This window comes from Gadus morhua, chromosome 20, assembly GCF_902167405.1.
Source record: "Gadus morhua chromosome 20, gadMor3.0, whole genome shotgun sequence".
In the NCBI taxonomy this organism is placed as follows: domain Eukaryota; kingdom Metazoa; phylum Chordata; class Actinopteri; order Gadiformes; family Gadidae; genus Gadus; species Gadus morhua.
This window is the reverse complement of record NC_044067.1, coordinates 20886199-20947146: the sequence shown is the minus strand read 5'-3', so window position 1 is coordinate 20947146 and position 60948 is coordinate 20886199. Positions and strand designations below refer to the sequence as shown.

The 60948-nt window shown below is 45.5% G+C and overlaps 1 protein-coding gene across 4 annotated transcripts; it reads left to right on the top strand.

Annotated features, from left to right (window-relative positions):
* Positions 1 to 460: 460 nt before the first annotated feature.
* Positions 461 to 41719, top strand: parp4 (poly (ADP-ribose) polymerase family, member 4). Of its 4 annotated transcripts, none has more exons than XM_030342817.1 (33): positions 461 to 582; positions 1176 to 1303; positions 1419 to 1650; positions 2848 to 2944; positions 4574 to 4652; positions 6173 to 6268; positions 6511 to 6675; positions 7093 to 7230; positions 7963 to 8133; positions 8282 to 8433; positions 8731 to 8862; positions 9069 to 9167; positions 9811 to 9994; positions 10120 to 10261; positions 10702 to 10844; positions 11133 to 11264; positions 18679 to 18765; positions 19257 to 19421; positions 22816 to 22862; positions 23077 to 23158; positions 23345 to 23482; positions 23765 to 23951; positions 24062 to 24132; positions 28156 to 28343; positions 28846 to 28945; positions 29301 to 29471; positions 29648 to 29728; positions 30823 to 30903; positions 31141 to 31236; positions 34822 to 36873; positions 38216 to 38318; positions 39363 to 39495; positions 40664 to 41719. In XM_030342817.1, the coding sequence occupies exons 2-33, from the start codon at positions 1178 to 1180 to the stop codon at positions 40872 to 40874; spliced, it is 6081 nt and encodes a 2026-aa protein (XP_030198677.1). In that variant the 5' UTR covers positions 461 to 582; positions 1176 to 1177; the 3' UTR covers positions 40875 to 41719. The 4 variants fall into 4 exon arrangements, with proteins under 4 accessions (XP_030198677.1, XP_030198676.1, XP_030198674.1 ...); XM_030342816.1 differs by lacking the exon at positions 40664 to 41719 and having other exon boundaries at positions 34822 to 35494; positions 35552 to 36873; positions 39363 to 40657; XM_030342814.1 differs by lacking the exon at positions 40664 to 41719 and adding an exon at positions 39563 to 40657 and having other exon boundaries at positions 39363 to 39529.
* Positions 41720 to 60948: the final 19229 nt, after the last annotated feature.

The following is a 60948-nucleotide window of genomic DNA, read 5'->3' as shown; positions in this document are numbered from 1 at the left end:
TGTTAAAATAAATAAATAATATATATATCCCCCCCCAAAAAACTTACTCTGCATGTTTGGTTGCATAGTTCTGGCCTCAATGTGTAGACATTGAGGCCAATGTGTACACCTCAATGTGTACACATTGAGGCCAGCCCTATGCAAACAAACATGAAACAAAAATCTGCCTCGAATAAATCTGAAAATGCAAAAAATGGGCATTAATTATTAAAATACTTTTTTATTCTTGATAAATTACCTGATGCACCCTGTTTTACTCCATTTATATTTATTAAAATATTTCACTGTCAAGCATTCACATAATTTTATGTGACATGCAAATTAACTGTGTATTTTCAGATACCACTTCCCTTTGCTTGGGGTTATGTTGATATGACAGGCCTACTGAATGGAAGGTTATTGTTGTCATCTCTTGTAGTTTCCTTCGAGGCCGCTGGAGGGCGGCTCCTGCTCTGGTAAACAGAAACGCGTGAAGAGGTGGGCGTTTATGAACGTTGTCAACCAGGAAGGCGATACCTTTCCTTCGCTGGAAAACATTGATCTCACACAGCCTACACCAGAAAAGAACACCCCGGAGTACCAGTAAGTTAATGTCAACTATATGTGCTTACATAACTATAACTTCGACTGCTTGAGTATGTCAGACGACAATATTAGTATTGTTGGTTTACTTAGGCCTACTAGTAATCTTCCTGGATTAAGGGTCATGTTTCGCCATATTCCTATCTGGTATGGCAGGCCCTGATCAGGCTATGATCATTAAAACAAAACAAAAATTATCCTTACAACCAAATTTAATGAAACTGGCCGATGTGCAACTAGGCCACATCTAGGTCTTACAAAACACTTTGAGCCTATCTGACCAATTTTGACACCGTTTGGAACTTACCATTATACATTAGGCTGCATTCTAACACACGATGTGGCCTAGTTGCACAACTTTCAGTTTATGTCTATGATAGACCTTTATACATCCTGTATTCTGACTGTCCTTCCGTTTGCGTCTGTGCGTGCCCGTGTGGGTGCACGTGCGTGTGTGTGTGCCTGTTTTTTTTGTGCGTGTGTGTGTGTGTGTGTGTGTGTGTGTGTGTGTGTGTGTGTGTGTGTGTGTGTGTGTGTGTGTGTGTGTGTGTGTGTGTGTGTGTGTGTGTGTGTGTGTCTCTGTGTGTGTGTAGGCATGACTCTGTTTCAGAACTGGTCAGTTCTGCTTGACCTGAAAAGTCTGCCTTTTAAAGAGAGGAAGAAACTCCAATCTGCAATCAAAGAGAATGGCGGCTGCATGTCGTATGTGGTTAATAAACAGGTATTAATTGATAGTTACGTATTGGATTACCGGTGGTTAAATTCAGGTATTGGGTGATCTAGTTCAGATTACAGGTTATTCTCCTCTCCCTGCTGGGCTCTCCTCTGCTCCACAGTGCTCTCTGGTTGTCAGTAGCGACGTTGCGTCCCTGAGCTCCAGCCGGTTCCGCAGTGTGCAGAAGCTTGGCACGCCTGTTGTCGGGCCGGACTATGTCTCCCAGTGCCTTGAACAGGGAGTCCTCCTGCCCCTTGATATGTACAGGCTGGAGGTACCCTCTCCCGGACCGTCCTACCCCCCTCCTCATCGTATTTCTCCTCCACCCTCTCCTCCTCATTGCACTGAGAAAGGTAACTCTCCTATCTTACTGTCTTTAGCGTTGTTTAGCTGTGTTGTAGAATTCCTTCGATCAGTGATGCATGCAACATATTTGGTGTGTATATTTCCATAAAGGCAACATTCACTCTGAATGATGGATGTTGTTTACTTGTGAGTTAGGTACTTCCCAAAAATGAAGCAACTGTTAAACACGATTACTCTGAATCCAATATCCAAGCACAAAAATATCGAAACTCATATTTTACAATAAAATCGAATGATTTGAATTTGCGTCTAAAAACATTTTGGTCGCACCCTAGATAACAGCCCTTGGAAATCAAAAACACGCAGTTACGAATAGGTCTGGCAATTACGGAAGAGGATTATGGCCACACATAAAAAAAAAAAAATAGTTCTGACTTTATTCTCAGAATTCTGAGAAAAAAGTCTGAATTCTGACTTTAAACTCGGAATTCTGACTTTAAACTCGGAATTCTGACTTTAAACTCAGAATTCTGACATTAATCTCAGAATTCTGACTTTAATCTCAGAATTCTGACTTTAAAGTCAGAACTACAGGTACCTGTAAGGACCAACCTCCGTGGGAGAGACACTTTGCTTTATGCAGTAGGCGGAAACCACACGCAGAGTAGCCAGTAGCCCTAGCCTACTTGTTCCAGGCTAGGTCTTAGGGATGTCTTCCCTTAGCGACTTCTTGCGGGTTTGAGAGGTTCCAGAAGAAGCCATTTCGTTAATGGAAGACCAAAAGGTGAGTGAAACTGGCACCAAAACAACACATGTTCCAGTTTCACTCACCTTTTGGTCTTCCATTAACGAAATTGCTTCTTCTGGAACTTCTCGAACCCGCAAGAAGTCGCTAAGGGAAGACATCTTAGCACAAGTAGGCTGGGGCTACTGGCTACTCTGCGTGTGGTTTCCTCCTACTGCATAAAGCACAGTGTCTCTCCCACGGAGGTCAGTCCTTACAGATAACCGTAGTTCTGACTTTTATCAGAATTCTGAGAAAAAAAGTCAGAATTCTGAGAATAAAGTCAGAACTCATTTTTTTTTTATGAGTGGCCCTAATCCTCTTCCTTAGGCAATGTCTAGCTAACTAAATAACAGTCGTTTTTATCAAGTCAAATTCCATTGTGAATAAATTGAGTGAATTTTTCTTCTGTCTTGTATGGATTCTAATTATGTTAATATGTTGAATATTTTTCTGACAGAAGCCAGACCATTGGCCGTGCAGTGTGTAGACCCGCCCCCAGTTCTCAAAGCTGTCCATCAGGCAGAGGAGACAGGGCAGCCTGAACGAGATGGAAGGTGGGGAAGACTCATTGACGCATCAGTAGCCGCGTTTACATGGACACTTCTGATCCGATTAAATTTGTAATCGGAATATCCTATCATGCAATCCGAATGTACTGTATATATGGCATTTACAAAAGTGGTAAGCATACGTTCGTATGTCTCTCGCGCACAACCGTTATGTTGGTCTGTACTTATATGATATACGTAAGGGATAATGTTGTACAGAACGCCGCTCATTATCGGGAAAAAAAGCCCTGACAGGGCAAACCGGACCCCAACGCAAAGCAGAGGTGTCTTGCTTAGCCCTGAAGGGTATTATTTTCGATAATGACCGACGACGTTCTATACATTATCCCACTTGTTACACAGCTACTTGCTAAAACAAAATACCTTCACACTAGGGGTGGGAAAAATAATTGATTCTTCGGTGCATCGCGATTCTCACTAGAACGATTCTGTCTCGATGCAGACAAATTAATAATCAGAATTATTATTATTATTATGATTTGATTTTTTTTGCCTGCTGCAACATTCTGTTCGCCAGAGATGGATCATTTTCGTAATTTTAAAATTATTGAATTTATCTTCAGTGTGAATTGGCCAATCTGATTTGTCTTGACACAATTGCGATTAATCCTACGCATTGCATGAGCGCAAACTCACAGCCAGACACAAGAACTCCTTCTAATTCAAGAGCTGCTTTTTCTTTAGTGACGTAGAAAAAAAAGATTAGAAATAAAATAAAACTGAAACTTATTTTTTGCATGCTTCCATATTGTGTTATAATGCAAGCTGAATTGATTATTGCATTGTTCATAGAAAGTCATATTTGTGACAAATGCTTTCTCTCTTATAAAATATTAGATAAGTATATTAATCTGTTGATGTCTTTAATGATCATCACAAAAGTAGGAAGTGATAAGCAAACTCTGAGTAGCAAACTCAGATGTATATATATATTTTTGAAAATCACGCATGTAAATGTGCATAAAAAAAATTGTTGCATCGAGATGCATCGATAATCGCTTCAGAATCGAATCGTTGACCTCATAATCGGAATCGAATCGAATGGCGAGGTGCCAAGAGATTCCCACCCCTACTTCACACGGTGGGTCTTTTTATAATTACCATTCGTAGTGTTGATCAGCAGAGAAATAGTCTGCCAAAGACGTTGACGTCATTTAGCAACTGGACACGCTGGGGTTGATAAGTTACCGGACAACTTGCGGAGTAATAAGGCGTGAATCATGCAAAAATTCCACTTTCCTTGACAGCGGTCAAGTTCGGTGTGCATAAAAGCACAGCCGGACCAGTAGCAAACTACTGCAGCTGCTGATGTCATCTCTCTAAATTGAAAAGTAGCCGCACCTACCCCAAACCAATGGGTTTACATGTACATACATGTAGATTATAGCGGACTACACCACCTTTTTTATTCCGCATGGAATTCCAATCCGATCAGAGAATTGTATTCCGATTGAGGCGTATATCTGATCATTTTTTCTTCTGAATGAGCTGTTCTTCCACTTCTAATCGGATCAGAAGTGTCCATGTAAACGCGACTAATGTGCCAACCACCAATAATAACCAGGCCACTATGATCAACTAATATAGTATCAAATAATAAAACAATATTTACAGATTTTACACAGAGAAGGATAGTGACCTTCCGACATATCCAGAAGACTTTCAAGTGGCCAAGTATTCAATCTTTAAAAAGGTAATGTATATTTTCACAATGTATTTAGTAGTGACAGTGTATGTGAGTATAGCCCTATATGTTACAATCTCAGAAGGCTCTACCAGTCATACATATATGACCCCTTACCCTGGCCCCCTGAAGGGCAAACAAAAAAGAGAACCCTTAATTGACATGAAATAAATATGGAGAATTAAACAGCACCAGGAATGAAATGAAACATTGTAGTATTATAAGCAAACATATTTTATACAATGTAAAATAAATAGTAAATGAGGATTGTCCACATATGGGGTGGCTGGTGAGCGAGCTGGTAGCCCTCAGGTGGCAGGGGTCCAATCACAGCACCGGGCAGGGGTGGAAAGGGCCGTGAAGAGAACCTCTAATCTGGTGCCTACTGGGCAGGCTAGTGCTGGCTAACATGATGATGTCACTGTAGGGAGAGCTGAAGGAAACTCTGAGGAACCACCTTTCTTTGATTGTTAAGATAATCGTGAGCTACCATAATTGGTTTGACAGCCTCTTTAAATTGTAGATATAAATCTGCTTTAAGCCAGGTTTCACATGGCCCAGATTATTATCTTATTTTCAACAATTCGATCCTGGAGCCAGAGCGCTTTGGTTGAAAGCGATCTTACATTCTCGCATCTTCTTTATAGCTCTGTCATCAAAAAATTGAGCTGAGTGTCCGCTCAGCTCTGAGGAAGAGGAAGTTAACAATAACAATGAGATTTAAGTTGATTTAGGGTTGCCTTTTTCTGCGGTTTTTACACCTGGAGACGTCATGTGGCAGTGTCACAATACTACCAGGTGCAGGTTTATTATTAACCTCCAGCTTGAAGTTGCTGGTGTAACCAGGGTAAAACATTAAGGGGCCTCAGTGTCAGCATTGCCTGCTATCTCCCAAGTTAACTTCTAGGCTGCAACTTTGGCCAGTATTGGATACCAGCTGGGATGCAAGTGATTAGCAAACCTGCTGGCAAAATACTAGCCAATGTTGCAGTCACGAACACTAGTTGGGTTAAGCTTGTTAGCCTGGCTAAGAAATCGATCTATGCTTCTGACATAATTGAGGCGCCTACCCCAGTAAGTCTAAAAGCGTCTCTCATCAGTACCAGGCTTTCCCCACAGGGAGGGTCAGTTTTCTGCCAAACCCAGGACCTGCTACATTTACCTATATAACGCTCAACATAACCCCTGGCAGGTAGAGGTCCAGAGAGAATGAATCGAGGCCAACCCATCATAACCATGTTGTGTTTTGCGTCTTCTGATTGTCTCATCCTAGTGTCGTTGGTACCACATGATTTATAATGTTGTCAAAGATGGTTTCAGTTGGGTGCAACCAATCTAGACCATAGTCTACCAGAAAGCCTCCTTGAGCAAGATGCCTGCACCCACCGGCTCATTAAGAACAAAAATAATCACAGAAATCACTTTGGGAAAAAATTAAATCTCTAAACGACTAAAGAGTGAAGATAGTACCATACAGTGATATGAGATGGGAGCCAGCCAGATCAATAAAATGTGATTGTGTTTCCTAGGTGACGGGTGACGCCTGGTGTGTGGTGGAGCTGCAGAGCGTCAGAGTGGAGGGGGTGCAACGGTACCGGGTGGTCCGCTCCAGGATGGAGAGCCAGGTAACATCAGCTCCAGCTCCAGTAAAAACACGAAGGAGTTTTCTTTGATAAAGTATGGTATTGGAAGAACAGAACCATGGTCATGGATCGTCATGGATCGTCATGGATCACCATGTGGCGGTCTGTACCGCCGTGCCCTAGCTGTGTTAGCTGAGTGAGATGTATTAGCTAAGTGAGATGTGTTAGCTGAGTTAGCTGTGTTAGCTGTGCACCCGCTCTAACCCGCTGAGCCCTGCTGACAGGCGACTGGCCGGGTGATCCAGTGGCTGGCCTTCCCCAGGATCTCCACGGAGGCTGTGTACACGTACCTGTCCCTGAGGGAGGAACTGCAGGCCGAGGGGCTCCAGCCCCAGCTCCTCCTCCCTGTGGACGCCCCGGAGGAGCTGGGCTCCGCAGCCCTGAGGCTGGTAAGACACACGGACGCGGCGCGCGCACGCACGCACGCACGCACGCACGCACGCACGCACGCACGCACGCACGCACGCACGCACACACACAGATCTGTGTGTTACATTCACTACACCCAGCGTTACATTCACTATAGCACATCACACATTAACATGCACTGCAGTACAGTTATTAACATTCAGTAGGGTTCTAACATTCACTACAGTACATTAAATAATTACATTCAGTACACTACGGTTATTACATTGACTACAGTATATTATAACATTCACGACACAATCCCTCTACACAATCACTACATCACAGTGAGTTGATCGCAAAAAGAAGAAGCCATGCTCTGTTGTGTGTGTGTGTGTGTTGGGGAATAAAGTTGACCTGATTTGATTGGACTGGTGTTTGCTCCTTGGCGTTGGCAGCTGTTGCTGGAGGAGAGACTGAACACAGGAAGTCTGCCACAAGAAGTGGGGGTGTTTGTGGAGCTGCTCTGGGCCGAAGCCCTTGGTTGCCTCGACAACGTCCTCAGTGTCCCGGTCACCGACCTCAGCCTCAACGACGTAAGGCTGTGTGTCATGCGACCAAAGCGTTATTCCCACATTTTACATTTGGTCAGTCTTTCTGTCTGTCTGTCTGTCAGTCCATCAGTTTGTTGGTTTGTTATTAAGTCAGTCTGTTAGTGAGTTGGTTTATTAAGAAGGGATCATTATTCAAAATAAGTAGATTTTGCCAGGTTACAAAATCTCGAAAGTGCTGTAGAATAAGTTTAGCGATGGGATTCCTTTTAACTGCAATCACATAACTTTGTCCTCACCAACTCATCAAGCATGCATGCCTTAAGCTCACCTGTCAGACTCTCAGTCAGTCTGTTAAGTAGTCAGTCCGTCAGTCTGTTACTTGTCAAGTTAGCTAGAGGTTAGTCAGTTAGCTAATTAGTCAGTTCTTATCGAAGTCCCCAGATTGTCACAAGTTTAGTTATTTTTGCGATTCCCTGTGTGGTTGGGTTAAGCTGTTTTAGCTGTGTTAGCTGAGTTAGATGTGCTAGCTGAGTTAGTTGTGCTAGCTGAGTTAGCTGAGTTTGCTTTGTTAGCTGTGTTAGCTGTGTTTGCCGAGTTAGCTGAGTTAGCCGAGTGAGCTAAGTTAGCTTTGTGAGCCAAGTTAGCTGAGTTAGCCAAGATAGCTGAGTTTGCTGTGTTTGCTGTTTTAGCCTTGTTAGCTGTGTGAGCTGTGTTAGCCTTGTTAGCTGTGTTTCACAGAGGTAAAGAGGGTATATAGCCGCTGTGTGTGTCCAGGTGAGCAGGGCGGAGGGCCACCTGCTGCAGGCCCAGAGGCTGCTGAAGGAGGGCCGCCAGGCGGACGCCTCCACTGCTCTCATGGAGCTCTACGCCCTGCTGCCCCACCGGGAGACTGCCCCCCCTGTCCCCACCGCCCGCCACCTCTCCCTGAAACTGGACCTATGCCAGGTGACACACACACAGATATATACATCTAGACACACACGCACAAGCTATCACATTTATTACTTGCTATTTTTTTATTAGCTATTACTTATTATTAAGTTAAGAGTTGAGCCCAGCAGAGTTCTGAATGGAGGATCTTGTGTGTGTGCAGCTGATCCGAGACATGCTCAACGTCAGCGAGATGAACCTGAGGTCGCCCGTGTCCCTCAGTGTGGGGAAGTACCGCTCCCTGAGGTGTGGCATCGAAGTGGTTCCCCCGGAAACACCAGAGTTCCGGAGGGTTGTGGCCCGGCTGTCAGACAAGTATTGGTTCAACATGTGTACTTTGTTCTGTTTCTGTTCACATTCCTGTATATAAGGAGCGGCTGGCAGGCTTTGCACAAGGTTTTTTCATCTGTGCTAGATATTGTAGGGGATTTTTTTGGTTGATTTGTTGAATTGTTATTATATGTCTGCTAGCTAGATGGTTTGCAATAGCGACCTTAAAAGCAGAGAAGCTGTGACCAATCACGTTGTTTATCTGAGATGATCTCTCTCTCTCTCTCTCTCTCTCTCTCTCTCTCTCTCTCTCTCTCTCTCTCTCTCTCTCTCTGTGTGTAGGAAGGTGAAAGTACTGCAGGTTCTGCGTGTCAGTCGGTGGGAGGACCAACAGATGTTCAAGAAAGAGGTTGGCAATATTAAGCCCCTCCTTCATTCCTCGGCACCAAGCAACTTTATGGGAATACTATCTCGGTGAGATCACATGCACAAAAACGCACATATACACTCACACACAGACACACATCCCCCCACTCAAGCACAGATACATATACGCAAACAGATAGCTACTTATGTCTGGCATCACAGACATGATTTTAATAAAGTAAATTCCATTCAACTAGGAAGCAATCGTATCCATGTTCATTAATCCGTACGTTTGATTGATATGTGGTGTGTAGTGGTCTGCTGCTTCCATGTGTTGGATCAGAGGATCATGGAATAGAGCGGACGGACATCGGGAACCTCGGCAGTGGAATCTACTTCACCGACTCCATGCGGTGAGCACCACCCACAATGCACCACTCCCGTATGTCTTCTGCACACAGTCATAATACAATTTATTTCCATTAAAGGGTGCTATCTCCCCAGCGGTTTAACATAAAAGTATGAAAATAATTGTAATAATGTTTAAAGGTCCCATGGCATGCCACCAGGTGTGGTGTGAACAGCTGGTACAAGCCCTTTTGAAAATCTGCCCCTTATGACATCACAGGTGGGCGTGTCCACCTAGATGTGTGCTGGATAGATCAGTCTACCAGCCTACCCAGTGGACTGTAGCAAGCGTTGCTCATCTATCCGTCACACATCTAGGTGGACACGCCCACCTTTGATATCATAAGAGGCAGATTTCCAAAACGGCTTGTAACGGCTAATCACACCACACCTGGTGGCATGCCATGGGACCTTTTACAATTATATTATTCATTCATAGATTGAGCCTTTTTAGTTAATCCATAAATAACTTCTTCTCTATTGCCTTTTATTGTCTTCAAAATGTTACTCCTGCCTTTGTAAAGCACTGAATGGCCCGGTGTTTGAAGGTTGGTACATAGACATACCTGCCATGTCTCAACACCAAAGAAAGAGTGTGTTAGTATCTTTGTAAAGTCCCTGTGTGCATTTCATGTGGTGCCCCGACAGCACCAGTCTGAAGTACTCCAAGCCCAGCGAGGCCAGCGGCTCCAGGCTGGTCCTGGTGTGTGACGTGGCTCTGGGGCGCTGCCTGGAGGTCAGGAAGAAGCACCTCCGTCTGACCCAGCCCCCCGACACCTACCACAGTCTCCATGGGCTCCGACACACCCCCGCCAACCACTCCCAGTTTGTGGTACGTTGTGTGTGTGCGGGCATGCGTGCGTGTGTGTGCAATGGGCATTTGTGAGTGTGTGTTTACGAATGTGTGTGTGTGCGGATGTGTCAGCTACAGTAACTGTGTGGGATGATGTTCTGCAGGATGACGAGTACGTGGTGTACAGCACTGGGCAGGTGATGCTCAGGTACGTGGTCCAGTTCACTGTAGAGGAGGACCGGCTCCGAGAGTTCACCCCTTCCATTGAGACCTCCTTATCACCGGCTCTATACGACACCTGCCAAGGTAACTACATACAGGGGTTTCCGTGGTAAACGCACACCTTAAAGATACACCTCAGCACTCACCATGGTAACAGTACACCTCAGTACTCACCATGGTAACAATTCACCTCAGCACTCACCATGGTATCAGTACACCTCAGCACTCACCATGATAACAGTACACCTCAGCACTCACCATGGTAACAGTACATCTCAGCACTCACCATGGTAACAAAACACCTCAGCACTCACCGTGGTAACAAAACACCACAGTACTCACCATGGTAACAACACACCTCAGCACTCACCATGGTAACAAACAACACCCATCAACCACCATGCTTAAAAAAAATTTACCACTAAGCTATACACAAGTTCATACACAAGACTTTGAAATTTGATTTTTGTGTGTGTGTTGTGTCCGGATTGGATAATAAGATGATTTGCTGCCTGTCTGTTCAGAGTTTCACCTAGAGGTGATGGAGTTGGAGAGTAAGAAGAACCCACTGGATGATGTCAGGGCTGGGCTGCAGGACGCCTCGGGCCAACAGCTCCCCCTGCAGGCAGTCCATGTGAAGTGCAAGCTGATGGACCTGCTCGCTCGGGTACCAGAGACCACCCATGGAACAGCAGATCTATAATAACCCTACGATCACAGTACTCTATGTTGTAATGAAAGCAGTCATATTGCCACGAGAGTCAGGACAAAAAAATAATAATTAGGAGTGTCTGAAGTGAGTCGCTTTCATGTGGAGCAATCAACCAATCACAAGACTCCACTGAGAACGCATTTGAACGCACAAATGCTTGATCCGATAACAATATAATTTCAGTTTCTTTTATTTGCAAACATGCTCCGATTGAAACACAACCGTGTCTCTTTTGGCTGTCAGGTGATCATCTTCCAGAAATACACCAATCAGAGCAGTGTTCCAATCGAGGCCAAGTACGTGTTCCCATTGGAGGAGCGCGCGGCGGTGTGTGGCTTCGAGGCCTTCATCAACGGGAAGCACGTGGTGGGACAGGTACGGCTGTTCTATTTCTATTTTTATTTATTGCATTCTTACTGACCGCCAGAGGCAGTGCTTAACACTGGATGTTATCCATCGCGCATACGCAGGTCGAGTATTTAATATCAAAAAAGTCACATGTGACCGGGGATGACGTCGGGCCACCCGTCTATATAAGCCCACGTCACTCTCCAAGATGTCCCTTGTATCTTCTCGCAGTAGCGAATACAGGTTTAGAGTACGGATTAAGCTGGAATAAAAGCAATATTAGCCGGTGACTCTTTGCTGGTAGCCCTGCAACCGCATGGTTGGAGCCACGGATTCGTCCTCCAAGGGCTGTGATTAGTCACGCACGGCTATGTTATGAACGCCGCATACCGGTGTTTTCTCCGGTGAGCTCGGCTCACATTAACGCTAGGCTGACACAGCATCTTCACCAGCTGTAGCGGCTGCTAAGGTAAGTATTCTCTCTGTGTTAGCTTTAAAGTTAAGTAAGATAAGGGGATCCTGTTTTCGTCAACCGCTTAAGCTTACGTCTTGTTTTGTTTGCCTCGCTGCATCGGAGATTGCCATTAACGGCGTTTAATACCTTTTGTGGCAACTTTTGTTTCAGTTAATTAAAGGCTCCCTGACGAGTGTTTTCGCTTGTTGAAGCGTGTTTGGAATTTACGACCAGATTATGGTTAAGGCTAGTGGGTAAATAAGAAAAATAAATTCATTTTGAAAGAAAAAAACAAAACACTGTTTTAGTTTTACGTTGAACAGTTGCTGCCCTTTTGTTGAATTATTACTGTCGGGTGCTTTCGCTCAGTAGTAACTATGTGAATAGTCTTTTTACTCTGGAAAAATACTATTTTGGATAGCTTAATTCCCCAAAAAAGTTAGGCTCACATGGTTGCCGCACTTGCATGGCTCCACTGCTAGCCCTAGATGGACATGATGAATGCCTCGGTGTGGTCCACCTGAGGGAGGAACTGTCCGACGATCACTGTATAAATTGCAGTTTCATGCCACCTGGGCTGAAAGTGGCAAGACTAGCCGAGTTGGAAGGACCTCAGGTTGAAGGCGAGCTTCCCCCGCCTCGAAGAGAACCAATGGTACGAGTACGCTCCCCACCCAGGGCTGCCCCGTCCAGGAAGAAGGCTAGGAAGGCTGACGGTTATGCTGCCAAAGTAGACAAGCTAGTGTCAGAGTTCGCTGAGATTACGATTTTGCTCTTTAACCCTCAGTCAGTTAGGTTAGCGTCAACCCAGGGGTCAATCCCTCAGGTTGAGGCTCCAACTACACCAGAATGGGACGGACAAGCCCTCTCTACGAGGGCTTCCTGTAGCCAGTTCTATGAGGACAGGCCGTGACAGGGCGAGGTAAAGGCTTCTACCCAGGCTTTTGAAGACGGCTCCCAGCATGTAGGGAGTGGGTCTAGGGCAGGCTCAGAAGCTTCCCCGGCCATGGTTAAGCCAGTGGTCCGACTGGCACTGGCACGCTTACGGTTGGATGAGGCTCCAGCAGCAATTGCTCCAGCTAGTGCATTCTTTAGGCGTATCCCGCCACACGATACTTTTTCTGTCCCTCACTCCCAACCATATATTGAGGAGCTTCACAGATGCTGGCCAGACCCCAGATCTCTACCTCACCACACCAATGACAGCAGGGCCTTGGCTTCAATGCAGAATTCCAGCAAGCATGGACTTGACCGAATTCCAGCCGTAGAGCCGACCATTGCCTCCCTCATTGAGGCACCAGAGGAGGTGTTGAGGCCGAATGCTCGCTGTCCCAGGCCACAGTGTCGCATCACTGATGACCTATTAACGAGGTGCTATGACACAGCGGCACATATGGGCCGTATCGGGAACTCCTTGTCCCATTTGATACTGACCCTGTCTAAGTCCTTGCAATCATCCAGTGCAGATACTTCAGCACAGTCTAAGTGACACGTCTTTGCAGGCATTTGCCTTCATCACCAGAGAGCTTGGTAGGCTGATGTCGTCGCTTACGCTGGCTCGCTTCCAGGTATGGCTGGCCCAGTCCCTATTATCAGAGCCATGCCGGAGAACCCTCCGCGCTCTCCCCGTATTTCCGGGAGAGCTGTTTGGGCCAGCAGCACAACAGGCCTTGGATCGTGGGATCCAGGCTTACCAGACACGGCAGCAGTTTGCTAGCCTTCGGGGAGCTACATCTCTACCGAGACAGCAGCCTCCAAAAGGTTATGGGACCAATCGTCCTCTGCCGCCAGCGCGTCCTAGTGGTTATCCCAGGACCTCACCAGCTCCTGAGCGACCCTATCAACCCCGTCGGGCTCCCACAAGGCCTGCACCCCAGGCACAGAGGGGTAGGGATGGGGATCGAAACCCGGTTCTATCAAGGACCCGGTTCCACTTTTTTCAAAACCGGAAAATCATTAACGTTTGGGCTAATCGATACCACGATTGAGTCCCGTCGCTCATTTATAAAAAAATCTGTCCTGTAACGTAATGTTGTGTCCCTCGAGTTGCGTCACGGCAAACATGTATTACAAGTGAAACAAGTGAAGTCTGGCGGTTAACTTTGCTCGCGAGGGTGGCTGAACGGGCGAAAAGGGTGAAAATAATTTATTGTAAAGGGGGGAACACAACCTCAATGGCCAAGTACATCAGCATTGTGCATCAAATAAAGGCCAAATGCAGTACCTTCGACTGTCTCCAAATTGAAAAGACTCCTCCTGTCTCCTGTCGCACCACAGACGGGCCTGTCGTAATCATCCACTCAAAGTACGAACGGTAATCGCACACACAGACATTGTCGCTATAGTCCCGTCAGTTAAAAATAGTAATCCAATTGTGAAATCGGTGTTGTAATCGGTAGCATACAAGCTAGTTATCTTAAAAGTAAATAAAGTTTCAGACGTGGTGCGTGATGATGTGTTGAGGTTGGCTCAGTAAAACAACGGTTATCATGATGCGTTCAAACGTAACATAGAGAAACGGTAAATTGAGCTTTTGGTGAGAAACATGAGTAATACTGTATTACTCATGTTTCTGTATTGCTAACACAATTGTAGCCTATAGTGCTTTAATCATTTTAGTATATATAATTAAAACTACTGATGTCAAAAGTATTAAGAATTACATGTTTAATTTAAAATACAATTATTCATTTCCTAAATATTTTCCTCATCACTAAAAACACGTTGTATTTCCACTAATTAACAGAAAAGTATCGAGAGTGGTATCGATAAAGACTCGGATCGTTAAGGAGTATCGAAAATGGTATCAATATCAATAAATATTAATGATCCCCATCCCTACAGAGGGGTCGGGGGTTGGGGTTCCCCCCCAGGCCCCCAAGAGGACGTGGGGGCAGGTACTGACGGCTCAGGGCCGGGCGTCGGGCGCTTCGCCCAGCAGCACCTCATCTGCTGGGGAAGTTGCACTACAGACCCTTGGGTGGTGGCCACGCTTTCCCAGGGGTACAATCTCCAATTCCGACACCGGCCCCCAGTTTTCAGGGGGATCAGACTGACTACAGTCAGCGATCTCACAAGGCGACAGGCCCTCAGCCAGGAGGTATCCACCCTCCTGGAGAAGAAGGCCATCGAGATCGTAGATCCTCAGACACAGCAAGGAGGGTTTTACTCAGTGTATTTTTTAGTTCCAAAAAAAGAGGGTGGGTTTCGCCCTATACTGGACTTACGAGGGCTGAACAGTTTTCTGAAAGTATTGCCTTTTCAAATGCTAAAGACAGCAGAAGTGCTCCAGGCCTTCGCACGGCAAAGCTGGTTCACCTCAATAAATTTAAAGGATGCTTATTTTCACGTCCTGATAGCACCACATCACATGCCATACCTGCGCTTCGCATTCGAAGGGCGGGCTTACCAGTACAGGGTCCTCCCATTTGGGTTATCACTAGCCCCAAGGATCTTCACAAGGTGCATGCGGGCAGCGCTCGCACCAATGCAAGTCACCGGAATGCAAATCCTCCCTTATCGCGACGATTGGCTTATTTGCGCTCCAACCCGGGAACGGGCAGAGCAGGACACCACAGCCCTCCTAGGCCTTGTGGAAAGGTTGGGTCTTACAGTCAACTATGGCAAAAGTTGTCTAATTCCCAGCCAACAGGTACTGTTCCTTGGCACAACCCTGGACTCCATCCAAATGCTTCCCTTCCCGTCTCCGCGGCGCAGAGGCCATGCTCCAGATCCTCCTGAATTTTCGGGAGGACTCTTTCTCAGGCTGTTGGGAATGTTGACGTCAGTAACGTCAATAGTGCCACTGGGCCTCCTCCACTTGCGGCCGTTCCAAGTCTGGACCAATGGCCTCAACTTAGATCCGAGGTTGCACGGATCCAGGAAAGTCAGGGTGTCCAGTCAATGCCTCCTGGCATTACAACCCTGGAGACGCAGGGCATTTCTTGCCAAAGGTGTCACACTGGGTTCGATCCCCTCACGCCGCGAGGTGGTAGTGACCGATGCTTCGCTCTCTGGCTGGGGGGCAGTGTGGCAGCACAGGGCGGTGAGAGGGCTCTGGAGTGTGCAGCACAGGACACGGCAAATAAATGTGCTCGAGCTCCCTGCTATTTATTTAACGCACCGCAAATTCCTGCCATATTTGAGGGGCAGACATGTTCTGGTACGATGCGACAACAAGTAAGCTGTCTACAATTTGAACAACAAAGGGGGCACAAGTTCGGCTCAGTCATTACAGGTTGCACAGCAACTTCTTGTATGGGCTCCCCCTTACTTTTCCAGCCTCAGGGCGATGTACATTTCAGGGCCACAAAACACGGTGGCAACTTTCTTTCACACCAGAAACCTCCGTCGGGGGAGTGGCGGCTCCAACCAGAGGTAGTAGAGGCAAAATTAAGCAAATATGGCACAGCAGAGGTGGACCTGTTTGCTTCAGAGTCCACAACACATTGCCCTCTCTGGTTCTCTCTGTCAGAGACGAGTCCGATGGGACAGGATGCCTTGGCACATCCATGGCCACGTCAGCTCCTTTATGCCTTCCCACCATTTCCACTGATAGGGTTAACTCTACACAGAGTTCAGAAGGGGAACCACAGACTCCTGCTGGTTGCCCCAAACTGGCCAGGGAGACCTTTTCCAGTAATGTACAGGCTGCTGGATGGAGATCCATGGTGCCTGCCGAAGAGGCGGGACCTGCTCTCACAGCTGGGGGGCCACGTCTGGCACCCCAGACCAGGGTGCCTGCAGCTATGGGTTTGGCCCTTGAGGGGCCTGATCCACTTATAATGGAATGTGACCAGGAGGTAGTTCAAACCATCATTGCTCCCTCCACCAGGGCACTTTATGCTAACAGGTGGAAGATATTTGCAAAGTGGTGTGAGGCTCAGAAAGAGGTACTGGGGTGTTCCACAGTGCCAATGATACTGCGTTTTTTGCAGTCCTTACTGGGAAGGAAGCTATCTGCTTCCACTTTAAGGGTCTATGTGGCTGCAATTTCATCCAGGCACATTAAGGTTGATAGCCAGACGGTGGGGTCTCATTCTTTGGTGACCCGATTTCTTAAAGGAGCCCAGCGGAGGAACCCCCCAGGGGCTGTCAAGGTTCCCTCATGGGACCTACCTCTGGTACTTGGAGCCCTCCGTCTCTCCCCGTTTGAGCACCTGGATCCGGCGCCAGTGAAATGGCTGTCGGCAAAGGTTGCCTTTCTTCTAGCGATCGCGTCAGCCAAGCGTGTGAGTGAGCTTCATGCGTTGTCAGTGAGTGAACAGTGCATACGCTGGAACTCAGACGGCACAGGGGTGGCACTGTGGACTAACCCATCTTTTTTTCCAAAGAGACTGCCTTCGGCCCACTATAATCAGGTCATAGAGCTAGCAGCTTATGGCCACACCCACCGGATGAGGAAGCTAGTTCAGCAGAACTACTCTGCCCGGTGGAAGCCTTGAGATGTTACATACAGGAAACTGCTGGTTTTTGCCAGTCTGATGGCCTGCTTGTCTGCTACGGGGGCCTGAGGAAGGGGCAAGCGCTGTCCAGACAGAGGCTTTCCAAGTGAGTGGTGGAGGTAATTGAGGAGGCATACAAGTCCAGAGGACTGCCTTTGCCTCTTAACATCAGAGGCCATTCCACCAGGAGTGTCTCCACTTCCTGGGCAGCACTACGAGGAGTGCCTCCAAGTGAGATTTGTGCAGCGGCCTCCTGGACTTCAGCGTGCACCTTTGCCCGATTTTACAGGGTCAATGTTGCTGCTCACCACGCAGTGGCTGCAGCTGTTTTTCAGGCACCCTCAGGCCCTTCCTAATAGGTGGGTACAGGATTCCTCGTGACTACGTTGGTAATAGTCATCCAGTGTTAAGCACTGCCTCTGGGAATGAAATAACGAGGGTTACGTATGTAACTTTTGTGCCCTTGTGCTCATGTTTAAGTCTGCAGTCTGCCTCTGAGATGAATAAAGTACTGTATCTATCTGTTTATCCATCCATCTAGTATCTACAGCATGTCTGTCTGATCTGCAGTGTTTGTAATAGCGCTGTTATTTTTTCAGTAACAAGGTTATCTTACTAATTACTGTTTCAGTTGTTACGACGCCGTTACCGTTACTGTACGTTAAATGCGGTGCGTTACTATGAATTGATTGAATAAACTGCATAATCCGAACGCACCCCTGGCTTCAAACAAAAACTGCTAGTGAGGAGACCGGGTGGGTTAACAATGAGATAAGCGATTATGATTGGCTAAGGCAGTGTCATGTTTCATGGTAGCCAATCGGAGCCAGTGTTTTTACACACAAGCCAGGACACGCGCGCCACACACACGCACACGCACACACCAAACAGATTCTGTGAAGCAGCAGAAATGGCGAGTCCAGAGCAACCCGATGAAAAGTTGCCATTTACTGCAGTATTAGGCAGATGTTCCACAGCCTTTGCAACTAAGTAAATTAAAATTCAGTTGGAAGTATATCAGGGCCTTGAATGGGCAGTTCAACCATTTAACACATTAAGGCCAAGTAAAAGCTGCTCCGAAAATTCCAAATTCTTTGACATATAGCAACTTTCTTTTTTTTACAGTAACCCAAATAGTTACTTTCCCTGATAACTAGTTACTTTTATTATAGAGTAATTCAGTTACTAACTCAGTTACTTTTTGGAACAAGTAGTGAGTAACTATAACTAATTATTTTTTTAAAGTAACGTTCCCAACATTGCTGATCTGCCTTTCTGTGTGACTGTCTGTCAAGATGGAATAGGATTAATTGTGATGACTTGAATAGAAAAAAAACTAAAGTAGAGAAGTCATCCAAAAACCTTCTGCACTATGAAAATGGAGTTACACTTGAAAGTTCAGGCTTAAAAGCATACTCATGAGCATACTCCTAAGTGTACTTACTATATTTTAGTAAGTACATTTAAGTATTATTGGTTGGTATTTTTTAAAACAGAATTAAAGTGGCTATGTTGTGGTGTTTTGTGAATGTTTCAATCCCAGGTGAAGGAGAAAGAGCAGGCCCGGAAGGAGTACAAGCAAGCCATACAGCAAGGAGACGGAGCCTACCTCATGGACCAGGACGCCCCGGTAACGCACAGCAACCGCACCCCATCACACCAACCCTGCCTGCCCTGGGGCCCAGAAGACATGATGAGACCTGATGACCTTTTATTAGTGGATCACTAGAGCAGCTCAAGGGGATCTCTCTTCAGACAGGAAGGAGAAGCTCTGCCCAGACTTTAAGCTGGGTGTGTTGGCCTCAGGGAGCCACAGGGTGGGGGTTGAGAGCAAGAGGAAGGCTTTCATTGAACTATTTACTCAAACTTAATAGTAAACTTATGAAGAAGAACACAGTTGATCTGAAGTCTACAATTATTTGGTTTTGGATTGATCATCCAAAGTGGCACGTTATGACGTTGTTGTGAAAATTTGTAACTAATTCCCCAGACAAACAAATCCATTCCAGGTCCAGTCTATTCCAGAAGCCAGTCAGGACCCCACACAGGGAGTCACATGATCACTAACAACAAACAGCCCCTCAATGCTCTGCTCTCTGATGTTGGTGATGTCATCCCCAGGACGTGTTCACCATCAGCGTGGGGAACCTGCCCCCTGGGGCCACCGTCCTCATCAAGGTCACCTTCGTCTCCGAGCTCATCGTCAGGGATGGCTGTGTCCTCTTCTCACTTCCTGGTAGCGTGGCGCCATGGCAACAGAGTGCGGCACTCAACCAGACCACGCAGGTAAAGAGAGTGGACAGGAACACTTGATGTATGTGTGCTTGTGTACGGGAATGGTTGTGTGTTTTTGTGAGTGGGTGCGTGCATGTATGCAAGTTTGTAAGTAGAGTTATTAGGGGTCCAAACAAAAACGTAGGAACCCTATTGTAATCGTTAGTATTATTATTTTATTTCTGAATTTTTCGGCTCAAAAGTTTTAAAATATGGCAGGATTGTAGAACTCGTAAAATGAGAATCAAAGTTAGTTAGTTAGTTAGGCCTTCCATCGATGGCCTAAGTTCCCTAGGGAACATAGGCCATCGATGGAACCCCTCCTTCCTTTTCGGTCTTGTGCCTTCCGATCAAGTTGTTGCCATGTCAGCCCTTTCATCTTCATCTCCTGCTCTGTGGTTCTTCTCCAGTTGGCTCTAGGTCTTCCCCTCTTTCTCTTTCCTTGCGGGTTCCATGTTAGGGCCTGCTTTGTAATTGATTGATTTTTTCTGAGTGTATGGCCTATCCATTTCTATTTTCTCCTCCTGATTTGGGTCTCTATTGGTTCTTGTTTGGTGAGTTCACAAAGGTTGGCATTTGAGATGGTGTTGGGCCAGTAGATTCCCAGAAGGCATCGTAGACAGCGGTTGCTGTCTGTAGTTTGTTAAGTATGTTGGTGGTTGTCCTCCAGGTTTCGGATCCGTAAATTAGAGTGGATTTGACATTTGAGTTGAAGATTTTTAGTTTGGTCTTGAGTGATGTGTTTTTTGTTTTCCAGATTTTATTTAAGATGTTAAATGTTGTCCTTGCTTTCCCAATTCTGGCTTTGGCATCCTCCTCTGATCCTCCTTCTATATTAATTACACTCAAGGTATGTGAAACTGGTTACACCCTCTAGCTGGTTTTGATCCATGGTTATTCTTGTTGTTGATTCGCATTACTTTGTTTTTTGATGAGTTGATTTTGAGCCAGAGCGAAGCAGCAGTTATCTCTAGTCTGTGTGATTTCTCCTGCTTCTGTTGGTGGGTGTGTGCAAGTAGTGCCAAATCATCAGCAAAATCCAGATCCTCTAGCTGTTCGGTCAGGCTCCACTGTATGCCGGTTCGGCTGTTGTTGGTTACCTGTTTCATCCAGTCAGGACCTCAAAGGCCTCTGATACGCATCCTTCTTTGGGAAGTTGACATTTCATCCCTTGGTGAGTATTCTTGATGATGCTGAACTTTGGTGGGATGCCATAGTGCCCCATCAATTTCCACAGCATGTCCCGATTCCACACTGTCAAAAGCTTTTTCAAAGTCTATGAAATACTAAGACAGGAGAGTTCCATTCGATGGATTGTTCGAGGATAATCCTGAGGGTGGCTATTTGGTCTCCACAGGATCTAGTGTTCCTGAAGCCGGCCTGGTTTTCCCTCAGTTTCTCATCCACCGCCTTCTGGAGTCTCTCGAGTATAATGCGGTTGAGCACCTTCCCTGGTGTTGAAAGCAGCATTATTCCTCTGTAGTTTTTACGCTCCCTGAGGTCCCCTTTCTTTGGAATCTTTATAATGTTGCCATCTCTCCAATCTGGCGGGGACATTTTCTTCCTCCCAGATGATTTGCATGAGATGGTGAAGCATGTTGGTGGAGGTTTCGATGTCTGCCGTGATGGCTTCGGCTGGTATCTCATCCGGCCCCTCTGCCTTGCCTCCTCTCAGGGCCGTGATGGCCTTCTTGCTTTCAGTCTTGCTGGGGGGGGTTGCAGTTTATCCGTCCACCTCTTTAGTTGGTCTTCCTTGGTTCTGAGGAGTGTTCCCCTGTGAGTTTTTAATGTGTACTTGAGTTTGTTTGAACTTCTGTTTAGTACCTCTTTCTTCCCCCTTCTCTTGCTCACTTTCACGATCGTTTCGGTGGATAGCCAGGGTTTGATGTTTTTTTTTCCTTCTCCCTACGACTTCTTTGCATGTCTCTTTCCAAATGCTTTTCAGACCTTTCGACGTATCCTCCAGTGATCTTGGGGTTTCTGCTACCTGCTGTTGTAGTAATTGTAGTGCTTGGAACCGGTTGTGTAATGTGACTTGGTAGAGTTCAGATGTGCCTATATCCTGAAATTGTTGTACATTGAACTTGACTCTTCCTTGTCATGCGTTTCAGTTTCAGCTGGATCCTTGCTGTAACCAAGTGATGGTCAGATCCAGCATTAGCTCCTCTTCTAACTCTGACATCCAGCAACGAATGCCTAAACCTTTGGCTAATGCAGATGTGGTCAATCTGATTTTCTGTGGTCAGCAGAAACCCAAGTCGCTTTATGGATGTCCTTGTGTGGGGAAATGGACCCACCGATGACCAAGTTGTTGTCTGCACAAGCCGCTGCAAATCTTTCTCCATTTTCGTTGATGGATCCTAGTCCATGTCTTCCCATTACCAGTTCGTAGCCATTGTTGTTTCCTCCTTTCTTGGCATTCATGTCTCCCATCAGGATTATTATGTCCTTCTTTCTTGGCCTGAGTATGTGGTATAGTTGGTTGTAAAAGATATCCTTGGTTTCATCGGCTGCATCGTTCGTGGGGGCGTAGCATTGTACTACCTGGAGGTTTATTTTCTTGTGTGTAGTATGGAATCTGGCTGTGATGATCCTTGAGTTGATGGGTTCCCAGCTAATAAGGGCCCTCTGTGCTTCTTTGGAAAGCATGAATGCTACTCCCTCTGTATGTGGTGCAGAGCCATCTAGGGGCCTGGAGTACAGTGTGAACCCTCCGCTCGCCAAGCTTTGGACGCACTGTCTCCATGCGGTTTTCCATGTGCGTCGTCATTTATTCTTTAGCTTGGGATGCTGAAGAGTCTTCCTTTCCAAGACTTTGGGATTTTTTTACCACTAGGAAAGTGCAATATGCATGAAACTTGCTACACATGCAACATTCCTTATGATGAACAACTTTCTATTCACAAGTCGCAACCCATATGGTCAGACCATTTAGACTTAATGCATTGGCTACAACACGACCAAAGACCTACACATAAACTGCTGGAGGTGATAAAAGCTGCAAACTTGGCACACATATACCAGGTGACTGTAGGACTATATGGTGATCAATATATAGAAATAAGTCCAAAGACGGCAGAGATATAGTATACCCATGCCAAATTTCATTTTGGATGCATTTGTCTGAAGATGCCTTTCTGAACCGCGGCCTCTCTCCAAATTTAATTAAATTGAATGATGGAAGCCATGCTATAACCATGAATTATTTTTATCCGTCTGTACTTTATATATATGTATGTTATTTGCATATCTTTGTGCGTAATGTGTCTACTGTTTCTGTGTGTCATGTGTATATCTGTAATATGTCTTTGTGCAAAATGTCTGTGTGTATTGTATCTGTTTGTAATGTGTCTGTGTGCAAAGTGTCTGTGTGTAATGTATCTGTGTGTAATGTGTATCTCTCCAGGCCAGTGTGGAAAAGACATGTGTGACTAATGATGCCGCCAGTTCCCGGTGAGTTGAGACTCAAGACAGGGTGGACCAATAGTTGAAATAGCACTGATAACCTCAACATACTCAGGTTACTCCCACTATCGCACATCTAATCCTGAAGGTGTGTGTGTGTGTGTGTGTGTGTGTGTGTGTGTGTGTGTGTGTGTGTGTGTGTGTGTGTGTGTGTGTGTGTGTGTGTGTGTGTGTGTGTGTGTGTGTGTGTGTGTGTGTGTAGTGAGTTTAGCCTGCAGATGTCCGTAGAGATGCCCTATGAGATCCTGAGGTTGCAGTGCAGCACTCACAGAGTTCAGATCAAGGTAGGGTCACTCTGCTCAGGAGGGTATGGCCTAAACTCACCTCTGTTGGGCCTTTGTACTCCTGACACTTCCTCATGCACTTTCAGAGCACTGTTACATCTGACGGGTGTCTGTCTGTGTGTGTGTGTGTGTGTGTGTGTGTGTGTGTGTGTGTGTGTGTGTGTGTGTGTGTGTGTGTGTGTGTAGACAACAGCCTGTAAGGCGGTAGTTAACGTGCTCCCAGGTGAGGTGGTGGGGGCTGACGGCTTCCAGCTGTCAATCACTCTTTCTAAGCTCCACCTCCCCAGGATGTGGGTGGAGAATCATCCCGACAAGGACAGTCAGGTGAGTGATGGTTACTTGTCTTTCTGTCTGTTTGTTTTCCTGTCTTTCTGTCTGTTTACCTGTCTCTCTCTCTCCATCTCTCTCTCTGTCTCCCTCTCTCTCTCTGTGTCTCCCTCCCTCTCTCTGTGTCTCCCTCCCTCTCTCTCTGTCTCTCTCCATCTCTCTCTGTCTCTCTCTCTCTCTCTCTCTCTCTGTCTCTCTGTCTCTCTGTCTCTCTGTCTCTCTCCATCTCTCTCTGTCTCTCTCCCTCTCTCTCTCTCTGTCTCTCTCCCTCTCTGCCAGGCCTGCATGCTGGTGTTCTACCCAGACTTCCCGGTGGGGGTTGGGGGTGTGGACGAGGTGGTGCTCCTGCTGGATGCCTCTGAGTCCATGGTGGAGGACGGGGCGGTGAACGCCAGAAGGATCGCCCTGGAGGTTCTGAAGGCTCTGCCGCCCAGCACCAGGGTCAACGTGGTGTTCTTCGGGACAGGTGTGGTCCACACTATCCGATCCGAAGTTTAGCAATTCTCATTGATTGGTAGTTTGGGATTAAAATTATTGTTTTGAGTTGGAGTTAACCTTTTATTTGACCTTCATCAGAACAAACTGAGCTCTTCATCTCTGCCAAGCCGCTCAGCCACGTCCTCCAACCAGCCAGAAAGTTTATCCTGGTGAGTTTACAGCCAATCAATGCCTCAAAATACCCTCTGAGTTCAGGCAGCAAATCACGGCTTCAGAATTGCCTCTGAGTTCAGGCAGCCAATCACTGCCTCAGAATAGCGTCTGAGTTCAGGCAGCCAATCACTGCCTCAGAATAGCCTCTGAGTTCAGGCAGCCAATCACTGCCTCAGAATACGCTCTGAGTTCAGGCAGCTAATCACTGCCTCAGAATAGCCTCTGAGTTCAGGCAGCCATCACTGCCTCAGAATACGCTCTGAGTTCAGGCTGCCAATCACTGCCTCAGAATAGCCGCTGAGAGAGGCCAGAGAAAGGGAGGGACAACCGATGGAGCTATATATATGTAATAATGTTCATTCTTTGTTTCAAAGAGCCATGCTATGTGTGGCTGGGAAATAAGCTTGCAGGTAAAAAGAAGGGCTGCATGATATATTGTTTTCGTATCGAAATCGTGATACGCGCATGTGCGATATAAAATAATATATATATATATATATATATATATTAGGGATGGGCACGAGTAGTAAATTCCAAACTCGAGTGATCGAAGGAATTCCTCGAGGATCAATCGAGTACTCGTTTAATCAAATCTATTTTTAGAATGTAACGCATCTGCAGCAGGAATAGGCTTGATGATGAACGGCAACATTACCAACCAAACATGTAATGCTTATTCTCCATCAAAACAGTCTGAGTTATCAGAGTATTCATTATTTATTTTTGCAAACGTTCAAAACACATTTTCCTTACAAAAATAAATATGCGTCTCACGATTTAAATCACGTCGAACCAAGGCCTGCAACAGTTTAAAAAAAACAAAAACAAGTAGCCTAACCATTGCAAATAATTTAAATCTGCAAATAAAACGGCAGCAAATGGACTATGGAATTACTCAGCGTTGTGATCTTCTCTACACGGCCGGGATTAGAGCTGCGTCTTGCGGCGGTTAAAATAGCCGACACACTTGGTTGCTGCAGGTCTGCTTTCCCGAACTCACCGTTGTGTTTCAGGAGCATATGTTGCCGCATAGTACTTTCTTGTAGCTAGATTTCGCTTGGCATATTTTACATTTCACCTTATGATCTCCTATTTCTAGTATTTCAATTCTTCGCTTTGCTTTGCTTTAACCGCCATGTCTTAACTTTTTGAATTCTGGCGTGCATGCACACGGCACGGAACGCGCCACACAGAAATGGATACATTTCATTTGCTTTGTGCCCACGGCATGCGTTAGTGGCGCCGACAGAAAATGTATACATTTGCTTCAGAAAACTTTGTTTGTGTGTGTATATGCAAACTCGAGTTTGCCTGTCCCACCAACCGAGTTCATTTGTAACGAGGAGTACTCGAGTAATCGATCTACTAATCTACAAGATAAGTCGTTTAAGAGTTAAGGTGTCTTTAATCTACAAGAGAAATCCTTAAGATTTAAGGGTTCTTTAATCTCCTAGAAAAGTCTTTAAAGGGATACTTCGCCGGTGGAGATATGAAGGTTATATGAAGTCATTAATTCTATGTATTATAAATGTGCAAAAAAATAAATAATCGGTTCATCCTAGCCCGAGAAAAGGCAGAAAGTATTCTCTCAGAGTCAGAAATCCTTCAACTACCACATTGCATTGCGCTCGCTGCACCGCCCGCCTGTTTCCGTTTAGAAGAGGAAGGACCCATTATACTAGCGCGAGTAGTAGCGCAAGCAAACTTTCTGTTTTTTCAAACGCATCATTTGTAAATGACTGTACAGCATAAAAACATTTGCTAATTACAGTAGCTCGGCATATCAAGCATTTGTACAGTGTTTATCTTCTACAGTAGGCTTACTTTAGTATAACAGCAGTTGGGTGTTATACTAAGTTTTATTCATGAAAAAACATGAAAAAAAACAACAACTATTTACAAAAATAAAACGTGTCGGGTGCGTTTGCTAGAGTCAAAATAGTCACAGCTGATCTTGAGCATCTACTGCAGGGATGGGCAACTTTCATGATAAAGAGGGCCACATTTTTCATCATAACCATCGGAGGGCCACATGACTGCACACTTCAACTAAACGTGAGCTGAGAGAAGCTACACAATTTTGAATTTGGTAGATATGATTTCCTGTATTCTGGTTTATTTTGGGGATGGCCACTACCTAAAAAATCATCCAGAATCATAACCTATGTACGGTATGTTAATTGAACCAACATACGTTAATTTCATGTTTTCCATGCTCAAACAGCCACATGAATGGTCAGTATTTTTATCAGTGCAAAGGGCTCACATACATCATCATTCAATGAAGTCAAAAAACTGAAAAACAGTGGCCCAACAGTAAGTGCAACAACTCAATGAACTCAAACCCAACAAGCAGTTGTAGTAGTTGTAGTGGCGACTTAAGTGGATATCTTTAATGACTGATATCGCTTCTAAGCAAACTAGACGCATGGGTTTGCCTTTGAATTCTATGAATTCTTCTCATCTTTCTTGACCGAGTTTTCTGTAACTCGATCAATTATTATTATTCTTTTATTATTATTTTTTATTATGTGCGGGCCTGACTGAGTGAGGATGCGGGCCGCATGCGGCCCACGGGCCGCGAGTTGCCCATCCCTGATCTACTGTCTCCTGGTAGCTATGGTACTGCCCATCTGGTGCTGGGTAATTAGCTCTGATGGCCTGAACAACACAGGAAGCCGATACTGTCTAAGAAAGAAAGAGAACAACATTAGCAAGGCTTCAAGCTAACGTTACGTAGCCTATGCTCTGCCAATAACATCGGCTACTTTCGGATAACTACATTGTCCCGTTCCTCGGGACTCAAAACTATTGTAGCCATTGTGTTAAAAAAATACAACACTTACTCTATCCTCAGACGTCTGTATCTCCCGGCGGGCTTTGGCTGGCGTTTCCAGTTCAATTTCTGGGTCCGGAAATATGTATCCAATACCCAACTGTTCAGATGAGGCGTAAAGCCTGGGTGAGAGGTTACACACATGGCCCCGTCCTCGCCAGATTCAGCCATTTATTCTAGTATAAACTGGCATCACTGAAATTCCCTGCAGCACAGGGACTCTGTGTTAGTGTCCATAGGCGAACAGAGCAAACAGGTACACCACCAGTTCAATCTAGCGCACTCCGGTGCGCTCCGGCTCCTCGTCCTCGGCAACAAGCAAGGCTTGTTCAGCTACAGCCACAGCAGCCTCCTCCTCTATTTGTCTCAATTCTTCCTGGCTGTATTCTGGCTCATACAAATAGCCCTGAATGTCAGAATCCAGCAATAGATTTTCAGAATCCACTTCGGCTGTTTCCCATTGCAAATTTGCTTCCGCCGTGGTCTGAGGTTTGTGTCGGTCTAGTCCTCGAGCTAAGTGGTGAAGAAACATGGCAGACATTGTGTTTACACCTCGTTTGTGAGCTCCCGCCCCCCTCATTCATATATTACAATAACAATTTTATAATGATAGAACGCCGGTATCCCTTTAAGAGTTAAGGGTTCTTTAATCTATATGAGAAGTCTTTAAGAGTAAGGGTTTCTTGGATACAGTTTGTTGCTAGGGAAGGACATGCAGGCTCTGTATGCACAGCAAGACAACAAAAGCAGTCCTAGACAGCCCCCGCTAGTCGTAGAACAAAACTTTAAAATGAGCCTGCAAAAAGAAGATTTAACTCTGTATCGAACAAAGTCAGTTGAATGGAATTATTTTGGTGACAGAAAAGACAACGTTGACCAAAAGCAAGTACTTTGTCGAGTAGGCCTTGAAATTGTTGCCCCCAAAAAAGGCAACACGACTCACTTATTTTCCCATTTAATTTCCCACCTCAAAGCTCTGTATAACGAGTGCAAAGCCATATCTGAATGCCATGCAAAGCAAAAGCAAAACACTTTGGATGCCTTTGCCAGTGTTGCACCACACAAGAGGGGTCCCAAACAGATCTATGCAGATGTATCCGCTACAAAACCTCCACAATCAAAATCCAATATCATGCAGCCCGCTCAGTTTACATTTTAGAACAACAGTACCATCTTGTCACAGGCTACGCCACCAACAGGGGGCAGCACTGAGCTGTGGCGGCCCCTTAGGGCTCTCAGCCTGCTGCCTCCCTCACCTGGGCCCAGGAACCTGCTGCTGCTGTCAGACGGCCACATCCAGAACCCCGGCCTCTGCCTCCAGCTGCTCCGGGACAACAACCAACACACCCGCCTCTTCACCTGTGGCCTCAGGTCAGCCCACCTACACCCCCACTGGGCTTATTAAGAAAAACTCCTGATATATCAACGGAGTGGTGATATTTGGTTTTTACCTGTTTTGGTGACAAAGTCCCTGGAAGTAAGGCAGCTGGAGTTCCATAGCGAGGAGCATTGTTGTGTGGTGTTACCTTTTGTATTGCTAAAACAGATCTGATGTAGGATAGATTTACATTGACCTTACATTTAGGGATTTAGCAGACGCTTCCATCCAGAGCGTCTTACCTACCATGAAAGGTGGCCCAGCCAGCTGATCAGAAGCAGGTAAGGTGAGGTGTCTTTCTCAGGGACACCTCGACATTCAGCTAGGTGGAAGCTAGCCACCTTCCGGTTGCGAGTCAACCCACTCCAGCTCCTGAGCTAAGCCGACCCAAAATTCATGGTCAACAACAATATATCTCTAAGATGTGTTAGTGTCACATTTAGAAATGTTTGAGTGTGTGTGTGTGTGTGTGTTTGTGTTTGTGTGTCATCTCAGCTCAACAGCCAATCAGCACATGTTGCGAACCCTTGCACAAGCAGGGGGCGGAGCCTATGAAATGTTTGACACGAAAACCGAACACAACTGGAAAGAAAAGGTGAGCCTTAAGTTAATGATAATAGTGTGGTGGTTCTTACCTCTCGAAACTCAGGAAGGAGCTCAACAAAAAGCTTTTGGCGAACATAATTGAATGACGCCAAGCCAAACAATAGCACATGACCCATACGGCCTTCAGATGGCGATGAAGAACATGTGTTGTGATGGAAGCAATTTAGCTATTTCCTCTTAAACTCGCTACAATACATTAATTGTAAATGTTTGTTTCGATACAAAATGGTGTGAGTATGTGTATGAGTGTATGTTTTCATGCACATACTTCTATGTTTGTGTGTTTGTGTGTTTGTGTGCGTGTGCGTGTGCGTGTGCGTGTGTGTGTGTGTGTGTGTGTCTAGGTGGTGTCTCAGGTGAAGCGCATGGGCTCCCCGGGCTGCAGCTCGGTGTCTGTAAAGTGGCAGCAGTTCAACCCCACAGCGCCCCCCCCTGTCCAGGCCCCCCAGCAGATCCACTCCCTCTTCAACGACCACCACACGCTGGTGTATGGCTTTGTCCCGCACTGCACACAGGTGGCCACGGCAACACGTCAGCTTACTCTGTCTGTCTGTCTGTCTGTCTGTCTGTCCGTCTGTCTGTCTGTCTGTCTGTCTGTCTGTCTGTCTGTCTGTCTGTCTGTCTGTCTGTCTGTCTGTCTGTCTGTCTGTCTGTCTGTCTGTGAAATTAACCTGTCTCCTATGTGGGACAGGCCCTTCTCCATGGGAACCTGAGTGGGATGGAGGTGGTCACCATGGTTTCCACCAGCGAGCTGCAGAAGACCAGGGGCACGGTACGATGCTCACAAACACCCAGATGGACACAAACACACACACAGTGCGCTTGTGTGTTACATATTAACCTCAACCCTAATATATACAGCAGGGTTTTCCCAGGGTTAAGGTCTTTTCCATCTATTGTCTTTTTCCCAAGTTAATAAAATAATTGCACATCATGGAGCTGAATAGTACAGAAGCTATTATGAGACAAGGATAGGATCCATGCTGAGGATCTAAACAGCCTTTCAATAAAAGCAAGCACACACTTCCTACTTATTTCCTACTTTGAATGACTTGCCTACGGAAGCTCATTGCATTCAGTCTCTTCTGTTCATTTCTGTGTCGGTTCAGTGAACGAAGTTTGTTCAGGCAAATCACTTCTAAATGCATACCTCCACCTACTGGTTTGGACTGTGAACGTGAAACAATTATTTGGTTGCTGGCGATTTGACAGGCTTAATTTTTATGTCACTTAATGACATGTTAATCTCTCAAAGTAGGAAAGTCATTCAAGGAAGGAAATAAGTAGGAAATGTGTGCTTGCTTTTTTCAAAAGGCTATTTAGATCCTCAGCCCGGATCCTATCCTTATCTCATAAATTATGAGCAGTGTTGCCACAGATTCCTTGAGAAAGTAATCTGATTACTGATACTGATTACTCCTTTAAAAATTAACTTAGTTACTTTACTGATTACTTGATTTTAAAAGTAACTAAATTAGATTAAAAGTTACTTTATTAGTTACATTCAGAAGCTGCCGACAACATCCCCTTCTGCCTCAAAATAAAAATGACAACCGGTTTATCATTACTCACTTTATTGGAAGAGCAACGTCAACAATGTATCTCTTGACAATTTAAGTTTATCCTAAAAATAATAATGTTTTTTTTTTTTTTTTTTTATATTCAATGTGTATTGGCCAATCAGATTTGTCTTGGCAAAGAAAAGATAAAGGAAATTGTGAGACTGTAGATGGTTGTGAAAATAACAAACACAAGTTGCTACCTCATTGATAATCTACCAACCTTGTGTCAATGTTACATAAGCATACATATATAAATATATCAATTCATATAGTCATGGCATCGTCTGTGTGTTTGCTTTTACAGTTCCTTCACCAACTGACGGCGAGAGCGGTCATCAGAGACTATGAGAACGGAACGCTGTCCATCGGTCAAGCTGAGCACGAGGTGTGGGTGTGTGTGTGTGGCTGTTGGTGTGGTTGGGTGGGTGGCTGTGGGTTTGTGTGGGTGTTGGTGTGTGTGTAGACTGCATAGTACGTCTATAGGCACTTTGTTGCTTTGTCAATCAAACTACTACATGTATTGTAGTGCTGTGTGCGTGTGTGTGGCATGCATGCGTACAGATGGCATGAATATTATCCTGTGGAGGGTTTGTTTAGCTTTATTTTATTGTTGCTTTTCCAGGGCAAGAAGGCGGAGCTTAAGTCGTTCATCGTTGAGCTGAGCAAAGAGTTCTCCATCCTGTCCCAGTTCACCAGCTTTGTGGCCATCGAAAAGAGGGTAACTATACACATACTGCTGCTCAAGCAGACTACTCCAACCACTGTAACCAACCTTTATTTATAGAGGCACTCTCATTGAGGGTAAGCAACTCTTTTGTAAGATACCTGAGTCTATGTGCTGCAGTCCCACACCCACATAACACATACTACATAAAACATACACATGGTTCCCGCGGGTCCTTAAAAAGTCTTAAAAAGTCTTCTTTTTTTTTGTGTGAAATCAATGCCATAAATTGTCTTTAATTTACTGTAAATTTTCTCTAGGTATTACATTTTAAGGGTTTTTTAAGACTATAGGGAAAATTGTCGTAAACAACAAATCACATAGTGTGTCTTTTAATTACGGCATTTTCAGGAGTTTTACATTACGTTAACGTTGACATCAGTCATCAGAGGGCTAACTGGCTGGCGCTACTTTTAGCTAGTGACAGTTGACATCATTAGGCCAACTTGCGCTACTTTCAGGATGGGACGGTGCAAATTCAATGAGAAATGGTTTGAGGAGGATAAGTTTCGGGGTGGTTGGATAAGGCAGTTGACTACGAGGCAAGGTGTCGTTTATGCCGAAAGTCATTCATACTAGGAACCATGGGAGCAAAAGCTCTTGAGTCCCACATGAGGTCGCAGAAACATATCCGCAGCAGCTAGCGGGACTATCTTGGCCTATCTTGCCAAATACGGCATCGCATCTTTCATGAACAAAACCACTAAAAGCAAACAGATGGATATCCATATATGGCGGTACTATGGATCACAGTTCATGCTGGATCATTGTAAGTTTCCAAACAGTAAATTAATTAAATTGTGTGTGTGTGTTAGGGCTTTGACTTTTGCCCAAAAATCATATTCAAAGTTTGTTTGATTATTAATATTAATATTAGAATATTTATTAATAATATTTTCACCATTAAATTCCTTCAGTAAGACCTGGGGATTGGGCTTCGCGGGGTTTGTTTACCGGCGTTGCTATGGTTACCGTTCCTGCGCGTTCCAACGGTTTATTAGGTTTCTAATAAATTGCTGTCTAATCAATACTTCATTCAGTGCCTCTTCCGTGGTCATTACAATATTATGAATAGACTGCGTCGGGTTCTCCAACGTCTCTCCCTCTTGGCCTGCCCATAATAGGTTTGAATATTAAGGGATGCCTAATATTCGTTTGAATTTTGATTTATTTTTTGATATTCGAACAACGAAGTTCGGAGTCAAAGCCTGTGTGTGTGTGTGTGTGTGTGTGTGTGTGTGTGTGTGTGTGTGTGTGTGTGTGTGTGTGTGTGTGTGTGTGTGTGTGTGTGTGTGTGTGTGTGTGTGTGTGTGTGTGTGTGTGTGTGGAGATCACTGGCAGCTGCGTTTACATGGACACATCTGATCCGCATAGATGTGGAAGAACAGCTCAATCGGAATAGAAAAGGATAATATATACGCCTCAATCGGAATACAATTATCTATTCGGAATATAATTCTATTCGGCTGCAGAAGAGGTGGTGTAGTCCGCTATAATCGACATGTATACACTTATTCCAATTATTTTGGTGTTTTACTTATAGCAGCTGCAGTAGTTCGCAATTGGTCCACTCCGCACACCAAACTTGACTGCTGTCAAGGACGGTGGATTTATTGCCTGAATCACGTCTTGGTTATCACGCCGTAGTAGTTACAGTAGTCTGGTAATTTATCAACCCCAGCGTGTCCGGTTGCTAAGAGACGGGACATGGGTGTTTATGGGTAACACGGGTGGGTTCATGTGTTCGCGTATCGTCGTGTCCGCGCGCTTCCAAGATAACTTTGCAAGAGTACTAATACTACTGCTAGTACTACGGCTACTAGTACTACTAACTACTACTAGTACCACTACACTCAAAATTAGGTTGATGTGTCTTATAAGTGACTCAATAAATTCCCTTTTCTATCAAATAATTTTTCTGACATTTTTTGGGTCTTCATTTATGTATGTGTTGGTCTTAAAAAGGTCTTAAAATGATACACACAATCGACAAAATACCACAAAATACCTCCTACAAGAAAAACCCAAAACGTATTCTACAAAACAAGGAGCTGCGCGTTGTACTTTAAACGCACCAACAAAGACCTTCACAGGGTACTATAAACACACAAACAAGGACCGGCACAGGGTACTATAAACACAAACAAGGACCTACACAGGGTACTATAAACACAAACAAGGACTTATACAGGGTACTATAAACACAAACAAGGACCTACACAGGGTACTATAAACACAAACAAGGACCTACACAGGGTACTATAAACACAAACAAGGACTTACACAGGGTACTATAAACACAAACAAGGACCTACACAGGGTACTATAAACACAAACAAGGACCTATACCGGGTACTATAAACACAAGAAAGGACCTACACAGGGTACTATAAACACAAACAAGGACCTACACAGCGTACTATAAACACAAACAAGGACCTACACAGGGTACTATAAACACAAACAGGGACCGGCACAAGGTACTATAAAACCAACAAGGACCTACACAGGGTATTATAAAAACAAACAAGGACCGGCACAGGGTACTATAAACACCAACAAGGACCTACAAAGGGTACTATAAACACGCAGACAGCCCATCACTCCTTTGCAAATACAAGCAATGCACGCAGTGTACTTAAGCACTGTGGTTTTGTGTAAGACAAGTTGAATGATTGTCGAAGGAAGTCTTAGATTAGATGAGCACCCAATATTTTCCCAGATCATATATCTAAAAATATTAAAAGCTAAAAGTAAAGAAATTGATTCAATGACTAACTCAGAGCCATCTTTAACAATATCTCTAACAATGACAACGCATTGTTGATTTAAACATGAGGATATCTTTGTGCTTGCATGCATTTGCAATTTCTGTTCAATTCATTTCTGTCATGTCATCAAATCAATGAGTAAAGTGGAGAGGGCTACTGTAGCCAAAGTACCCCTATGCATTCTCCAATAAACTACAATCATCTTCCAATCATTTCTACTACTGTGAAGAATCACCAAAGCTATTATGTTGTTATGTTGTTTGCCAGTTATCTTGGTGGCTTTGTTTGCACAGGTTTTTCTTTCCATCTTTCCAGAGACTAGCACCCTTTTAAACGCATTAAGCATATCGAAGCTGCTCTGGTCAAAGAGCTTGGTCAACTGTACATCAACAGCATCTCGTATCAATGACTTACATTAGCAGCGCTCTCATCTGTAGTGTGTGTGCTAAGAGAGAATCTACCTGGGTGCAAGATAGCAGTGTAAACGTGGTATTGAACTTCATGATTTGGGCATTCTCTCAGTAAGCAGGCGGAATGGATTTGATAATGAACTACTGACAAAGCGCTCTGAAAGAGAGTAATAAGTGAATAGGCCGATGCACACATTTTCAACGTACTAAAAACATGGTCAAAGCTAGGGGGGGTCTAAACTTATCATTTAAATAACGGTGTGGGACTTGTCCCACCCTCATACAATGGCCGCGGTGTCCTCGTCTACCCGTAGACTTCAGAGATTGGGGTTGGTGCAGATGCACTATCGTTCCATGGATATAATGTTAATGATCCTTGCTCCTTTTGTCTCCCCCAGGATCCACAACGTCCAGAGGAGCCACAGCTCACAGACATCTCTAAAATAATTGCAGAAGAAGATGTGGACTTCCTGTCGTACATGGGTTGGAACGAGGCAGAGGAGGCGGAGGAGGAGGGGGGAGAAGAGGAGGACAAGGGTTTGATCATGGAGGAGGAGAGCGGGGATGAAGAGGAGGACCAAGAGGAGAATGACGTAGAGGATGATGAAGAGGAGGAAGAGGGGTACGGATTGTATGGGGTTTGTTGCGGTACAGAATTTATTGACGATTCCTTCGATTCTCCTCCATCTTCGCCTCTTGCACTCCTCAAGCAGAGTGCTGCCCCTGCTCCTCCCCCCCCACCAGCTCCCTCTGACTTCAAAGTTTGCATGCAAAGAGCTGCCCCTCTTTCAGCACTGGATGACGGCGAGGATTATGAAGAGGAGGAAGAGGGGAACGGATTGCTTGAGTATTGTAGCGCTGCAGAATATATTGACGATTCCTTCTATTCTGCTCAATCGTCTCATGCACTCCTCCAGCAGAGTGCTGCCCCTCAACCTCGCCCCCCACCAGCTCCCTCTGACTTAACAGATTGCATGCGAAGTGATGCCCCTCCTCCCCCAATCTTTAGCAGGGCCCAGGTCATTGTTGCACCTACTACTGAAAGATTTGAACTTCGCTCCTACGTCAAATGCAGTAAGCGTGCTGCCCCATCTCCTCCCCCCGTCTTACGCAGGGGGAGGAGATGGGGCAGCACTGTCCCCAACGTATGGGGGCAGAGTGGTGCACCTCCTCCTACCCAATCACAACCTTTCACTGAAACCCTCTTATGCAGGGTTAGTGGTGCATCTATTCTTACCCAATCACAACTTTCCTCTATAACCCCCTTTGGCAGGCAGAGTGCTCCACCTCCTCCTATCCCATCACAACCTTTCTCTGGAACCGACTATGGCAGGCAGAGTGCTCCACCTCCTCCTATCCCATCACAACCTTTCTCTGAAACCCCCTTTGGCAGGCAGAGTGGTGCACCTCCTCCTACCCAATCACAATCTTTCACTGAAACCATCAGATACTTGTTGACTGGTGTTCCTCCTCCTAGCCAATCACAACTTTTCTCTAGAACCCCCTTTGGCAGGCACAGTGCTCCACCTCCTCCTATCCCATCGCAACCTTTCTCTGAAACCCCCTTTGGTAGGCAGAGTGGTGCACCCCCTCCTACCCAATCACAACCTTTGACTGAAACCCTCTTATGCAGGGAGAGCGGTGCACCTCCTCCTACCCAATCACAACCTTTGACTGAAACCCTCTTATGCAGGGAGAGAGGTGCACCTCCTCCTACCCAATCACAACCCTTCTCTGAAATCCCCTTTGGCAGGCAGAGTGGTGCACCTCCTCCTACCCAATCACAACCTTTCTCTGAAACCCCCGTTGGCTGGCAGAGTGCTCCACTTCCTCCTGACCAATACCAACCTTTCTCTGGAACCCTCTTTGGCTGGCAGAGTGGTGCTACTCCTCCTATCCCAACACAACCTTTCTCTGGAACCCCCTTTGGCAGGCAGAGTGGTGCTACTCCTCCTATCCCATCACAACCTTTCTCTGGAACCCCCTTTGGCTGGCAGAGTGCTACTCCTCTTATCCCATCACAACCTTTATCTGGATTCGTCTGTGGCAGGCAGAGTGCTCCACCTCCTCCTATCCCATCACAACCTTTCTCTAGCTCCTCATTAGACCATGGTCAGACCATGATGTATGATCTCCCACCAGGTGTTCCCTTCAGCAGCCCCTTTAGCCTGCAGCGTGACGCACCTCCTGGACTACAACCCCAGTATTTGTCTGCCCCTCCCTCAAAAAGGGGGGGTCAACTTAGAGCAAAGGCCGCAATGAAAGTAGGTGCTCCACCTAGGGAGGGGGGGTCTTCTGAATTTTGCAGGAGTCTACTGCGGAGGACAATTGAAGATCTTGAAACCGTCGTTCCAAGAGGTGTTGAGAATGATGTGAATGATGAGATAATCAGAATGGAGCCTGAAAAATCAACCACCAAGTGGACCAACATCTTTCAAATGCAATGTTCAGTAAGTAATTCTTTTTTTAGGACCACCACAGAATTACCAGGATTTGTAATTATATATATTTTTCCTATGGAAAGCATAATCATACTCTTAATGAAGTAGAATTATTAATTTAACTAATGCTACATCTACATCATTCTTGACTCTGAAGGCTGTTCACCACAAATGAGCAAATCGGTACATCATCTAAATCAATAAGGTGAATGACGTTTGACATCACGATAACGGGTTCCTACATTTATAGGTCTGTAAAGTAAGAAAATTATGGAATTCAATTTAGCTAATTTCCAGGTCAAATTATTTAGTATTTACTATTTTCTTAATTTTAATGCAACTTGCTAAACCAACATATATTTATATATGATATAACTATAATGAACAAAGGAGACTTAAATGGCCTAGTAGAGTAGTTAGGGGAAAAACATACTTGAGTATGTTACAGATGGCCTAGTGTGAGTGCGCCCTTAGTCAGACAGGGCTGTTCTTTTGCTTATGACCTGACTCATTCTATAAATCTCTGTCAAAATAGGTTAAAATGCTGGATTCATGGAACCTTAAAAAATAATTGATCGCCCCAATCTAGAATCACAGGGAGCGGTTTGGTTAAATATTTATTTTATTATCACATCATAATGAAGTCATGTCTTCATTTTTCCATTACCAATCAATAGTATGTAAGAAACGTCTGTAGGCCTTAAACAGAAAGATTTATGATCATGACCATAACCTAAATCAGAAAAACAAAGGTAGTTTTATTATTGATAAACTATTAAATGCCTGAATGATTGACTCATTGCTGATTCTATACTGATTCAAGCTTTAGGGTTCAAATCGACATTAACAAGTGATTTAATTCAACCACTCTTAACCTGGCTGGTTTGTGACACCCTTTTTTTGTGTGGGTTTAATTAACCTTGAAAAAACAAATAAAGTCTTCAGGATCACAATGAACACCTACCATCAGCCAATGATGGATAGATTTGACACTTTCACAGGTAACATGTCAGGGTAAGATATTCAATCAATTGGCCAGTAGATTGTGCCACCAGGACATCATTCTTAAAGTACATTTGGACCCGGTGTATCTTCCAGGCATTACTTGTTATTGCCAATGAAATACTCCATACGTATGTGTATCTATGTACCTCTGTTTATATGTATTCTGTAATTTAACTATATATCATGATCATATCTTTCCACCTGAACTTGGCAGACATTTTGTTGGACGTTAGTATAGCGTGATTAGACACGCCACATAGTGGGTAAAGTTGGATACTGTGTATGATTGTACTCTGTGTGCAATTTTTCTGGTCTGACCACAATGTGTTGAATTTCTGTGTTCAAGGAGGGCTACTGGGAGTGTTCTGTTGCACTGGGAGTGCTCCTGAAGATGGAAATCAAATCATTTGCCAACGTATTCCTGAAGAGCAAGGGCATCTGCTCACTAGGTAGGTGTGTGTGTGTGTGTGTGTGTGTGTGTGTGTGTGTGTGTGTGTGTGTGTGTGTGTGTGTGTGTGTGTGTGTGTGTGTGTGTGTGTGTGTGTGTGTGTGTGTGTGTGTGGGGGGGGGGGGGGGGTTCACTCTTCACAAGAGCTAGCTCAAAGTTCAGTTCACATAGATTCAAATTAAAGGTTGGGTATGGAATTCTCTTTTTTAGCCATTTTTGCAAAATTACTTGAAATCCTTATCATAACCCACTTACAGCCAGTGAGTTAGAAATACTGACATGAAAATTAAACATCTGTGGAACGGGCAGGGCTCGAAAAACTCCAAGCCAATGATTTACAGACCCACCGAGTGGCATTGGACAGTAAGTACGTCAATTAAACGGTCGTACTGCACTCCCCCTCCCCTGCTCCCCGCGTGTGACCCCTTCGTGCACACACTCAAAGCTTGTGTCCCAGAGCAAGCTTCTGTTTGTTGTTATCCTGCGGTAGCTACTGGAGCTAGCTAACTAGCTAATGGCTCGCTCTCACGCATCTGTGTTCGCGCTCGTGCATGATTGCGCGTCCATGTACTTGGAGTGGGGGGAGTCAGAGTCAGCGTTGAAGGAGAGGGGGTAGGACCATTTGAGTTGTGTGTTTTCAAAATCTGCTGGCGTTTCCGATACCCGACCTTTAACTAGTTCACGTCCATGGTTTACAAAAAAATTTTTTTTTTTATTCCATTCTATTGTTTTCAAGTAGAACCTCCTTGCTCCTACCCATCCAGCCCAAGCCCCCAAATCACTGCCACTGCCCAAACTAAATTAGTTACTGTATACTACTATAGAATCAAGATTACTTTTAAAAGCCAAGAAAAAACAATGCGAGTACGTTAAACAATGTGTCATATTCTGCAGGAAGTGGTAAACCAGGCTAGCTGCAGCCGCCAGTCCTCTAGAGAATGCGGCCCATTTGACTTGGGTTAAGGAAAGCTGCGGCTGTTTGCTGGAAGCTTACTCTTGTGATGATGATGTGTGTGTGTGTGTGTGTGCGTGTGCATGTGTGTAGGCGTGCGGGCGCGTGCGGACATCCTGAGGCTGCTGGCGTCCCTGCTGGTGCTCCAGCTGATGCGGCTGGAGGGTATGGCTGAGGGGCGGCTGCTGAGGAATCTGTTCAGCCTGGACACGCCCCCGGAGGCCAGGTCTCTGTCCTCACCGAGCACCCCGACACTACAGGGCCCTCCACTACTGTCCACCCCAACACTACAGGGCCCTCCACTACTGTCCACCCCAACACTACAGGGCCCTCCACTACTGTCCACCCCAACACTACAGGGCCCTCCACTACTGTCCACCCCAACACTACAGGGCCCTCCACTACTGTCCACCCCAACACTACAGGGCCCTCCACTACTGTCCACCCCAACACTACAGGGCCCTCCACTACTGTCCACCCCGACAATACAGGGCCCTCCACTACTGTCCACCCCAACACTACAGGGCCCTCCACACCGGTCCACCCCAACACTACAGGGCCCTCCACACCGGTCCACCCCAACACTACAGGGCCCTCCACTACTGTCCACCCCATCACTACAGGGCCCTCCACTACTGTCCACCCCAACACTACAGGGCCCTCCCCTCTGGTCCACCCCAACACTACAGGGCCCTCCACTACTGTCCACCCCAACACTACAGGGCTCTCCACTACTGTCCACCCCAACACTACAGGGCCCTCCACTACTGTCCACCCCAACACTACAGGGCCCTCCCCTCTGGTCCACCCCAACACTACAGGGCCCTCCACTACTGTACACCCCAACACTACAGGGCCCTCCACTACTGTCCACCCAGACCCCAGCACCATCGCCGGTTTCTGTGGTTGAGTTTATTTTCCTCAAAACAACATTGTTCAAAATAAGTAGACAGGCATAAACAATACAAACAAAACAAAACGAGGGGCTCATACAGCTACCAGGTACATCCCCCAAATGAATAGAGAGGTAAGTAAATACTTCAAACTGAAAAGATACTCTAGAAAATGGATAGAAAGAATCTTAAAGGTCCCATATTGTACCACCAGGTGTGAGAGTGATATTGCCATTACAAGCCGTTTTGAAAATCTGCCTCTCGTGACATCACATGTGGGCTAATCACACGCACACTTGGTGGTATAATATGGGACCTTCAAAAAAATGAAAGGGAAAATCACACATAACATCATGATGATCGGTTGGCCGACTCCCAGCCGAGCAGTGATGCCAGGGTCCGCGGGGGAACCTGGTTGAAGCATACACACTCCATACATGCGTATTAGAAGGTGTGTTATTGGTGTGTGCGGGCTAAGGCTCAATAAGAATGAGGTTGCAGATGTGGCGAGCGCTGGCGTGCGGTGAAGCGGGCAGTGGACTGGGTGCGCTGGGCCGACCACCAGTACCCATGCATCTACAGCCGACTGGAGTTTGGGCGGAGCTGGGAGTCATCCACGCGCCAGCTCCTCGGCTATGAGCAGCCCCCGGCCGCCTCACCCCTCAGCGGGATCATTCCCTGGAGGGCCTCGCCCCTCCTGGAGGTCCAGTGAAGACAAGATGCTGAAGGATTTCTTTCTGTTTCACAGGTTCACTGCAAACTCACATGGAATATGCCCATCTCACCCTTTTTGAACACGACTTCACACATACTATCAATTCCAGTATACCACATCCATCGTAAAAACAAATGGTTTGCAGATTAATTATGCATGTCATCAGGCTTTGTGAACCGATTTTTTAATTTTTCTCAGTCTTGGGATGGGAATAGTTGCATATGTGATGTAGACATTCATTTTAAACACCACTAGAAGGTTAATATGCAAATTAATCTAAAATATCTATAACTGCCATGTTTACCTACTTTCTTTACAATTACTAGCCTGTGTAATTATATCAAACATGATTCACAACATTATCCATAGTAATGTAAACTAAGACACCAATTCTCTGAGATGATTGTTGAAAACACATATGTCAAATCTGGTGAAGATCTCTTGCAAACAACCCCTTCGTCTCTACAGGCTCAAACTGTGCGTTGTGCCCTTGTAGTAAATATATGAAGTTTAAACCTAGATTCAATAACTGTTGTATTCCTCTTGTTTAAACAGGGCCACAGAGCGCTATGCTGTATTTCTTATCGTTGTGTGAAGGGGTTATTTTTTAACGGCCTCATTCACATAGAATTGGTGTTGTTCAGGTAGTGGTTAATTGACTTGAGTTGGTTATGTATCAGACAGTCGATAATTTTAATGGTGATGATTGTTTCAAATTGTTCTTTAATCAAGGTTTAGAATAAGGCTAGCCAAACAAATGCAAATGCTTCCATCTGATCTAAATGTGATTAAAATTACCTATTCCTGAAAGCTTCAATAAACCATTTACCAGTTACTAGAAACATGTTTCTTGAATATTGTTAGATTTCAGCTTATTTCTAAACTGTTCGGACAGACTCTGCGTTGTGTATTTTCAGTCGTAGTAGTAATTCTTGAAGTCGAAATCAAAGCAGCTTGACAGGTTGGATCAGAGGGTTGAATAGATGGTTTATTCCAGGATGTAATACAGCGGGATACAGACTTAGGTTGAATAATCTATAGTGGACCCGGTGGTCGATGACTTGTTCCTTGGCTGTCGAACCCTCTTCTCGTCGAACCAAAGGGTTGGGGCGAGTATTATACAAAAAGGGGATATATGAATAACACGAAAACAGTCGCACTCTCAGCACTGATAAGGTATCTGGCCCTGGCCATGTCCCGGAGGACCAGGTCGGTTCAACCTTGTTGAAACATAACAATGGCAGAACACCCCGTCAGTATGAGAGGCCCTGGCTTGTCCCTAGACTAGAAATGTGAACAACAGAGAGACACTAAAATACACCAATATTCTACATTCCTCCCTCTTGATCATACTAAACATAGTTTAAAGATCAATCATGGTTAGATTCTTGTTTAATAACCCTTGTATGTGGAGTCTTCTTCCACCTCTAGTAGGCTCCACCTCAGAGGGACGTCAAGATCCCCTCTGGATATCCTTTATATCCCACATTATACTTAGGAATACAATTAAATGAAATAATGGAAATCATTAAAACACGAGTCCAAAATTAGTTTTGTTCTTATTTCCACAATTGGATATACATTAATAAAAAGGGACTGGAATCTAAAGTTGATTGTTCTGAAAAGACAACAAACCAATTCCTCATGAAGCCCCAGCAGCTCTCGGATTGAAATAGGGTCCGAATTTAACGAATTTAATCAAAGTTTTATTCATTCAGAAAGAACACACAGTAGGCATACCAAATCATGATATGATATGATATCATCTTGAATCATCATGTATCATCATGAATAATCAATACACCAACAAGAGTTATTGTTTTTTTTATGTGTGGATAGACAGAAAAAAGAACTAATGGGAGAATGCAGACATTTGTTTGAATAAACACACACCAGGCACGGCGCCAGGATTCCAGTTGTGGATGGGCCAGACCAATTGTGGGTGGTCCTTAAATTTAAAACGTTATGAAATCCTTGTTTAACCTAATACAAATGACGGATCATATACTGTTATATTATCAGTGCATAATAGCTTGATGCTCTTCAAATATTTTGTTGCATTGTAAAAAGTTTCGGTGCATACAGACCCACTGCTAAGCTTTTGGGTGCCCTAAACTCAACTGGTCAGGGAGGCTTAAAGGGAGGATTAAATATGAACATGTATAAATTAAGTAATATATAAAGAGCAGCACCATCAGTAATGTATAAGTAATATATAAAACGTTCTTAACAGCAGCATTACAATATAATAACATAATAACAAGTGCAGGCTCCAAAGATGAAAGAAAATAATTATGAGCACAAATAAGGTATAAAAGGAAGTAGCATCATCAAAACAAAATATCAAAAGACAACTATTTTTCAGACACCCTAAAACGTCCTTAAAGTGCAGCATTGTCTGCATGGACTGTCTGTGTGCGTTTTACAATAAAAATGTAAGTGAAAAAAAAGAGTTGGCTACTGACTACTAACAGTAGCTACATTTGAACATAACCGAAGGACTAATTTACTCACTACTGCGTAGTCATAAACAGACCTTGTTGATGCGAGGAAGAGGGGTTCTCCAGCTTTCCATGAGGACCCTGCCCCCATGGATGGAAACTATGCAAGGACTGTGAAACCTGAAGGAGGAGCAGAGAGTGCCAATCGGGGCTTGATCTACGCCGTCACAGGATCTCAACACTAGAAACTATTAAAGGGTAACAAAAAAAACTTCACATCACTGTCTGAGATTGTTAGGGCGGGTACGCGTTTGGTGTGTTCGTACCTTAAAGGTACGAACACACCAAACGCGTACCCGCGTATAGATGTATGCGCGTAACCTAGCTTAAATGTTGCTTGACCATTTTGTGTCAAAAATTGTCCTACATACGCAGCTACGCGCCTGTGGCTGTGCTGGATTTAGGAGTCCGAGGAAGGTAACCCAAACGCCGCCGTGTTTGGGTGCATGATAGAGCTTGGATCGGGTTAGATTAAATAATCTCGGATATAAATAACAATAATCGGGTTAAATAACTTCACATGGTGTGTCTGGTGTGTTTCCAGCATTCGTAGTGTTGATCAGCAGAGAAATAGTCCGCCAAGACGTTGAGGTTGCTTAGCAACCAGAGACTCTGTCCATGCAAGTGAACGGAGCGTTCCCTCTTCGTCATAACTATCAAACCAAACATCCTTTACATTCACCGAGCGAACATTATGAAAGTAAAATGCACATTTCTCGCTAAAAATGTTTCCATAAACGCATTTAATGGCGTAACTATGTTACTATTTTCACCCAGAATAAAGAAAGATGTCGGCCGTATGCTTCTGTGCAAGCGTCACTACTCTCTGCCAGTGACGTCGGGTCAAGCTCCACGCTGATTGGCTATTGCAGCTAAGCATCACGAGTATGAGCGTAAAAAGTTCAATTTTTTGAACTCCTCGCACGCGCGTATATGTACGCGCGTATATGTACGTGCGTATACTCAGCTCATACGCAGGTAAAATGTTGCTTTAGCCCATGTGATGCATCTACGCAGCTCATACGCGCGTAAACCAATGGTTCCCTATGGAAAATTGCCGATTTTATACGCGTCCATGCGCGGGGTACGCGTTTGGTGTGTTCGTACCTTAAGGTTAATTTATGCTCCTCGTGTCAGTAGTGCTAGTCAGTAGTGCTACTACCCCGGCCATCATCTGTTCAGGCTGCTGCCTTCTGGCAAAAGGTTCAGCAGCATTACCAGCAGAACCAATAGGATGACCAACAGCTACTTCCCTTGGGCTGTCAGGACTTTAAACCACAGCACTTTAAATAGCAATGTCTACAGTTTGACAGTGTTGTAATCTCTAGTCTTTGTTGTCTCGTCTTGTGATGCCATGTGTTCCATTTTATTTGTTATATGTAGGCTATATATTCTTATTGCACCTCAAGGGGTAGCCTTTTTCAATTTCGTTATACAGGTGACTGTGTAGTGACAATAAAGTCTATCTTATCTTATCTTATCTTAGTTCAGGGGCTGCAAGGTTCCAGTAGGCTACTTGAGGAGTGCAAGCTAAACTTAGTGAGTTTGGCTTTGTAGCCTTCTAACCATCTGAACCCAGCTCTTTAACAAACTTCAGACTGAGAAACCGTCACGCTTTATGTATAATTTTTTTATTTTTTTTTATATTTATTTTTATTTTACATAATGAACAACAAAGATAACAAACAGGAACAGCAACAAAAACAACAACAACAACAACAGCAAGAAAAACAAAAACAAAACAAAGACAAAAAACAAAACATGAATGAAAGTTGATGAATACATTCATGAGTCACCCCAACTACACACACTCTCTCTCACACACACACACACACACACACACACACACACACACACACACACACACACACACACACACACACACACACACACACACACACACACACACACACACACACACACACACACACACACACACACACACACATTTTTTCCCCTCTTTCTTTGGAGTAATATGACAGGTACCACCAAAGAACCAATTACAACAACAATAACAATAATAGTGAATAACTAAATAAAAATTCAATAAACAAGAGTGAACAAAATGGCTCATCATTGTCAGTGTTGTATCAGGATATATCCTCATCAATTTGATTTTCTTTCAAGAGTGACATGATTTGACTCAGAGAATCTGTGTGGTCACTACCCAAATCTTGCAGGACAGAAGCTGCTTGTTCCATAGAAACAAGTTCCAGAAAGTCCCTCTGCCAGTTAACTATATCAAAACAATTTGGTTTCTTCACTTTCCAGTTCATAAGGATTAACCGTTTAGCTGAAAGGAAGGAAAGGTCTAATAAATATATTGATTTTTTTTGTGGTTGCTCCCTCTATTTGTTTTCCTAGAAGACCCACTGCTGGTTCTAAAGGAAAGTTGATTTTAAATAATTTACATAGATAATCTCTGATTTTTAACCAAAATGTCTGTGTTTCTGGGCAGTGCCACAGTAAGTGGATAAGAGTTCCATTCATTCCACACCCATGCCAACATTTATCTGTAACACCATTATTCATTTTCTTAAATTTATGTGGAGTGATATAGGATCTGAACATAATCTTAATTTGTATGATTTTATACCTGACACATTTTGAAAGATTATTTGAGCGGCTCAAGATAGTTTCCCATTGTTCTGATGTTAAATTTATGCCCAAATCTTTCTCCCATTGTGCTTTTATAACTTTAGAAGAGATGCAAGAAGAAGTACAACATAACAGTTTATAGATTTTATATACCTTTCCACTGCCAGAGACTGCATCCCTGAAACTTAATATCAAAAGAATCATTATCTGCTAACATGATATTTGCAAAGCTTTGCATGATGGACTTCATTTGAATGTACTGGAATGTATCCGAGTTATTCAAACCAAATTTCTTCTTGAGTTCATTGAAGGAGAGCATTTCTCCGTTGCTTCCCAGGATATGACCTAGGTTGGTGATGTTTTTTTCTTGCCATGATTCATTACTAATAGGTTTCCCACAGGCTTTTAGTGCTAGGTGTTTCCATATGGGGCATGAAGGTAAAACTAAACCATTCATTTTGAGTTGTTTGTGTATTTCATTGACAATTCTACACGAGAATGAAATTATGGGATTTTTTATGATTTTATTACATTTGGTGTGATACCAGAGTGAGGCAGGAGACATTCTTATAATTCACCTCGACAAGTTTCTGCTCCAGCCATCTCCAGCTACCCATAGCTGCCTGCTCCTTCTCATACACCCAGAATAGGGGATAAATACCATTGTACGCCAAATAATAAGTATGAATGTCTGGTATCCCTAGTCCACCCTTTTCCTGTGGATAGATAATTTTTTCAGACTTATTCTAGGGTTTTTACCTTTCCATAAAAATAAAGAAAATAGTGTGTTAATTTCTCTGAACCATCTCTGGGGGACTTCTAATGGGATGGCGGTAAACAGAGAAGCTAATTGTGGGAGCACATTCATTTTGAGCACTTCTGCCCTCCCCCATAGTGATAAAGGTAGGTTCGTCCATCTGTTCAAATCGTCCCTCACAGTTTTCAATAATTTGGGGCCATTTAACTCAAAAATGTTATCAATCGGGGATGTAATATTAACACCAAGATATCGCATACCATCGGTTTTCCAAACAATAGGTGTTGAACTCAAATGACCTGAGTGTGTGAGACGATTCAGGGCGATGGCCTCGCTCTTTAGCCAGTTGATCTTGTAACCACTAAACACACCAAAATCACTGATTAGTTTAAGCAGATGGGGCACAGAAAGAGCAGGTCTAGACAATGTCAATAAAATGTCATCCGCGTAGAGATTAGCTTTAAAGTCATAATTAAAAAGTTTGATACCTGTTATACTCTGATTTTCCCTGATAGCACAGGCAAGAGGCTCAAGTGCTAGAGTGCAGATAACTGGGGAGGCTGGGCAGCCTTGTCTGGTGGATCTAAAAAGGTGAAAAGGGGGTGAGATTAAACCATTAGTTTTGACACATGTGACCGGATTGTGGTAGAGGGCCTTAATCCATTGTATGCATACTGGTCCAAAGCCATACTTAGTCAGAATATGGAACAGATAAGACCACTCTATCCGGTCGAATGCTTTCTCAGAATCAAGAGAAATTGCAACTGCAGGATGTTGAAGAGATGCCTCTGACATTACATGGAACAGTCTTCGCATATTATGGGCAGAATAACGACCAGCAATAAAACCAACTTGGTCCAGGTGGATTAATGATGAGATGACTCTCTCCAGACGCATTGCAAGAGTTTTAGCGAAGACTTTATAATCGTTATTTAACAAACTTAGGGGGCGGAAATTGTCCATTTTCGTGTGATCTTTGCCCGGCTTTGGCAATAGCGAGATAACAGCCATATTCATACTTTGGGGCATGGATTGAGTTGCAATAATATCCCTGTACAACAAGGTCAAGAATGGAGATAATACTTCCTGAAAACACTTATAGAAATCAACACTAAACCCATCTTGAACTGGAGCTTTACCAGCAGCAAGAGCTTTAATGGCTGCCTTAACCTCCAGTTCCTGGACATGTTTGTCCAGATATGTCCTATCGTCCTCTTTCAACTGGGGGAGAGGTGCACTTCTAAGAAAGTCATCAATCGTATCAGGATTAAATCTACATTCTGATTCATACAACTTTGAGTAATATTCTTGGAATGCCTGGTTTATTTCTTTCTGCTCACATACTAAAGATCCATTCTGGTCATCTATAGCCGTTATGGATGAGTAACTCTCAATTTGTTTTAATCTTAGTGCGAGCATTCTGCCAGCTTTGTCGCCTGTTTCAAAATGTTTCCTCTTCAGTTTATATAATGCAGTAGAGGTTTCTTCATGTATAATTGACTGTAGCTCTGTTCTCGTGAGTAACACCATTGTTTTTAATTTCTGATCATTAGGATCTCTCATATGCTACATTTCCAGGTTCTTTAGCTCTAACATCAATTCATTTTTTCTTTGACTTCTTTCTCTGTGTTTTGCAGAGTTATAACTAATGCACCAACCTCTACATGTGGCTTTAAAAGCCTCCCAAACTGTCTGAACAGATACAACAGAGTTCATATTCATCTAAAAAAAATCAGATATTCTTACATTAATCATAGCAACGAATTTCTTGTCCCATAGAAGCATGTTATTAAACTTCCATTGTTTTGTTTTATGCACATTAAAGCAAGGTGAAAATGTAACAGAGATGGGAGCATGATCTGTGATTAAGATGGTGTGAATCTCTGAATTTATCACATTTTCTGTTATTGAGTTTGACAGGAGCAGGTAATCTATTCTAGAGTACGAATTATGTACTTTAGAATAAAACGTATATTCACGAGAGAGTGGGTTTACACATCGCCAAACATCAGTTACCCCCAACAGCCTTTGAAGCTCATCTAAAGCAGTGGAGAGGGCAGCATCTGTCGGTAGGGGGCGACTTGAACGATCTAACAGTGGATTATTTACCGGATTCGTATCATATCCCCACCAAGTACGCTTTATGTATAATTAATGTACCATGCGTTTATAAAACAGTAAATGGCCGAATGACCGCACGGTGTAAGGTTCGAGCCCTAATTTATATGCTGATTACAAATCATTTTTCACCAGCTACTTTGAAACAGAGAGTGGGCTACATAGGCTGAAATTAAACCTCGAACCTAAAGACAATGAAACGGTGTTTAACAATCACTGTATTGAAGGGTGTGCCCAAACGCCGGAGAGGGACTGCATTTTAATTTAGCTCGCGAAAACTTTCTTATTTCAAACTCGCTCTGACATGCTCCTTAGGATACGTTCTGTCCCACAACAACGACCTGATCACTTGTTGCGTCGGAAAAGCAAGGACTCAGAGTGTAGTTTGTAGGGCCTATTCAAAAATAGTACAGGGGAAACGAATAGTAAAGAATATGTCATGAAATGTATTATGAGATGGAAGCCTGTCGCCGCTGAATTCTGTTCATCAAGCTGTTTTTGAACATGCTGGGAAACACTTTCGTTTAACAGTTTACAAACGGTGTCCGTGTCCAGCATTTTCAAAACGTGCTTGGTGAGCAGGGCGATTAATCTTCCTGTAGGGTTTGTGGCAGCCCGGTTCACGAATGCTTCTCTCACACACGGAATGCACCACACTCGGTATCCAGGGTAAGCCGAAGTCGGCGTTTATTCGGCGATTGGGTACAAGGAAATGCAAAATACTGTCAACGGTGGCCTCCGTGAGACTCTCGCTATCGACTGCTTCTTTGCTGGTCCTTCTTGTTCCCCCCGGTGTGCGTCCACGACCGTCTTTTATGCCGACTCTCCCCCCCGCCGGCCAGGTGCGTTGCATCCCGGTGATTGCGCCGGGTGCCGACGCACGCTCTGCTGCCGTCCGGTGGGTGAAGGCGGTATACCCCGTCGACGACTACCCCGCGGTTCCCCCGGATGGGGAGCGGGTTGTCACATCCCTTCCCCGTTAGATGAGGCCTCCGGTCCCCGGGAACCCAGCCCAGGCAGGCATCCCGGCGTGACAAGGCGTCGGCGTTCGCGTGTTCTTTGCCAGGTCGGTGGTCCACTCTGAAACGAAAGTCTTGGAGGGCCAGGAACCACCGCGTCACCCTGGCGTTGGAGTCCTTGGCGCTGGCCATCCATTTCAGCGACCTAGGAGGTAGTAACGGAGTTTAGTCAGCGACCATTTGATGGCCAGGGCCTCTTTCTCCACGGTCGAGTAATTCCTCTCATTGGGAAGGAGCTTCCGGCTGTTATAGGTGACGGGGTGCTCCTCTCCTGCCCGGACCTGGGACAGGACTCCCCCCAGCCCCACCTCCGAGGCGTCGGTGTGCACTATGAGGGGGGAGGTAAAGTCTGGGGTTATGAGCACTGGTTCGGAGCACAAGGCTCCCCGGAGCGACTCGAAGGCCTTCTCGGCCGCCTCCGTCCACCGGACCCGGTCTGGCAATGTCTTTCGGGTCAGGTCGTTCATAGGACTGGCCAGGGTAGCGAAGCCGGGTATGAACCGCTGATAGTACCCGACCAGCCCTAAGAACGACTTTACCTGCTTTTTGGTGGTCGGTCGGGGCCAGCCCCGGATGGCAGCCACCTTGCTCTCCTGGGGCCTGGCGTTTCCCCGACCCACCTGAAAGCCCAGGTAGGCCGTCTCCTCCAACCCGAGACGACACTTGGCCGGATTGGCGGTGAGACCCGCCTTCCGTAGCTCACGCAGTACGGCCCTCAGCTGTTGGATGTGGACATCCCAGCTGTCGCTGTGGATGATGATGTCATCTATGTAGGCGGCGGCGTAGGCCTGGTGCGGCCGCAGGACCTGGTCCATCATCCGCTGAAAGGTTGCTGGGGCTCCATGGACTCCGAAGGGGAGAACGGTGTACTGGAACAGACCCCCCGGGGTCGCGAACGCCGTCTTCTCCCTGGCGGACTTGGTCAAGGGTACCTGCCAATATCCCTTGGTCAAGTCCAGGGTGGTGAGATACCGGGCAGGCCCCAGTCGCTCGATCAGGTCGTCCACCCTGGGCAAGACCCGTTCCCGGGTTTTGTCCATGCCCAAGTGGGCTCCCAGGAGGTGCGTGTGGGCCATATACAGCACCTTGCTGACATACGACCGAGGGACCACTAATTGTTCGGTCACCGCCCCGTCCCTTTCCACCACCCGGTATAGCAGGGCCCCCCTGGTGCTAAAGTGTGGGTGTGGAAGGCAACTCACCGAGTCCCGGGTCTGTCCGTCGTGTGCGAGGACATGGCTCCAGGCGTGCTTGAGGGCGTCGTCCTGCAGCTGGGCGCTAGCGAACTGGCCCGGCCGTGTGGTTCCTACCCCCCCCCCCTCCGGCAGGAAGTCCGAAAGCTCGATGAGAGGGGATCTCTCGGCGTCCTCGGGTGGGTCGTTCAGATCTGGCGCCGTCAGGGTGTCCGATGTGTCGGGTCCGGGCCGCGGTGGTCCAAAAGCGCGCCCTCCCGAGGGGGTCGGAGATCCCGGTGGCGAGGGCCCGTCCCCTTCCGGCCCGGTGTCCTCTGCCGATGCCTCCTCCTGGGTCGCCGGTATCCGGGTGGCCCCATACGCCGGTCGCACCTTCCTCCCCGCTCGGGGAGCAGGCTCTCTCCTTACCCGATTTCCCCGCCCCGGATCCCAGAGTCTGTGGAAAATCGGGCAATCCCTCCCGATAAGAAGGAGAACCGGTAGGTGGGGTACGATCCCCGCCCGGGCTGTGAACACCCCGTAGGGGGTCCGGATGACCACATGGCATGACCCATAGGTCCGGGTGTCCCCGTGTACACAGACCACCTCCAAAGGCTCCCCACCCTTCCCCCCCGCTAGTTCGGGACGAAGGAGGGTCACCGCACTACCCGTGTCCAGGAGGGCCTGTGTGTCCTGGGACATAACCCGTGCTGGGATAGTCGGGGACCCGGCTATCCCCTGTGCCCAACATACAGGGCCGGTGCGTGCCCTCGTCCGCATAGGCCGAGGGCATCGACACATCTCTGTCCCTGGGACAGTCTCGTGCCAAATGCCCCGGCTGACCGCAGGCGTAGCACCGTCTCGCCTCTCGACCCTCCCGGGACACGACCGGCGGCTCCGGTGGTGGCGACGCCGTCAGGGGCCCCCTCCGGTCTCGTCGGGTCTCGGTCGGCCGCAGGTTGGTCCGGGGGCTGGGTGTGCCGTCGCGGACGGCATGCTGTGTGAGTCTGACCACCGCTTCGCGGAGCAGAGCGAGACTTTCCGCGGTCTCCCGCTGAAACGCGGCCGCCTGTGCCTGGAGCTGTAGTTGTCTCTGAACAACCGTGGGAGCGGCGGTGCCGTCGGGGTTCTGCATGGTGGATCGAGGGGGTACGTTACCGTGTGAGTTAGTGGCGTCGAATTGCCTGCATTCTCCACCATATGTGGCAGCCCGGTTCACGAATGCTTCTCTCACACACGGAATGCACCACACTCGGTATCCAGGGTAAGCCGAAGTCGGCGTTTATTCGGCGATTGGGTACAAGGAAATGCAAAATACTGTCAACGGTGGCCTCCGTGAGACTCTCGCTATCGACTGCTTCTTTGCTGGTCCTTCTTGTTCCCCCCGGTGTGCGTCCACGACCGTCTTTTATGCCGACTCTCCCCCCCGCCGGCCAGGTGCGTTGCATCCCGGTGATTGCGCCGGGTGCCGACGCACGCTCTGCTGCCGTCCGGTGGGTGAAGGCGGTATACCCCGTCAACGACTACCCCGCGGTTCCCCCGGATGGGGAGCGGGTTGTCACAGGTTGTACTTGGCTGGGTATTGTATATGTAATAATGGCCACTACATGGCAACACAAACATTTTCTGATAACCTATGCTTGAAGGACCACTTCTGCCAATTTCAATATGCTGTTGTATTGCTCACGCTACCCTTGACTTGTCAGTACCCGGTGATGCTGCATTTTTCGGCTCAGCCCTTTCCGAGATCTGAGCTATTCTAATGGGTGCAGATTTTGTTTACATTTTTAAAATTCTTAACATAGGCCTACTCCAAATATTTTCCCAAAAGGTATCGCTGTTTGCTAGTTGTCTGCTGATGTTGCATAACCTTTTAGATGTTTTTGGGAATAAATCAAGTTGTTTTTTTGAAGTGTAAACAAACACCTGCCCCCATTACAATGACCAGGATCTCGGAAAAGGCTGAGGGGGGAAAAAAAAAAAAAATCTCAGGTACTGACAAGTCCAGGGTAGTGTGAGCATTACAACTGCATGTTGAAATTGGTTGAAGTTATCCTTTAAGATGAACTGAGCAGACAGGCAGAATTCAATTAGATAACTTCAAAGGGATAGGATGGTTTAAATTTGCTTTTATGTCCTCTCATTGCAAAACAAGTAGCCTATTCTCCTTTTCTAAGTCTGGCTGGTGGTCACCCTAACATATTCAAGATATAGATGTATGACGTCCATTATGTCTTAAGAGTTATATCAAATCTTAACATTTCTTTTGTTTCAGACATGTGAAAGTTTTTATCTTTTACCTAAAACTTTTACATGTCTGAAACAAAAACAAAAAACAAATTCATGGCATGTTATAAATCTACATGTTATTAGGGGACTTGTAAGTGATATCTGGTTTGATTTTGTGTGGATATGAATAGAATAGTAAGTGGTGTCTTTTCTACGTTGGTTTTTGTAATTGTAATTATTTTTTGTGTGTCTTCACAGATTGATGCATTTGCCATTCAAGACATAGATGATGCATCCCTTGCATGTTACATACCACTCTACGGGGACAGAATTGCCACAAGGCGATACTGCATGGACAAACAAAAAAGGAAGGAAAATGAACCATTGAGGATGTCACTTCTAGATAAACTGCGAAAGAGAATGAGTAACGCGTTTGGTGTGGCCGTACCGTTATGGTGCGGCCACACCAAACGCGTTACTCGCGTTGGATAACGCGAGTAACGCGCCTAACCTGACGCTTGATCATTGTGTGGTGGTTCAACGCTTCCAACGCGTCAACGCAGCTAGATGAGTCCATGTCCATGCAACTTAACGGAGCGTTCCCTCTTCGTCATAACTATCAAACCAAACATCCTTCACATTCACCGAGCGAACATTATGAAAGTAAAATGCACATTTCTCGCTAAAAATGTTTCCATAAACGCATTTAATGGCGTAACTATGTTACTATGTCCGACCAGAATAAAGATAGTTGTCGGCCGTGGCTGCGCTGGAGTCCGAGGTAGGAAACCCAAACGCCGCCGTGTTTGGGTGATAGAGCTTAGATCGGGTTTGATTAAATAATCTCTGATGTAAATAACAATAATCGGGTTAAATAACTTCACATGGTGTGTCTGGTGTGTTTCCAGCATTCGTAGTGTTGATCAGCAGATATATAGTCCGCCAAGACGTTGAGGTTGCTTAGCAACCAGAGACTCTGTCCATGCAAGTGAACGGAGCGTTCCCTCTTCGTCATAACTATCAAACCAAACATCCTTCACATTCACCGAGCGAACATTATGAAAGTAAAATGCACATTTCTCGCTAGAAATGTTTCCATAAACGCATTTAATGGCGTAACTACGTTACTATTTCCACCCAGAATAAAGAAAGATGTCGGCCGTATGCTTCTGTGCAAGCTCACTACTCTCTGCCAGTGACGTCGGGTCAAGCTCCACGCTGATTGGCCACCGCGTCACGCGTTGGAGCGTTGAAAGTTCAATTTTCTGAACTCCGGGCGTTGGTGCGTTGGGCGCGTTACTGCGTTTACGTGCGTAATTACGTGCAACTGCCGCGCCTAACGCCCCCAACGCAACGCTTCAACGCGTGTACCGCACCTAGACCAATGGTTCCCTATGCAAAAATGCCGATTTTCAACGCCCCTAACGCGAGCAACGCGGTTGGTGTGGCCATACCTTAATGGTGCGGCCACACCAACCGCGTTACTCGCGTTGGACAACGCGAGTAACGCGCCTAACCTGACGCTTGACCAGTGTGTGGTGGTTCAACGCTTCCAACGCGTCAACGCGCCAACGCAGCTAGATGAGTCCATGTCCATGCAAGTGAACGGAGCGTTCCCTCTTCGTCATAACTATCAAACCAAACATCCTTCACATTCACTGAGCGAACATTATGAAAGTAAAATGCACATTTCTCGCTAAAAATGTTTCCATAAACGCATTTAATGGCGTAACTATGTAACTATTTCCACCCAGAATAAAAAAAATGTCGGCCGTGGCTGCGCTGGAGTCCGATGTAGGAAACCCAAACGCCGCCGTGTTTGGGTGATAGAGTTTAGATCGGGTTAGATTAAATAATCTCGGATATAAATAACAATAATCGGGTTAAATAACTTCACATGGTGTGTCTGGTGTGTTTCCAGCATTCGCAGTGTTGATCAGCAGAGAAGCAGTCCGCCAAGACGTTGAGGTTGCTTAGCAACCAGAGACTCTGTCCATGCAAGTGAACGGAGCGTTCCCTCTTCGTCATAACTATCAAACCAAACATCCTTCACATTCACCGAGCGAACATTATGAAAGTAAAATGCACATTTCTCGCTAGAAATGTTTCCATAAACGCATTTAATGGCGTAACTATGTTACTATTTCCACCCAGAAAAAAGAAAGATGTCGGCCGTATGCTTCTGTGCAAGCTCACTACTCTCTGCCAGTGACGTCGGGTCAAGCTCCACGCTGATTGGCTACCGCGGCTTAGCGTCACGCGTTGGAGCGTTGAAAGTTCAATTTTCTGAACTCCGGGCGTTGGTGCGTTGGGCGCGTTACTGCGTTTACGTGCGTAATTACGTGCAACTGCCGCGCCTAACGCCCCCAACGCAACGCTTCAACGCTTCAACGCGTGTACCGCGCCTAAACCAATGGTTCCCTATGCAAAAATGCCGATTTTCAACGCCCCTAACGCGAGCAACGCGGTTGGTGTGGCCGTACCAACGCGAGTAACGCGTTTGGTGTGGCCGTACGAGACCAAATCACAATGGTCTCCAGGCCAAAGAGAGACAAGTCTGAGATGTGATGTTGGGCGAAGTGAACTTGCATTTACATTTACATTTAGGGCATTTAGCAGACGCTTTTATCCAAAGCGACTTACAATAAGTACATTTGTCATAAGAAGTGAAACAATATGTCACTGTCAGTACAGTAAAGATGTTCATAGAACCAAGTGCAAGTACTAACGATCACTAGGCTAACCCATTCCCCGTGTAAAGCAATGATAGCAGCTACTGCAGATGCTATGCAATTAAGAACTATGAATAAGTGCAATGTAGATTAAGTTTGCGTCAAAACCTTTGCTGCGCCGCAAAACTTTTGCTGCGCAGCAAAACTTGATTTGCTGCGCTGCAAAACTTCGGCGACAACGCGTTTGGGCAGGAAATGCATCTTTTGGTGTGAACGCAGGGTTAGCCGAAGAGGCTGCTGTCGTGGTGTGGCCGTACCGTGAGTGCTGTGACTGATACATATCTTTTTAAAATTACAAATAATTCTAATTACTCACTGAAAGCAGGCAGGCACGCATCATGGCGCAACATTACTGCCAAAGTCATATTAAGTAATATAACTCATGTGCGCAAGGCAGCCACAGGAGACGCCAACATTGTTTTCAACCGCTCGGTACCGCGCTGTATTAATTCCCAAGTTTTGAAAATAAAAAGTATTTGACGCGTATAACGACTCTGTTTTTGATTTGTTTATTTGGTTTTTGAACAGCAAGTTTTGGATGCATGCATCGGCTTTGAGTTTGTTTGTTTGTTACCTTAAAATTACATTCGCTCGCAACACACACACACACACACACACACACACACACACACACACACACACACACACACACACACACACACACACACGCACACGTTCACCCACTACAACCTGCCGATCTTCAATCAAAACAACATCAAGTAAGCGATGCCACAGCGCGTTGACAAGTCCGTCCCGAGTCTCGAGGCGCCCATGTTTGAAAGCCGTGACACACTCTTTTACCAGTTGGCCTGAAATACCACGCCTCGCAGTCATGGACCTATAAAGAAAGTCGTAGTCGTACCATGCTTGTTTACCGCAACATTGAGAAGGGTCCCGTCTGAAACTGAGTCACGCAGCGCTGCGTTCCGAACGTTGTGTAATCAAATACACCGGCATGGCGGTAGGCTACATAAAAAAATCATATCCTAACGAAAATACACACCGTTATTCAGTGAGAACCGGTATAGAGTGGCGAAGTCACGCCTCTTCCGGTAGGGCTCATGGGACCTATGACATCGAAAAATATGAATGGGTGTCAATGGAGAGAAAATAATTATCTTCTGCCATAAAAGCCATTTGAAAAATGTTCATTTAAATCCACAAACAACATATGTGTAATCCAGGGCCCTGGATTACACATATGTTGTTTGTCCAGGGCCCTGGATTACACATATGTTGTTTGTGGATTTAAAGGATATTTTTTCATGCAAAGAGTTCGACCGTTTATTACTACACGGCTCGTATGTGACGTCACGCTCCCTGCGACTGGCGTGGAGAAGACCGACAATCTTCCCATCGGCATAACTGAAACTCTGCACGTGCCCCGATTTATAATGGTTTTCACCTCTTTCGATGCTTTTATCCTCCCCTTGGAAAAAGCGGTGAAGTGGGGCAGAGAGATCGCCATCTCTGTGCCGAGTTCCAAGGGCGGGTGTGGTGACGTATATATGCGTCGAGAGCAGCGAAGAGCTGTAGTTCACAAAGCGGCCTCACATAAAACCTAAAATTATCAAACTTCTTCACGAACATTTTTAGTTTTCTTTGCATGAAGAATTATCATTTAAATCCACAAACAACATATGTGTAATCCAGGGCATATAAAGACTGGGACCAGAAAATAATTATTTTCTCTCCATTGACACCCATTCATATTTTTCGATCTCATAGGTCCCATGAGCCCTACCGGAAGGGGCGTGACTTCGCCACTCTATAGCGCCCAGCACTAACACAAGTTGACGCCGCAACACCATGGGGGCGGGGCAGGGGGCGTTAAAAAACGTAAGGCACCGTTATGAGGAACCGAAATGTGCGTTCTTATTCAATCTCGTTACAACCGTTTATGTCGGAACCGGTTCCCTACTGGAACCGAGTTTCGGTGCTCAACCCTAATGACGAGCTGGCTGTCGCCTTGCATGGTTGACTCTGCCGTCAGTCAATGTGTGTATTAACTGATGCAAGTCGCTTCGAAGCGTCTGCTAAATGTAAATGTGCGTCGGCCTAATGCGCCTCCTTTTTGAAAAGTCGGACAAACGGACCTTCGGACCAATGGGTTCCGTTTTCGGAACATTGAACCGTCGGCATAGTGGCATGTCGATCTAATGGGAAATATTTCGGACCATTGAGACGTCGGAACAATGAGGTGTCAGAATTACGGGCAGGCCCCGAGCAAACACATTTGTACAGAGACTATCAACATCAAGAATACCACGAGGACAAAGTTCACCCAAGGGTACTTTCAATTTCAAAAGCATCACGGCCAAGTCGGCGTCTGATTTGCAGTCTTTTTCTTTCAGTTCACGCTATTCCTGGAAAGCTTGCCCAACGTTTACTCGTGTCTGGCCTCTCTGTCGGTCAGTCTCCCTTTTCTCTTCTTCTGTTCCTCCGACATTGGGTTTCTCTGTCTCTTTTTAGTCGGCTGATCTATGATGAATGTAACCATCCCATAGTTACTTGTGTTTATATCGAGCCGGTTCCGTGTTTGGGGGTCTTTGCCGTAAAACAATTCGTTACTTCGTGAGACCCGAGACTCCCGCGAGAGTGGGCGGCGGGTCGCCGGCAGAAACATATTCGTTTTCTCCGCCAAGATGCGCAAGGGGGAGTCGAAACAACGAACAATCGAAGAAAAATGTATAATAGAACCATCGCAATGACTCTTAGCCTGTTATATTAAGGTTAATCAAGCCAAAAAAGTTGCATAGTTCCCCTTTTACTCGTGTCTGATCTCTTTTCTGGTCCATTCTTCTTTTGTTCCACGACAGTCGCCTCTTGGGTCCCTTATCAGTCGATTGATCCATGATGAATGCAACAATTGCCTCGCAACTGGCTGTTTATATCTAGCCGGTGCCATGTTTGGGTGTGTGTATGTGCCGTAAAGCATTTTCGAAACTACAATCTGACTACATTTTCGAGGCTCGATTGGATACTTCCGCTGCGTCACATCCGGATTGTGTCGGTCCGAACAGAGCAAGTTGCATATGCGCTTTTTCCTTGGAGAGGTGACATGGGGCAATGAGACACCCACCAAACGACCCAGAAATGGTTGCAGAACCATCAGAATAACTCTCAACCAGCATAATTAATGTAATTTTGGCTAAAGAAGTTGCATAGTGGGCCTTTAAAGTAACCTTTAGTCCCCTTTTGAATGTGATACACCTTGGTTGGTATCATCTCTGCTTAAGAGTCGTATAGACATAAATATGAGGCTTGCAATGAGCATTTCAATCAACATAAATAGTCAATACACACTCAGGGGGAGGAATTACCTCTCACACGTGTGAGGTTTGCTTTTCACAAATAGGTTATAGGCTAGGTGTCACTACCAAATCTGTCAATGCTCATCTCTCAGAGTGACGTAACTAGCCCCAAAACAGTGCTAACTTAACTGTCAAAAGTCAACTACAAATATCTATACATTTCCTAGCCAGCGGAACCTATTTTACAACAAAAAAATTAAAAATCCTTCTTGACAGTTCTGTTAATATCTCTCCAGTAGAGGGCGCACTAGACTAGGGCGAACAGTATTCTGTTTAGCCTGCTGTGGATGAATTGTTAACAGATTTCTTTTTATGTGGTCTTTTAAGCTTCATTCATACCCTAAACGCCCAGAACTAACTGCATTATTTCCTGTCTCTCCCTAACCCTCTGCTCTGAATGATGATTTGATTATCTTTGCCTATAAACTAATGATGACATTAATTGTTTTATAAACGAATATATATATATAATGTGACAAATGTATGTTGGTAATATCGTTTTCTGCTGAGACATCAACATCTGGAATTCCTATCAACCTATCAATCCGGCCCTGTTGTGTATATTTAATTTTTTAACTGACTACAAATGTCTACACGAGAAGCACATTTATTTATATATTTTCTTTCATTGCCAAAGAAGATAAGAAACTCCTGCGTTCACCCGATGAAGTCAGAGTAAAAGTCCCAAGGGGGATGGTCGCCATGTCAAGGCTTGAGTTTGTATTTGAATGTATGGACGGCTGCTTTACTAGCACAGCTTCCCACAATCCTCCCATGACGCAGTGATCGGCGGGACTTAAAATACATGACCCGACGACCTTCCTGCCCGCAGTCCGGACCCATGTCCTTACTCCGCCTCTGCCAGCAGCAGTGAGTTACGACCTCTTGCACGCCGGCCCCGGGCACAATGCGGCGGCTGTGATAGTGTTTCATTTCTGATGGCAACGCAAGAGAAGAAAAATAAAAGATGTGTTTCTGTGAGACGGGTTGGATTTATGAGGCCTGTCCTGGCCCCCGGAGGGCCGGCGTCCTCTCTGATCTGCTTTTACTCCACTGACCCACCGACCCCTGGGGGTCATTACAGAGGGCCCCCCTCCCAGGCTAAATTGTCCCGCTGGCCGCCAGCCCATGTCATGCTGCTTGTTTTCCAATCAAATCACTGTATTTAAAAGGGACACGAGTCCGGAGCCAAGTCCAAACAGACATCTGCTGGAAATTGTTTCCCTCGCAATTATTTCACGCAGTAGTTCTCCCTAATGCCCCTCCCCCCCAATGCCCGCCCCGGCTCAACCCACACCACCCAGGGCTCAAAGATAGACTTCAGCTAGTGATTTTGTTGGTAGCTTGCCTGTTTGGAGCTGAAGGAAATCCCTATTCGTGCTTGGTAATGGCACAACATATAGGGAGGTGGCGCTATTGCGGTTCCGGAAACAACTGTAGCAGAAGTCTATGTGAGAATGGAACGTTTGTTTGAAAAAGATTTTGAAAAAATCTGATTCAGAGAGCTCTGTCCTCTCCCGCTTCGGACAGAGTTTACAGTCACAGTCACACTTTCTCCTACTCTCGGGTCCACTAATCATGGGGTTGGTGCTCCACTCTGGCCACTTGTCAAAAGGACATGAGGCTGTGTT

Bases quoted from the DNA above. Each gene is read 5' to 3' on its own strand.
- parp4 (XM_030342813.1), top strand. From the start codon at position 1,178: ATGACTCTGTTTCAGAACTGGTCAGTTCTGCTTGACCTGAAAAGTCTG. The intron at 28,344-28,845 runs GTCAGCCCACCT...GTGTCATCTCAG, and splicing joins CTCTTCACCTGTGGCCTCAG to CTCAACAGCCAATCAGCACA. The intron at 29,729-30,822 runs GTACGATGCTCA...TTGCTTTTACAG, and splicing joins TGCAGAAGACCAGGGGCACG to TTCCTTCACCAACTGACGGC.